Below are 72,089 nucleotides of genomic sequence, written 5' to 3'. Positions count from 1 at the left end.
TGTAGAGAGGTAGTGAACTGCAGATGCACCCTGAATACTCACAAGGCTGCATTGATGTCATGTTTGAAGTCAAGTCCCCTATAATTACAGGATTATTAAAAAGACAGAGAATAGATTGGACTGCCTCTGGGTTCAGACGCTGTAGTGAAGGTTCTCCATTGGATGCGGCATTTATTTTCCTTTCTCATGTATGAGAAATAATCAAGGGGAATACCATTCATCTCAATGAGTCACAATATTCTTTAGATTGTTCGCAATATTCTCATCTCCTTTGATAATCCAATCAGAATTTAGCATGATGGGAACCACAGGAGAAACAAGAACGTAAGCTCTGATGTAGCGCAAAGGCTCAGCCTGGTTTTGCAGACCGACTCCCATGTTTTATTATGGAAGTGCAACCAGTCCCAAACCAGAAAGTCTGTGCCCTGATCTCCAGAAAATCCTCTTCATACCCTTTTTATTTTTCCCCAGTTTGTTCCCTATTGAGCTGTACATTGGTGTAGCATCACAGATTAAAGGGGCGGTGCAAGCTCTCTTCTCTCTTGTTCATGAACATGGGAACCAGCAGCAAATGAAGAGTGCGAGTGCCCAATGCTGAAATTCAGTGGTGTTCCCCTTCAAACTTAGGCTACTCTACACAATCAGTTCTTCTTCAGATTTTAAATAGCATGTGAAAGCCTTGCCCTCATTGAAATTATTGTCTAACCTCACCGTTGCGTTCCTTTCCCTCTCTGTTTTGCAGGCAACAAAAAAATACCCTCCGTCCAAGAACCTACACTATCCTTCCGGTATCCGGTGTTCACCCCATGATGAAGCACCGTCCTCCTCCTCCTCTTTCTCGGGGCTGGCTGAGAGCGGCCGGCCTGCTGCTGTGCCTGAGCCAGACGGTCCTCTCGCTGGTCCTCCCCAACGCCACGCGCCTGGAGTCCATCGTGGGCAAGTACAAGGACCGGGACGACGCGTGGTGGCGGGCCAGGCCGAGAGGGAGGAGGGCCATCAGCGAGGGAGACATGCACCTGATCCTGGACCTGCACAACAAGCTCCGCGGCCAGGTGTACCCGCCGGCCTCCAACATGGAGTACATGGTAAGTGCTGAGTCAGCGAGGTGAGTCTGTCTTTTAAGCGGGAGTGCGTGATATCGCGCGGTCCATCCCTGCATACCTCTCTCTGTTATTTAACTTCATGAGAAATGCCAGTTCACTTCAGGAAACCAAGTGCCGCCTCAAGTGCTGAATAATTGGATGAGCAGAGAGTTTGTATGTGTGTGTGTATGCGTGTGTATTGTGTGTGCGTGCATCAAGTAGCAACACGCAAAGGCGAACCAATATTTGAGGAATTTATTTTCGGGAAATTATTTTTGCAAACAGACAAAACTTTTCTCAAGGTTTCTCAGTAGCTACACATCCACAACCCTTCAGAACAGAATAGAATAGAATAGAATAGAATAGAATAGAATAGAATAGAATAGAATAGACACCCAGTTCTTCCAGGGTTTGACTCTTTGCCCTGGAAGCACACAGAGCTCAGACTGATCAAAGTCACCGGTCTCCCTGCCAAGCAAGAAAAGCACTCTGCTGCTTCTACCGCTGCTGCTATCCTGACCAGAGAAACACACAGAGAGAGAGAGAGAGAGTGTGTGTGTGAGAGAGAGAGAGAGAGAGAGAGAGAGAGGCTGCAAGCCAAAGCCACCAGCTGGCTATAGTTCCAGCTCCAGTGCTGTGCGCCTGCTTGCCCGCCCTTGCTAACCCTGGCCCGGTGCCAGTTTTCACCCCCGCAGTGTTGTCCTGCCCTCTACCTCAACCATCCCTCCCTCCCTCCCTCCCTCCCTCCCTCCATCTTCCACTCTATCACTCCATTTCTCCTCTCGCTCCGACTCCCCCCCCCCCCCCGCCTCGCTCTTTCCCCTCCTTGATCTTCAGCCTCACAAGCCTTCCCTCAGGCTTTTCTTCACCCTCCTCCACTCTCTCTCTCTCTCTCTCTTTCTCTCTCTCTCTCTCTCTCTCCCCTTCTCTCTCCCCATCCATCGTAACTCACTCAAACCCTGGCCGAGGTGAATGTTATCTTTTATTTGATCTACATGCATTTCATTTCGGGTGCCGAGGTGGTGAATCTATTTCGGCCATGTCGAGCCTCGCCGTTTCAAGTGCGGGGTACGGCAGTGTAAATGTATGTTATATACACTAAACCAGTGTTTCTTTAGCGAGGGATACTATTACTGATGATAATGTGGTGGTGAGGCAGGGTAGTACCAGTGTTTGGTTTTCAGAGTGCATGATTTGGAGGCCGAGGTGCTGCACCTCACTGTAGCTTTGACTCTTTCATTTTACAGTTTTACAATAGCCTTTCAGCAAAAGCCCCTGAAATAACAATGAAACCGCATTTCGAGAGCATTTTGCTTCCTTAATGTGATGTATTTCCTGTTGAAACAGGATGTTGGGATGGGGAGGGATCATTCAAAAGTGTAAACCAATGGGATATCAGTTAGGAGGAGAAAGGCAGGTTTTATTGGATGGGAGGGGAGGGATTGTTCACAAATCTGTGATTGGAAGTTTTACTGGTACATGATGAAGTCGCCACTTAAGATTTTCCAGGAAGTAAAGAGAATGTGATTTGATATAAAAATACAATAAAATATATTTTTTGTAAAAATGTTTTGGCATAAATATGTGTATGGTTTGAATTCCCTAAAAAGGCGAAAAAGTCAGTTTTATTTCGGTTTGACTTATTTTGGCGACAATTTGGTGATAAGCGGCCAATATACTGTAATAATAAAGACACTCAGTGTAGACTGTGGCTTCTTTTATTTCTTCTACCTTCATATATTTATCCCAACAAACTGCTGTTGTTGCTTCCTTAAACATAGAACGCATCACTACCTGTGCAGCAGCTTTTTCACTTCATAGGTGTTTGGAACAGCAAATGTAAAAGCTTTCATGAACTGACTATAGGTTGAATCACTTTTGTATGGTATCAGTCGGCAATAGAGAGGAGCAAAACGGACATTTATTCATAAGAAAAAGTTGCAAATTATTACTTTAAACTAGTGATAACAATTCTGAGAGGAGCAGGATTTCACGTTTCCTTCCTTCATACTTTCTTCTGCAGAGGTCTGTCTTGAGCAGTGGATATCTCCCTAAAGTCTACTGCTCTAAAAAGCTTTCCTCTTTATATTACACTTGCCTCAGTAGCAGAGGTGGTCCCGGCAGATGGTTGGAAACAGGTCTGTATTTTGGGAGCTTAATGCTCTATGGAATGCAGAAGGAGATTTGGAGTTGCTACCATGACCTTTCTCCCAAGGCGGGTGGGCAGTCCATCTTCCTCTTTGCTGGATAATTGAGCATGAAGAATAACAAGAGCATGGAGAAAATAATGAGCTGGCTAAGATCATTAGTATCCACACCAGTTTGTTAGCAGTGAAAGCTTCACCCTGAACTTGAATTCCACCATAGCGTGTAGAGGGGTTGAGATGATGCCTTATTGAGCAGGGATAGGGACTGCAAACAGGAATAAAATCCAAGTGGGTAATTGTATTGGCGTTTCAAGGAATAAGAGCACAATAAAAAAATAGAAAGAGTGTTTGTTCCAAAGTGAGATATAAACCATTTGACAAAGTGACACTTACAATAACAAAATGATTGATAGTCCAAATTAACTTTTTAAAGGATAGTAGATTTCCTTGTCCTTGTTTTACAGACAAATCCTGTATATTTTAGGTATATTGAAAGATGAACTTGATGATTTTTTTTTTTCAAATAGGATTAGGATTTTAGAAATGGGCAATTCAAATACATTTGGTCATAAATGTTGGTGCAACTGGTCATCTGTGTCTCCTCCACTCATGGCCTTAACAGCAGAGCATGAACAAATGCAATATCGCTGAGCAAGCATAAAGTAGTTTAGAGCAGAAAATCACTTGTGTGTGCTGATATCTTACCCACTACTGGACTGTGGCCAAAGCACTACAGAGTGGAAATATCACCCCTGCAAGTGTGCGAATCGGGGCCTGAACAGAGACCGGGGGCCACAGTGAATGGGCAACAGTGTGCGCAGTATGCTACCCATAGCCGAACATGTGGAACACATTATGGTGGTCAATCAGAGCAGTTACAACCCCACTCTTAAGCATTATCCTATTATGTTTTGATGTGTGATAGCCTTAATGCGACCAAACAGTAAGCCAACAGCAGAGCACACTGTGCCTATTCTCCACCCCCAGCGTTGTCAACAGTAACTTAGCTTTGCTGCAACATTTGAATTCCTCAAGCCCCTCTAGCCATGCAGGTCCCCTTTGTCCAAAACTAGAGGTGTGTGAATAGTTTCCAGGTCTTTTGACTTCAATTGAGGTTAATTTTGCAGCGTGTTGACGCACAGAGAGCGAGTGGTTTTACTGTAAAGATGGCATCAAGGCCCCTAACAATGACTCTCTGTTTGGTATGCTTTCTATTTTCTTTATTTTCTCTTAGCTTGTTTTATGTGACCAAAACTTACTGGAAACAAGCTATGAAATAACCGCAGTGAATAGTAGCACCAAGCTGCAAGTTGATGTACTGGTGATGATCTCTCTCTCTCTCTCTCATACGTGTGTGTATGTGTATGTGTATGTGTGTGTGTGCCTTTGATAGGAGTAGCCTAGTTTTGACTATCCTGTGTTAAAGTTGTGGGAGGCATGTGCTGCAGCTACTAACAGTATAGAGCAGCTTCTTCTTAGACATGAAAGGGGTATGTTTCTTATACACTTTGCCTCAAGCATGTGCACTTCTTTTTTCAGATTGTCTAGCAGTATTTCGGTATAACTAAAACTCCAATCTGCCACTAGGATCAACCGAGTGTATGTCCCAATGTGTTCTGCTATATTTTTGTGTGTTAATTAATACCACTTATGTCTAAGATATACAGTATATGTGTGCAATCAAAAGCCTTGTGTATTTAGTTTATCATCTTGAGGAGGCAAATACCTTTTTACAAAGATCCATCACTGTGTGTGTCTGTATGTTTGTCTTTGTCGCGCGTGTGTGTGTGTGTGTGTTCTCCAGATGTGGGATTATGAGTTAGAGAGGAGCGCGGAGCACTGGGCACATAGCTGCCGTTGGGAACACGGACCGAGCCACATGTTGACACAAATAGGACAAAACCTTGGTGCACACTGGGGCAGGTCAGTATGCACAGATACTACAGTAAAGGAGGGGAGTAGGTCAGTTGTTCATTGCTGTTTCATCCAATAGAAAATAATAATAATAATAGTATTGTCTATCATTTGCTTACAGTACCTTACCTTATGTCAATAGAGACAGAACTTCATGTAGATTTTATGATCCTAGTGCCTACAATCCCCACTCAAAACTCACTGTATGATTTCATGGAAACCTCAGCAAGGCAGTTCAGTTGCCAAAAGTTGGATGTAGACATTATCAATAGATTAGATAAGATAGGATTGATAGGCAGCATTTGAATAACTTTTTTCCCCATGTAAGTATTTGTTACCTAACAATAATAATTTGCAAAAAAAAAAAAGCATAATACCTTTCCATTCCATTCCATTAGGGACCGCCCCCCTACGTTCCATGTCCAGGCCTGGTATGATGAGGTGAGGTACTTCAGCTACCCGTATCCCCAGGAGTGTAACCCCCACTGCCCCTTCAGGTGCTCAGGGCCGGTCTGCACCCACTACACTCAGGTAAGGGCTTGGAGTTTCTGTAGGTGGCGCTCTTCTCTTTGTCTCTTCAGCCATGGTGGCTATCGCTGCTCATGCCAACTACCCAGTTCTTCTTCTGTTTATTCCAAACAAACCAGAAACGTAAAACGCATGACCTCCTGTGCGCCAGAAGATTTTTTCCCAAGAAATTCATTCATTCATTCATTCATTCATTCTTTCTATTTATGTTCCTGTGATGAGGACAGGGTCAAACAGATACTTATGTAGACTCTTCAGATGCAGTTGTAGTTGGTCCACTTTTAACTTGAATGCTGCACTTACTCTGTACCTGAGATAGTCCAACAATTTTGACACTAAGTATTTGTGGACTTTGAAAAATCCAGCCACAAGCCCTGAGAAATGTGAGCAGACCTTTACCGATTTCCTTTGCTTGTACATCCATTTCATTTTTTAGTTGGTGTGGGCGACCAGCAACCGTATTGGCTGTGCCATCAACGTGTGTTACAACATGAACGTATGGGGAATGATCTGGGCTAAAGCCGTCTATCTGGTCTGCAACTACTCTCCACCGTAAGATTTTGCTTTCCTATCAGTAGATAAGATGTGATGCAACTCCCTCAACATCATAAAGATCATCTGTAAACATGTACAAATGGATATTTCAGCGTCAGGATCATTTTCATTCATAATCTTTATGTAGTACTCAGAAAAACACATTGTGGAATGGAGCCCTCTTTCTCAAGAGCGCCGAGTTTACAAACAGAGAAACAAAAACAAGGGAAACACACAAAGATATTTAGTCTTCATTTAAAACATTCACTAATCATCAATTAAAACATCCACCAACTGTCAGTTAAATCATCCACTAATCATAAATTATAACATTTACCAATTATCAACAAAAACATGCACATTTCAAGCTAATTGGGTTCTTTATTAGATGTCTGAGTTGTCTTATTGCAAGCAAAGCCTCAAGCTCCAGTGTATACTGTAATTATCATTTGATTAGCCAAATACAGAAATGTATCTTAGTGACATTGGTGCAGAGAGCTATCATCAACATACATAGTAACACAGATATGATGAAACATGGTTCAGTCACCACAGAAACCCGCATACAGTGCAAAGGGAAGTGCAAGACTTACAATAGATGGTGTATTTCTACTACTGTATTTCATTCATGGAGTACTTTATCACACCTCCTTCATCTCTTGCTTATCAAAACATTCAAATGAGAATTTTGTGACACCAATTTTTGTCCTTTTTTTTTACTGTCATAAATCCCTGTTATGGCTGGTGTTTTCAGGGGGAACTGGTGGGGTCATGCTCCATACAAACATGGAAGTCCCTGCTCTGCCTGTCCAGCCAGCTACGCCGGAGGCTGCAGGGACAACCTCTGCTACAAAGGTGGGTTTGGGACGGTATTGTGGTTTGCTGTTGTGTTTTTTTCTGCTTGCGTTATTGTATACCTTCACTATACTGTCTGTAATACTAGTAGATTTACTCACGGAGAATGGGCTGCCCTCCCTTGGTTGGCTATGCTCTGGACAGCTGATGAGAGATAGGTTGTTAAAGAGCTAATTTTAGGGAAGTGCACATTTTACATCCACTACTTTGCCCTGATTTGGCTCCTCTCTTGTTAAAGGTGCTATGTGTACCATTTTAAAATCATTGCCACCTTAATTTTGAGACATTATTACAATTAACATTGACAAACAAGACCATCACTGAGGAAATTGGCAGCCTCTACCGGCCTCTACATTGCATTTTACATTGTGTGCCACCGGGTCGGAGTTGGCAGGAAATCATGGCTTTATGGCACAAAGGGGAAATTGCTTTACGGCGCAAAACAGGAAGAGGACGCTGTTCTTCCAGCGTAAGCAGAGCTAAAGCTTTCACAGTTTCTCACAATGGCAGATGGTGGAAATCGGATTGGCTTTGAACATGTTTATTCTCTTTGTTGCACTCATTGTCAAGTCAAGTTAATGGTTAGGATATGCCTAAAATGTAAATATAAATGGACTCATGTAGGATGTAAAAGTAGTGTTAAGTGACCAGGTTTTGAGAAACTGGTTTTATTATAAACCTATTGCATAACCGGTTCATGTTTACAGATGGGGGTGTTGAGAGGCGTCCAGCTCCTGAGATTGAGGAGACCAACTACATTGAACCAGAACCCGACCCAGTGAGGGAGAGGGATCCCCCCCAGCCCAGAGCCCAGTCCCCCAACCCCTCACCCAATGACAACCTGGAGAGGAACCAGGTTGTCAGCACAGAGCAGATGTGTAAGGACTGCTCCTACAATGCTGCATCTCTGCAAATACGACAGTGTTATGACAGTGTGCATTATTTTTGCTTTGATTTTTGATAGGATATGTTTATGAACAAAATATTTTTTTAAGTAATATGCTTGTTTGTGATTTTAGGCCAACAGATGGAGTGTGACACAAAGCTGAGAGATCAGTGCAAGGGGACGACCTGTAACAGGTACACACTAACAAAAAGGGTCACTTAATATTTGCAAATAATTCTTGGTACTGTATTTGTTATAAGATAATTCAGATACTGTCAGATAATTTGTCAAATACAGGCAAACATACCAAAATAACTTTTAAATACTTTGCCATCATTGTCTTAACTTTGTTGCACTCATTCCATTGCCCTATGGCACAACCCTTCTAGCAATATTAATATTATTTGACCCATGTCTGTACTATAGTCCCTTGCTGATCTTCTAGTCCTGTGATTACTGTATGTATGGCATTTTATTGGCTGCAGAAAAAATGACAGTGTTGGATAGATTGTTTAGAATCTTATGGTTTTTGTTTTTGTGCTCTTTAGTGAACTTGTATTAGTACAAGTATTATTATGTGCTTGTAGTAAAGGCAAAGCTCCAATGCCAATGTATTGTTTACTTAACTATTGCTTCTGCCCATAGGTATGAGTGTCCACCTGGCTGCCTTGACAGGCCTGGAAAAGTAGTTGGGACTGCATATTATGACATGGTAAATTATTATTTGGGACAATAATATATATTTTTTTACATTCTTTTGTGTTTTTATTGTGCAATAACAGCCCATATTGAGTGCAGAAGAAGGCCACACTCGGGTTCCTAAACTTTTTTCAGCTAGCGAGAATATAAGAAATACAGTATCCTACCCTGGGACCAAGTCCTAGTAAAACATATTGCTACTCTTGTCCTATGGGGAGACAATGGATCTGGCTCCGTTGTAGACCCTTTCCACAGCTGATTTTCTTAACCTGTGTCCAGTAAAAAATCATATTGTTATTAAGCTACGCCTTGCTTCACATTCATATACTTACAGAAATGGGAGCTGCCCAGTACAACTCCAGTTTTCTGCTGTTGGCCACTGAGTAGCTCTACTGTAGCAATTGGGGATTAAATACCTTGTTCCAGGACACTTCGATAGTAGCCAATCCAATCCAGATTTTCTCCACCAGAAGGGGAATCAAAAGCTGGCTCCCTTCTGGTCACAAGTTACTGCTGTTATTCTGGAGTATATTGTAAAATAGCCTTGTCTTTGTCTCTTACTCCAGCAATCCAGTGTGTGTGGAGCTGGGTTACATGCTGGCATTATTGACAACGATGGAGGATGGCTGGATGTGACCCGACTAGGCAGAAAACAACAATTCACCAAGTCATACAAGAATGGCATTCAGTCAGTTGGGTGTGTCAGTCTCTCTCTTTGGTTTATTTGTTAAAAAGAGTTTAATTTTACTTAAATTTAATTCAGTCCAGAGAGATATTTTCACCCTTATGGAGGGCTACTGAACATATGATGTATGGTAACACAGCACAATACCATAACTTCTGTTTTGTTGAAATTCACAGGAAAAACAGGAGTGCGAATGCCTTCAAAGTAGCTACGGTGCCCGGTAGGAAACCACTTTTGACAATGAAGATACAATTGTCATGTTGTCAGTGAAGATCTATTTTCACCAAGACTGTACTCTTTTTTTATACCATATTTTTGCTGTCTTTTTCTCCCAGTTAAGGCAGTAACATGTGAGACCACCGTGGCAGTTTTCTGCCCCTTCAAGAAACCTGTACGACACTGTCCCAGGTAACATTTATTCACTGAAAACAGCAGTTTGGAGAAAAATTTCTTGGAGGCAGAGCTGCTCTGTAGGCAGAAATAATGTCATTAGTTGAGTTAAACCTCAGTGGGTGGTGACTAAAACTACAATCTTCTTGAAAATAATCATGCTCCATGAATGCAGGAAAAGAGCTTTTACCTACATCATAGGCAGCTACACTAAAAGACTTTGATTTGATTAATATAATATATCTCGCTGATTCAACAGCATAGATAGACCCATAGATGTACTGTAAATATGCTATCACCTAAGATATGCCTTTTTCTTTAGGTTGTATTGTCCCAGGAACTGTCTGCATGATACTCGAGCCCGAGTCATTGGAACAAAATATTACTCAGATGTAAGTCCTTGCATTTTTATCATAATTGACTGACCACTACAATTATAGAGCCAAGACTGTCTAATATTGGTGTTCAGAAGAGCAATATTGCACTTTGGGCTTCAACCTGCCATTGAACCATCACACCCAAACACACATGACAAGTCACTGTCAGATTAACATAGTTTTATCAGTTCCTCAGGTAGGTACCATAAGTGGAGGCACTGTGTTGAGCTATCCATGTGGCTTTGACATAATATGATATAATCTTGGCAGCATTCAAAAATGCAGCTACTGCATTTATTCTTTGGAGAGCAGAGCAGATTAGATGTGCTTTATAAATATGGTTTGATTGAACACTTTCTGTGTTTTGTCTAGAAATCCAGTATCTGTCGAGCAGCCATACATGCTGGAGTGATCCAGAATGAAGCAGGAGGCTACCTTGATGTGATGCCAGCGGATAAAAGGAAGCAATACAGTGGCAGTTATCAGAATAGCATCACTTCAGAGAGGTATGGCAAAAAAACAAGACCAAATATAAGTTTTTGTGTATTTCAAAAGTGAGAACTGGCCAAAAATACTTTTTTTTTCTGTATGCAGAGATGAACATTTTTTATATCCAAGTCTGGGATTCCCATGTGGCATTATTACCTTGATCAATGTAATTGGTAAATTTCAATGACTGCACCAGGTCTTTACAAGCCTGTGTAAAGAGCAACTAAAAACATCACCTGGCACCAAAGATCAGCCAATGGCAGATGGCAATTTAAGTAGCTTGCTTTTTACCATTAGATGTTAGGCTTTATACAGATTTGGGTTTGGGATTTAGTTACTCTATAAAAACATAAAGCTTGGTGCTATTTGGCTTGAGAACCCTTTGTGTGCACCCTGGTTCCTAAAGCTATGGGTGAGGACCCAAGATTGGTCACAGGCCTTTTGCTGGTGGGTCCCCACATAACAGTATTATGTTTTAATGGGACTGAAACAGCAAAAGGGAGTACATTTCTGATTTGGGTCCAGGGCTGAAAAAGTTTAAGAGCCCCCGTTCTTATTGATAACATACATTATTGAAAACACCAGCAAAAAAAGGACTGACCCCTGTGTTGTTTCATACTCCTGGATTCTGGTTTTTTATAGAATTTAAGTAGCATTTTCAAAGGATTAAATGCCTTTTATCAATATTCATGTTTATTAATATTCAAAGACAACTTCAAGTCAAAATTTGTCAGCACTCTTTATATCTTCTCCCTTTTCTCTTCTCCCGTTCCCAGCCTGGTGAACCCCACAGGTGGAAAAGCCTTCAGAGTGTTTGCAGTCATCTGAAAAACCACTCTCAAAGGACAGAGTGCCTGTCAAACATGGCCACTTCACATCCAGCGAACCCACTCATTATCATCTCACAACCTGCAATTACATTCATACCTAAACGATTCCGCCTCTCATCCAGCCTCTGACACTAAAACTGTAACATGACTTTATTCAAGGCTTCCCGTTTCACTATGGTCACAAGTGAACTAGCATCCCATAATAGAAAAAGAGATAAAAAAAATGATAATTTTGTAAACCTAGAACAAAAGTATGCCAGTACGGAGTTCTGTACTTTTGATGCACAACAGCAACCTAGAACAAATTCATTTTTAGCACTTTGTGTTTTTCTACCCCTTTTCCCTAAATTGAAAAGTAAAGTTGAACATACCATACTGGACTGCTACACACATCTTGTGCTATCATGATTTCATGAAAACATGGGGCTTTTTTACGAGCTGATATACACTACAGCATTTTGACCAGATTTAGCACCACTTAGGCTGCCTTACATCATTTCAGAAAAGCAAAAACATCACATCTGAGGCTGTTTCAGAGTGTCTGAATAATTCAAGATGTAGTGTGAATTGACTCTAAATAGTCAATGCACACTACATCTCACACTAGGTAATTTTTGGGGCAATGTAGATGGATAAAGCTCCCAGCAACAGGCAACAAAGAGACATTTTCCAACAGAATGCTCCTATCTAGACAATGCTGCAACTCTTTAGGCATTGTTGCCCATCACAGTTGCCTAGTGTATCACTGCCTTTAGCCATAATGGTAAATATGGTCTACAAGAACAATGCTGACAGTCTGAATACATATTGTATATTTTTGTACATAATGTTGTTGTAAATAATATTGAACAGTCTATCCTATCAAATGCTGCATTGCTATTGTTGCCCTGTTCATTTATATTCCTAATCCATTGCCAGTCACATAAAGTCAAACAAGTAATGAATGGTAAGATGTCAAAACAGCTTTTGCATGCACGGCATATACTTGATACTCAAATTCTATGATGGTTTCAGTGTATTCATATGTATGTAAATATTGTGTATGTAACATAATGGTGTTTAATTTCATGCTACATTTCCCAGCTTTTGTCCATAGATTTATACAGATTAAGCCTGGCTGGCCAGGTTTGTGCATGGCAGAATTACAATTAAAACACGTGGAGATAAAATCCTAATATGCCTTTTTTTTTGTGATGTTGACTATCATTATTGATGTTATTGATATAATCACAATCAGGCTTAATTTACCTGTACATTGCAGTCTAATCGTGTTTCATTTAACATTCTACCATCTCTGGTGTTTATCACACAGTGGGTGTTTTAGTTCATAAAGTCAATAAGCTTTATTCTGCTGCTCAGCATTAAAGTCTCCTAAAATGCTGAACTGTTCTTGAATGATGAAGCAACAGCCTTAACTGTGGCATTCCCAGTTCTTGGAGGAAGTTGTATTAAATCCTAGTAACACCGGGGGGGGGGGCTCAAATCTGCTCCTTAGTTTACATTGTATTACATTACAGTTGTTTTCAGTTTTCGCACACATATGGTCGAGTGGCCGCGCTATTTTAATATCAGTCCCCGCAGCCCTCCAGATAGCCTCAGGAATTCGGGCTTTCACATTTCAACAGCATCTCAAATTCGGCCGCGAATCAAACTTTCAAATGAAAATTCTTTCTAGAAAGCACGGGGTGTTTCCAGGAACTGAGGGGAGCGGGGAGGAAGAGAAAGCTGCTTGTTTCAGGTCCAGGGAGGAGGACTGGTGTTAAAGCACTCACAGGACCTGCTTCTTGTCGCTGGCTCCACGTGTTGTTTCAAGTTGAGTTAATGGAAAAAATATTGTCAATTCAGTCAAAACACTTGATATTGTTACAGTAGGCTGACAAAAAATATGCATAAACTCTTCACACCCTGTCAATCCAACTTTTATGAATAAAAAGTTGCTTCATCTTTACAGTGAGGAAAGCTGCATTAGGAGCCCAAACATCAAGCCTCTCGGATCAGGATTCACTTCACTTTGCATGTTAGGAATTTAATAAACACTTATCCAGAGCAACATACAATAAATGCAACTGGCGAATACATTTGAATTCATGAATCACTGAAATTACCATCAGCAAAATAATAAAGTGCCAACACAGACTGAAAAACATTCCTATAATGTTCATATATGATCAACAAAGCAAGTAGCCTAATTATTAAGGTGCTAGGGACAGAAATGTATTTCTTGACAAGCAAAACTCTTTTTTTTCTTTGGTCCTGTTGATAGTTTCATTCATTATAATCCAAAGGGTAAAGTGGATCATAACTTTGCAAAGATGTGTAACAGAGAAGCTTTATAGGTTTGAAGTCCAGAAAAGAAAGAAGAAAAATACTGAATAAGAATACACTGAAGTGTCTACAAGACTGATCTGAATTCTGTGCATTCTGTGATTTCTTGTTTTTATCTTTCAATTCATATTGTATCAATCAACTTAACACTTCAGGACTTCAAGTTTTTGTAAATTCCAGCAGTTTTTATTTTCTTTCTTACTTTTCAACAGTGAGGAAAGCTCAGTCTCGGTCCACAGAGTGAGCTGATGTTAAGGTACTCAGGCCCACTGGCTGTGCCAGCAGCCGGACAGACAAAGACCAACTTTGTGTTTTGTCGATCTCAATCTCACAACTTCCCAGGATGCATTTCCCCTCCTTCCTCTGCACTGGCACAGATGTGGTCGGGCTCCAGCTGAAAGCTCCCCGTCAGTCACCCCTCACATACATGAAGAGGCACACACACATACATGAAGTAAGACACACACACAAGCAGGCACATACATACTTGGGGAGACAGGCACACACACACACACACACACACACACACACACACACACACTCATTGGTTACAGTGCCCTCTCTCAGTTATGGATCTTTCAAATGCTGTGGACCGAGTTCGACCATGTTTTTGAAGGCTGATACCAGTACAAACATTTTTGTATTGTAGCTGATCATATTTTATCTGATACATCATGCCAATATTCAGTATCTTTAAATTTGACTATTTCCATGCCAAAAAACATACAATCTTTGTGTACAACATTTAGACCACAGGACACTAAAACTCTCCACTGAAAACTCTCCATAATAATGCAATTCTGGCAAAAGGAAAACCCTGAGATACATCACAGCATTTAAATGAAGAATTCATTCATAAAAACATAAATGAATAATTAAATGAGCAAAGAAAATGTGCAAAGAAACTAAAATTTCATTGCGGGTTTTACAGAAGCTACTCCCATACCACACTGGAATCATTTCACTGGTTAGCTTTCTAATATAAGAAAAGTAATAATAGGGAGGAACCTCCATCATATCAGTGGTGGACGACACTGACTGACCAATATCTGTATTAAACCTGATATATTAGCAAACCTATATACCAAAACTATATCTATGTAAATATATATTTTGTAGGATTGAAATGGATCTGACCTCCTGACTGAATGTATATCACACAAAGGAACTGTGGGCCAGGTTCAAATGTGTAATGTGTAAAAGTGAGTTTGGGCGAGGTTCCCTGGAGAAAAAAGGCAAGCATCGCAGCACTGTCAAAATTCACAGGCTCCTGTTGCAGAGGCGGCCTGCTGCAGTCAGTTATCCAGGCTGTCAGTCAGAAAAAAAACAAAAAAAACAGTCAGAAACAGAAACATCAGAAACAGGCAGCAGTCCATCAGCCAGGGATTCAGTCAGTCAGACAATCAGACAGACAGGCAAATAGCCAGCAATTAACCTAGCAGTCAGTCAGGAAAGCAGCCCCTCTGTTAGCCATCCAGGCATAAGAAAGCAGGCGGTCAGTCAGTCAGGCAGAATTTATACAATGGTATTCCGGATTCCAGCTTCTCACTTAATTGTCCACTGGTGTTGATTATTTCTTATTCAGGTCAACAACTTTAAAAAATGCCAAATCGCAACCGCACACTTTTGTAAAATGCATCCTCCTAATGATGCTATTGTATGATCCCTATGATCCCTATGTAAAAGTTCCAGTGAATGGAGGTAAAATAAGATGTTTTGGGCATGATCAAAACAACTGTGCCAGAAGCTAATACAATACATACATTGTCCAGCGGTATCAGACAATCCTACAGTACTTCCAAAGCGTTTTTCTGTTTTCTATGAAACAAAAACAGAGTCCACACTATTTGCAAGGACCCCCCCCCGGGGAGCTGCTAAGGATTCTGGGCCCCCTGACAAGAAGAGAAACTTGGCCCGGCCTGGAAGTGGAGGTATACTCCCGCTGTTGCCCCAACTAGCAGCATTAGCTTAGCAAGGCATTACATGCATTGAACGCTTCAGTAAATCCGCCAGGGCCAAAGCCTTCAAAATGTTCATGCTCAGACCAAAACCCGAACTGAGTCACCCTCCTTCGGTTCTATATTCTTACACTTACAGCCATAAACTGTCATCTCATGCTTCTTTAAATAATCTTAGTTACAGGCCTAGGACACTTAATCCATAACATTTAGCTGTACGGGAAAGTATGAGTCTTTTCATAGCCAATGAATAAATAGTCATGGCTGGTATTTGTGTAACTCTAACAACATACTCCTGCGTTGCCAGTTTTAGCGATAAAACCTTTTTGATTGTGTGTGTTGGTCAGTAAAAGACAGAAACGTGGGAAGGGACTTAGCAATTATGAGGGTTGGTGAGATATGGTTGAAATTCTCAACGCAGCTGGCCATGACTGAAACATCACACCGGTGTGCGCGCATGTGTGTGTGTGTGTGAGAGTGAGTACACCTCCATGGAGGAAAGTGCACGATTTGCGTGTGTCCAAGCATGTGAACGAGTGAGGCAGTTTCTAAATATGACTCGGTTAGCTCCTGGGTGGACACACACCGCGCATGTGGGCCAACAATCACTGCGGACAGGATGAGAGGCAGCGTGTGTGTGTGTGTCAGAGTTTGATTGTGCGGTCGGACTTCCCCCTCACGGCCCTCGACCACTCATAGATTTAGACGTTGTTATTATTTTAACATAGTTAGCAGCTGTGTTTTGGTGGCGAAACATGGTAATCATCTCCCCATCGCGGGGTTTTCTGATGGTTGCGTCGTATTTATAACTTTGAGCCGTTTCAACCCACTTTCTCATGACACAACGGAAGCTCTGGAAGCTTCTCAAAGTGCAACCCGTCACGAAAAAAGGATGTTGGGTTCATCGCAGTGGATTGTGTCAATGTGCCCTATTAGATTCATGTTGTATTCAATTCGTGACTAGATTCATGTGAATGGCTTTAAAAGAAAAAGGTTTAATTGCAAGGATTGAGTTCATCCTTCCTATGCATTTGATGAAATCAGCGCTATCTGAGCTTCACTATTCACTATGCTGATTTTAAGTTTATTTTACCCATACACAATCTAGTATGGACAATACAATAAATAAAAAGACACACGCATTTACACAACTTGTTTGGCTATTTAAGTCTGCGGTTCATGAATCCACAGTTAAATTGTCATTAAATGTCAGTTGCCGGGTGTTCAAGTCCATGCTGCTTGATTATAAAAGAAAAAGAAAAAACATAAGGAAAGAAAAAGGCCATATACAGTATGTATTTGATGGATTCTCCAACTAATCTAGTTTACCAGAAGACATTCTACTTATGAAACTGACTTTATTGTAGTAGCTAGTGATTACATTACAGAATGTGCACAACTATTGTGCTATACTAGATAGATACTATAAAGTATCTATCTATCTATCTATCTATTGAAGTGGTTAAATCCAACATAGATATACATTACTTCCAGAAAGTAGATAATTTAAGTTAAACATGGAACATTATGAAATTGTAAAAAAAAAAAATCACTGTAATACTAAGTTCTTGAAAGATCCCCACATTTTCTGCTGCCTTTTTCTATTTTTTTTTTTAATCTTGCCACACTCATTACAAATTCAGTAAGTCCTTAGTCATTCCTCTTCCCAGTGCCTAACTATTATAGAGGATTTTTATCAATGGGACATTCTCGATGTTTGAAGGTAAATTAATCTCCAATATTATAAATGTGGATTCTTACCTAAAACCAACGTCTTTTTTTTTTACTACAGACAGCACCAGTGGGAATCAGCGTTACTGCCAATGCTCTACCCACTGAGCTGCACAGGACAGCCCTCCACACTCATTCATTCATTTTCTCCTGGTGTTCTTCCAGTGGATTACATCACCGGTCACAATTTCAAGCAGGTAAACGGACATCCATCCGCAACAAATTACAGTTTGCAAGTAACCTTGTTAACCCAGCCGGTTGCCTTGCACAACCTCCCTCTCTTTCTCGCCTCTCTCTTTCCTCTCCTCTAGAAATCCTTCCTCACCCTCCGCTCCCTATCTCCCTTCTTATTTTGCCTTTTGCAGACTCCCTGCTTCCTACTTTCAACCCACAGATCATCTCCTCCTTCCTTCCCCACTTCACTTCCCTCACCTCTCCCTGTCCGTCAACTTTGGTTTTCATCTCCCCATCTCCTCTCTCCTTTGACCCTCTCCCAAACCCCCCCTTCACTCAGTTTACCCACCTTTTTATCTGTGGAATAGCGTTTTCCGACCTTTTTAGACTGACATTAATCTATTATGTACATTTGTGGTGTTTAGCATTCGATTGTATGAGGATAGGGTCTTGAAAATATAAGTGATCTTTGTTTATGTACTGAAAAGCATAGAAGGCACTCTGTTTTTGCCTTTATTTTACAATGGCAATCGGAAAAGAACCTTTTTTCACGGTGAAATGCGTTGGTCAGCTTTAACTTTTCAGATTGCCAATGTAAAATAAAGGCTTTTATCTTTTGCTATCACAGCAGAGTGCCTCGAACCCTCCTTGTTTTCTTTCAATACATTCTTGTAGTTTTCCTTCAGAAGAGCACCTCTTGATTGCTTTGGACATTTCTGGTACCAACTAGTGCTCCCACATCTTTTGTCTTTTTCCGATTTTTGGTTATATCGGTGGCTGTTTGCCTTAGGATGATCCCCATCTGGAGGTCACAGTTTACCCACCTTCTGATTCGCTACTCTCCTCCCTTCCCATTCCCCTCCCTCTGCCTCTGTACTCCGTTCAGCTTGGCAGCAGCGCCTGTCTTTTCTCCTCTGTCCGTCCCCTTTTCACCTCCCTTCTTCCGACTTATGTTTCCCTCTGTCTCCCCTTCCCCAGCAGGTAGAGCGCTTGGGATAAGAGTTTTCTTGAATCAAGTTACATTATCTTGATACTTGAGGAGCGATCTGCCTCATTTCAACGTACTGACACTGAAAACGCTCAAAACAGGCAAGTGGAATGAATGATGATGATGTTTTAAGGAAAACAAGACTTGTTAGGATGGATTTTTTTTAATTTTTTTTATTTATTTCAATGTGAAGACCTTATGAGGCTGGTGCCCAGATACGGTGAATTTTGGCTTTACCAGAACCCCCCCCTCCACCTCCCACCCACCAAACACACATATACATACACACACATACACTCATCCCCATCCAAATTATGGGCTTGGCATTGCTCCCTCTGCTCCTGTTTTGTTGGTAACCCACACGCAGACCTGCAGTGCCAACTGAATGTGGCAGAGGGTCAATATTTCCCACAGTCCCCCTCTCTCTCTCTCTCTCTCTCTCTCTCTCTCTCTCTCCCTCTCTCACTTTCTCACTTTCTTCTTGCCCCCCCAAAAAAAGAATCCCCCTGGAAATTTTCCGCTCGTACCAAAAATAGTTGTCTGACGCCTGGGCACGTTTGCCTGGTGCCCTCCTGTCGCTTACGGCCGGGCTGAGTGTACACACACACACACACACACACACACACACACACCGACGACGAGACTATTTTCAACTTAATATTTATGAATTTCATTAACTTGTTGTTTTTGCTTCACTGTGACGAAAGAGCACCCAGTGTTTATGTGTGTATGTATGTGTGTGTATGAGAGAGAGAGAGCGAGAGAGAGAGAGAGATGAAATAAATGAAAATACTACTGGGTGTTCTGGGCATTGCTGCATGTAGAGTGGGCATGTACCAAAAAAAGAAGGGGATTATGGGACAAGGTAGCTACTGTATGTGATCCTCACTGATGCTATATGTTGACCATAATGCTGTGTATACCTAATTCAACCTCTATTGAAAAGCTGAAATCAAAGATATTCTTCTTTTAGGATTACATGCCCAGATCTTTATGACACTTTTCACCAATGCTGCTTGTCAATTATCATCACTGGAAAAATAATAGAGCAACACGCAATCTCAAAAACCCATTGTAACCTTGCTTAGTCATGCCAATACCATCTCAATTCATATTCCTATTTAATCTCAATTCTAACTGCAATTCATATTCACTCTCATGTATTTATATTTATGTTCAGAAGTTGGATTTAGCAAACTCTGCATGCCACAAGTAGTCAAAATTTGGATCCTGAAGGCAATCCACCTTTCCTGAATTGATTGAATTGAAACTGGCCCAAGCCCTGATAAACACGAGTCTCTTTGCACCGATAATTGCGTTTTGCGGTGTGACAGGACAGTGAAGGCAGTTGAAATGTATCCCCCCGGTGTGATGACACAAGAGGTCGTCCAAACCCTCCAGTATGTTTGCCCAAGCTACCTGGTTTTCGGAGCGGGGGAGTCGGTAAACAGGTAAAAGTGCTACAAATAGAAATCTAGCCACTTAAGAATATAGTCTTGAGGGAGGTTCTGCCTTCTCCCGGGCCTGCGTCAGCACTGACCTTTTTGCTGTTTGCTGAAGGGATTTGATTTCACCTCTACCTCTCTCTCTTTCGCTTTTTTTTTTTTTTCAACCTTCACACTTAAGCCATCTGAGGAGTATAAAATAGCAGTTTTGTCCAGGAAAGGAGAAGCTGTGGCGGTTCAGTCGCGGTGCCAAGTGATATCGCCACCGCTGACGAGCTGGGGGCAGAACGCACCGGAGTCCAGCAGGGACATTTTTCGGGGGGTTTCTTCAGGACAAGGTGATGGGAGTTTTTTTTGTTTTTTGCATCTCCCCGCCAACCTACACTACACACACACACAAGCAAGCACGCACGAACACACACACAAGCACACTTTTTGCAGAGAGATCCAGAGAGCTGCACTATCTCTGGAGCAGTTAGGAGTTCAGTAACATGATCAAGGGCAGTTTGACATTATTCCATTGTTATTATAGTGCTTTATGTTACACTGATCATCCTCAAAGGAGAAATTCTGTGTCTTGCTCAAAGACACTTCAGCAGCACGGATGCCTGCCTCTATGGGGGCTTGAACTCTAATCTTTGGGCCTCGTGTACCTGCAGCGCCCTCTGCTGGCACTGCATGGAAGAGCCTGAAGACCTTTTGAAGGGATTTCTACCAGGGTTGGGGCCATTCACGAATTTAATTGAGATGAAGGCATGGTAAATGCCAATTCAATTCCCGGAGTTGCAATTGGAGTTGGAATTGCACCCAAATCTAAGGAAACAGAATGTGAATTGAATTGGAATGACAGGAAACAGAATTGAATTCCATGAAATTCCATGAAATTCCAGAGGTTGTCTTCACTTGCTGAACATTATAAATGAAATATTATGAATCAAATAAAAGACAGTTCAACAAATCAAATTCTATCATGATCACATGCATCAAACACCAGCTAAAAGATTCCTTTAACATTTTATGATATTCAGTATTGATAATAAATAACACTGTGTAATCTCACAACATGGAATTTCAAAGAATTCCATTGAATTAAATTCAACCTGCTGAAATTTCAATTCAATTCCAATTCTGTTTCCTGTAGGTTTTTTCCAATTCCACTTCCTCAGTTGAATTGGAACCTCCAGTGTTCTTTCCTGTCTACACTTTCCCAGTTCATCCATTGTCCCTACAACTTCAGCACACCTTGCCTCTTCCTCCTGCAGGTAGGTCTTCCAGTAGGTACTACATTTCTTATTGCTGTATCTTCAGACTCTCAGCATCAACTCCAGTCTCGCTTTTGCACATATGAGTTTGTTTCTTATGCAAGAGAGAGACAACTAGAGGCAAATAGAGAAGAGGTGGGGAGTATGGAGAGAATGTTAGAGTGAAATGACAGTTACATTTAAAAAAAAAAAATGCATATACAGTAGATGATAAACCTCTTGCATATAGATGTTTACAGAACAGAATCATACAACTTCTCACATCATGACACTACATAACGTTTCAGACAAAACAACCGGGTGATCTATCTATCTATCTATCTATCTATCTATCTGTCTCTGTATCTCTGTATCTAACTATCTATCATTTCTTTGAAACCTGAGGAACCGGATTCGAATGACATCCATAAGTGAACAATACACCCAGCTTGGGAAAAAAAAAATGGGTTCCAGTGAAGGTCAAGAAGATTGAAAAGTGAATGTAAATTTATATATGCAGTTTAACTTTTCAAGCTCAGCTCTTTTTTTTTGCCTGCTAAGGATGCAGCTGGTGTGAAAATGAAAAGAAAAAAAAAAATAACATATTCGCCTTCATTATACACCACTTCCTTAACAAAGCTGAACAAATAGCAGTTTTCATTTGTGGCGGTCAGTGTGGGTTCTGTAGCGGGGAGATTGTCAGATACCGGGCCAACTGCAGCAGGGGGCTCTGCAAGTTAAAACAAGGGCAATGTTAGCTTTCACTGCCTTTCCAATGGCCAGATCTGTTTATCGGCGTCGACACATTTCATACAGAATATTACACAGAGCAGCAGTTTTGAAAGTCACGCCTGGGGACGAATGCTTGCCGGTCTTCAAAGACAAAACATCTGGCCGAACATCTGGGCAACCTGGATTTCAAAGCCTGGGACAAGACGCAGGAGATTGTCAGTTTAGTTTAGTTTGGTCTGCCCACCCATAATTCATAGTGCCTGGGGACCTGATCAGCATAAGATACAGTTTCTCAGTTCTTGGGTCACAGCGAGACATTCTGACAGGGTCGTGGACAAAAACACTCCACAGTAGATATTTACCAGATCACAGAATCTGATGTACTGATGTAACTATCCTTATTTAAGGAAACCCACCTTGAATGTTAGAGCAAAGCAAGGTGAGTTATCAGATATTGGGTAAGTAAAATTTAGGTTTACATGCCAAAGTGATTGAGACGCATTGGTTTAGAGGGAGAGTAGCTGCAGAGGAAGGACATAAAAATAAATGCATATTTGATGATGTGGTCCAGTAGAGATAAATACAGAGTAATCAGCAACCTTTAACACCTAGGACCAAGGGCCAAAGAAAGCTGCCACTCTCTGATCCTGTTACTAACACACAACTACACACCTTCACACATGCTGAAAGAGCATTGCCATTCATCTGTCTGTCTGAAGTCTCTGAGTTTAGAGCCTGGATAGCATCAGAGTCAGAATCACTTAAATCACCATGCTCAATAAATGTGCAGGAATTTGTCATATTGATACTTATAGAGTTTTCACAATATATACCAACACATAGTGTGCAAGTGATCTAGAGTCATCATGCCACCAACAACCACTCATTGTCTGATCTCCCTTCCCTTTCAGTTTAATTTTGCTTGCTAATGTACAATTCAGTAATATTTGTGTATGCCTTTTAGCAACAAAGCAAGTCTATAGTGTAGTTGCCAGTAGGGGGAAGTAGACTACTACAAAACAAGAGCTTGAACAAGTCACAATTGATGTGGCTTGATAAACTAAAATAAGCTAAGCTAAACTAAGCTAAACAAAGCTAAAATAAGCTAAACTAAGCAAAGATGGGTTAAGATAAGATAAGATAAGATAAGACAAAACTTAATTGAACTATGAGGGGAAACTGGCTTATTACAGCAACAAATACTGGTGTATATTTGACAGCAAGGAGTAAAAGTCTGATATAAATGATATTGAAAAATGTATTAAATTAATAATCCATGACATTTTCACATAAATAAAGGTATCTCTGATTGACACAACATGATTCAGCCTACCCAGTTCATGAAATGATTTACATTTGAAGCACGTTCCAAAACAATAGAACACAAAGATGGTTCCGGATAAAGATTATGGAAGTTTTGGTGCCAGCCTAGGAAGCATCGCATGGCGACTTGACTGATGAGAGCCAACGGGAAGCCCTAAGATTTGCTGACCAACGATGCATCACTCGCAAACAGTGCAACAAAGGCAGTTGAGGTAGCTGGGAAAATAAACAGCAGAAACCAAAGCATGCAGCTTATCTCAAGCTAATGCTTCTATGTGCTTGCTTTCATGAGTTTGTTCTCTTGGGAACTTGGGAAGAACTTTCTCCTCAAGGACACAGGTATTGACTTGGCATTCATGGATTTTATATTTATCCCTGGTGTCTGATAGGTCTGATAGGTCAGATAGGTCTGAGGACAAATACTCTGGTGCACAGAAAGGGATGTGTTTTATGTCTCCAGCAGCAACAACAGTAGTTTGTATGGAATAAACAGAAGAAGAACTGGGTAGTTAGCATGAGCAGTGATAGCCACCATGGCTGAACAGACAAAGAAAAGAGAAACTCAAACTGCATCAACAGAAAATCCAAGCTCTGCCCACACTGTTTGATTGACAGCTGATCTCTGGGAAGAGCAGTGCAGAAACACCACAGCAATGAGGCTGAGCAACAAAGATGGAGACTAAATTAAAAAAAAAAGATTATTTATATGAAAATGTTGGGGATTATTACTTTAATGCAGTACCAAGCATAACAATTGTATTCTTATCCAACACATGAAGGTCGTCACAGTCAGATTCACCTTTACTATCCAAGAACAAAGCATATGTACAAGGAATTCATATATAATGTGTAAATATACATTAAATTACATTCAAAATACATTAATTAGGACAGATGATGGTACAACTATTATAGAGTAATTCCTGTATTTTTCAAAATACAACTATGAGACTCGACTGTTACTTAAAAACAAGGTGATGGTTGTGTGTATGTGCCTGTGTGAGCGTGTGAATGTGTGTGTGTGTGCATGTGTTTGTGTGAGGGAGAGTTTGTGTGTGTGTGTGTGTGTGTGTGTGCGTGTGTGTGTGTGTAAGAGAGAGTGAGTTTGTCTTTACCTTCCTTATCTGTCTCACTGACTCACCACTAACTCCCCCTTACTTTATGATGGGGGATGGGAGTTAACACACACACACACACTTTATACTGCAAAATCACACATACACTGTACTCATAAGTACAGAAATATATATTCTCATGAAGCTATTTTTACTCACAAATCTTACTTTATTCAGGCTCAAAGAGTCATTAAGATAATATTTCCACAAACATAACATAATTGTCATGTTTATTTGTGTCCATTGTCATTCCAAGGCCCAGTGTGTTCCCCCTGTGGCTGTCCTTTGTAATCTAATGTAGCCGGGATTCCGAGCAACAGTGTGTCCAAGTCTTTCAAGGTGTTTCCTTTGGTGGCACAGTGTGTTTGTGTGTGATTTCCCCTTGTGGAGCCCCGGGCTGACTATCAACACTCCACCACTACCCATAATGCAATGTGGAAAAAAGGAAACACCCATTTTGTTTACCTGAGGGAGACAAGACGGAAAACTGCCGGCCTGAAGGGAGGAGAGAAAGAAAGCCAAAAGACCAGAAAAGACAGGCGTTTGCGTCCATTCGTACCCTTCAACTCTGAGCTGAAGGTTTCTACTTTCAGTTAAGGTTGCGTTTCCGGTTGCTAGTTCGGAGTTGCTTGGCGGCATAACAAGCTTTTCATGCGGTTTGCTTCCCTACCTTTACAGACAAGGTGTGAGTGAGAGAGGTGGGACGGCCTGAGAGTGGTGGGAGGAGCTACAGCGTTCCCCATGTATGGCCTGCAGCATTGTTCCTATGGTAAATAGAGGGTCACATGGGGCTGCAGTCTTAGAGCAGTGGGGGGGAAGAGGGAGGGAGAGGAACAAGGAGAGAGAGAGAGAGACTTATGTGATACACTGGAGGGAGAGAGAGACTAAAAGAGACACACTGGAGGACTTTGGCCTGCCTCATGAGCAGAAGGAGGCACTTCAGCCTGCGTTTTAGAGGACACCGAGTCTTCATAGAGACACAAAGAGAGAGAGGACACAAAAAAACTTTGGAACTTGGAGCACCATGTGGCAGGTCAAGCTGAATTCCTAATTTCGCCTGCCTCCCCCATGCGGCTCCATTCTTTTCTTTGAGGCTCCTGTGGATACTCCTGTTCCCTTGTATCCTGTGGAGGGGCAGGGGGCAGGGGGGTGAAGGTTCAACAGCTGGTGCCATCCTGGTGCTACTGTGTGTGTGTGTGTGTGTGTGTGTGTGTGAGTCGCTGAACCGAAGATCGAAGGATGCCCACCAACTTCACGGTGGTGCCGGTGGAGGACGTGGAGGGCAGCGGTGGCGGTGGGAACAGACGCAGGGGGGCAGCGGGCAAGCCGGCCAGTCTGGGCAGCGTTTTCAGAGAAGAGGACGAGGAGACTTCGCCAGGTAGGAACGCGGCCTCTGAGACCCTGTAAGACGAAATATCTACTTTTGGTTTGTAGATAGGCACCCGTGCTCAGGAAGGGCCCCCGTGACTGTACACCCGAATGGCTGCTCGTGTGGATCTAAATTAATCATTAAACACCTACCAAATGAAGCACGCTGACACACACACTCAGATGCATGTTATGACAGGCACACACACACACACTTAATGTGACGTCGTTCCAACCAGCTAGAACTTGCAGGGCAGCTTGAATAGCGTGGTAGGAAGAAAGGACTGTGTGGTGTTGCTGTCTTGCTTATGTCTTCACAACACTAATTTAGAGTTGAAGTGTAGTATTGTGTGGCTATTATAAAATAATTTATTCCAGTGGACTAAAAATGTATTCTACAGGCTATTTTGTACCTTATCTAATATGGTCAGTGTGTTTGGCCACTGACCTTTAGTATTATAATCGTATGTTGCAGGAACTCTGGAAGACTTTGGCAACAAAATGTAGCTTTAGATGTTAATTTGTCCAGAATATCCAGTAGAATTTCTGGACCCATTGTAATTTTCTCATAAGCCACCTTTGGGTCATCACTCACTTTTGTCCCCATGTACTTCCATGGGAAGCGCGAAGTGTGGTCCACTACCTGGCCACCGATCTGAAGCATGAGCAAAACTGAGAGCGGTGAAAGTGTGAAAATCTAAAATATTTGCCAAAAGGAGCAATCTTTTGACCTCTAGCAGTCTAATCTCTGATGTGGAGGACGTAAACAAAAGCAGTTTCCTGAGAACTTCTCTCTCTCTCTTTCCTGAGAACTTCTCTCTCTCTCTTTCTCTTTCTCTTTCTCTCTCTCTGGAATACACACACATACACAGGCTTCCAAAAACGTACCACGCTGACTGACAATTCGTTTGTCTCCAACATTTACATTTTCAGCCATTTAATCCAGAGCAATTTACAATGAGTGCAACAGTAGAATACAATTCAATAGGTTCAGTAGATTCCTAGGTCACCAACTTTACAAGCAATCGAGCTGCTATCAAAGTCACTGTGTCCAGAAAATAGGTGAAACCAACTATTCCAGTGACCCTAATGACAGAAGTCTCATTTCTCATCTCCTTCTAGTCAAGTATTAACAGGCAGTAAATCAGTAGAGTCATACTGTTTGGTTCTCTGTCAGGCTGGACATCGGTTTATAACCCATAGGAATGTTACAGGCCAGACTCCAGGCTCCAGTGACTGTCGAGGTGTTCCCATTTATCTATAATATTCAGGACCTTTGGGTGGGCCTTTAGGTCAACGTGCGCTGTACTATTTTTTTTCTGTCAGTCATCTCAGAACAAAAAAATGATAATCATCATCATCCATGAAGTGGATGGAGATGCAAATAAGTGGTTGATGCATCCTGTAATGTGTGGCCACAAGTTTCTGAACTACAAGCAGATATTCCCCAGGCTTATTAGTCTTGTGAACTGTCTTCTTTATGGATTCTCTTTGCTCTACAAAAAGTGTCCGTAGCAACAAGATCCCACATATGCAAATATCAACATACAATAGAGGGAATGAAAAAACAATGCTTTTTTCATTTAAAGCTACACTAGACAAGCTTTTTATGTAGAAATACACCCACTTTATATCTAAGTCTCAAAGTGGGGCTGCAGCAGAGAAGTTTGTCCCATTTCCCCAGATTGAAACCATAGATTTGCTTTATTTGACTAAATGAAATTCTGATGTCACGTATGGCCACTGGTGACAAATCTTCTCTGTGCACAGAAAGAGACAAATTGAAACTTAAGAGTGAAAACGAAACTCTCCTCTGTCTCCTAAACAGCAGTGAGCAGCGCTCCATCCAGAGAAAGCTGGACTCACCAACATTAGATCTTTTACCTTTCTCATCTCTTTGGTTTCCTTTGGTATAAAGGATCACAGACCGGTCGGGTTGGTAAACATGAGTGTTCTAATGTCCTGTTACGTGATTTCTGAGTTTTGAAGTTCAAATTTTTCAAACAATTACCTCTCACTGCCATGTGGGGCCGCCAGCGTGCAAAGTTGCCAACTGCAGCTTTAATAAAACAAATAGTCGTACCAGACATCAAGTGAAGTCTGAGCTGTTCATTGGAGGTAGATGGTCAGTAAACACTGTCAGAAACCAGCTATTGTATGTTTCCAGGCAACTGTCCAGCAAATTGTAAGCAAACTGAAGACAGAGTATTTCAACAACTGAGTAGTATTGGGCAAGTTGTTATTGTTCTTTTGTGCCAGCTAATGTTGGCCATAATTAATGCTGTCTAAAGATGAAAACAAAGAAATGCACTGGGGAATGTTGAACAGACAAACATTGTTCCGTCAATATTTATTCCACAAACGCATTTCCATTGCTAGTTATATCTTTACTGACAGAGATCTTTTCTGCCTTATGTGTAATTATTATTTTTTTTGCTATAGAAGAACTTATATCAAAAGGTACCATTTCCTTGCAGCTCTTTTAATTTGATACATCATAATTCACATAAAAATACCTGGTCAGAAAAAATACAGTTATTGTAACATCACACATGTGCAAAAAGGGAGAAAATACAGAACAGTTTTTTTTTTTAAATCAATCATCAAAATTAAATAAGCCTATCACAGAAATAATAATTTTAGACTGAATCCTTGACCTTCTTCTTCTTCTTCTTCTTCTGCGTCTTCTTCTTCCACTTCTTCTGTGTCTGGATGTTTCTTTGAGTCTTTCAACTGTTGATCGAGCTGAGAATTTTCTTTTTTTTCTCTGCTCAGTTCAGTTTGTGTGTGAGTGTGTCGTGTGTGGGTGTGTGAGTGATATTTCCTAGAAGGATTGCATGTGCTGTTAGCTTTCGACAAGTAATGCCCAAAGCACTTGGAGGGAGATGCTTTAGGGCTAAATTCTCTCACGCGACTGAGAATGCAGTGAGTTCACTTGCTCAGTGGCTGCCCAGCTGCCATGTGTGCTGTCAGTCAGAAGGGTCCCAGGCTGTGTTCTCAAACAACCCCGGCAACATCTCAACAATTTTCAACAATAGAATTCCACGGTGCAGCGACCACGTGCTTTTGCCTTGAGATGCAACATTTCACTTGAAACACATTCAACTTATCTCAAGAAATCTTTACAAAACAATGAATAACATCTTGAAACAAGTTAGGTAAGTTGTCACAAAAATGTAAAATGATAATGTAATTAGTTTGTAAGATAATTTGACTGTAAATATTCTGAATTAAACTTATCAAAAAAGTTTGAAAAGAACAGATGCCAAAAGTTGAAAACGTTTGAAAAAAAAAAAAAATAATTGGGTTATCTCAGTTTGCATGTGAGGTTTTCAGCAGGTATTTGGGTTATTCAAATAAGCCCTCGTCAGATCGTTCACACAATTTCCCCAAAACACAAACAAATATTTGGCCAATGTGTAGAATTAGAATTACAGAATCTGAGATGGTTGCCATGGAATTTGACTATGTTGCCCTTGGGCAGTGCTTTCATTCATGTTTCTCAGAATGCCTGGATTGTTCAGCTGAATGATGTTTTTGCATGGCAGCTTATGGAAATCCATCATTCCCAATAATTTCCATGAAAATATAAAAGAAATTGTTCAGTGGGAGCCCAGCAAATCAAGAACGTTGATGTGCATGGGAATGGCTTTTCTGTGCATAGTGAGTTTGTGTTTGGTTACTGCAGTGGTTCCAGCTGCAGCATTTCTCCTACCAGTCCCTTAATGAGAGCAGTGCAGACAGAAAAGCCTTTATCAGGAAATCTGTCTCTGTGCGACCAATAAGAGTGTCAAAAACTCACTGCAGATAAGAAGTACAATGGTAGTACAGTGGCCAATGTCACTCAGGTATTGTCTTTCGTTGTACAGGTAGAAGTCACAGAACATGCAGACACTGAGCGTTGGAGGACATAAACACACACACACACACACACACACACACACACACACACACTGCTGATTTGACAAGATGCACTCTGTAAAAACAACTATATATCAGTCCCACCATTTTCCAAAACAGTATCCCGTGACCAGTATCAAGTTTCGCTGTATTGTCCCTCTCTATAACTGTCTGTATCATTATGGGGACAAGACATATCTCTTTTAAATATACAGTAGTTAAAAGATGTGGCTATTGGCATCAGGCCTTGAGTAAACCTTTCATCTGCTTTGTTGCACAAACAGCCACAAAATCTTGCTTTGAATCTTAGCAGGTCTGAAGATAGAAGTCTTTTGAAGTTTGATTTTAAAAGCCAAGATTTGAAATAAATGAATGAACTGAAAAAACAACAAAGAACTCATTTAACTGATTTACCTATTTTCAACCCATTTCTTACCTTGAATTGGTTGTGTTGGCACAATGATAGCAATTGGCATTATCTACATCAACAACAATTGTTTCCCTTGTTTCTGAAGAATAATCCACTAAATCCATTTAAATCTGTAAATAAACAATGGCTGGTCCTCATAATCTGGACTGAAATATTCATGTAGCCTAATGGAAGTTTGAATAAAAACAAGCAGCAGTACTTGGAAAAAGTTTGATTAACAGTTCTAACAGAGAGGGAGAAGGGAGGGGAAGCAAGAGGGAAAAGCCTAATTGTTGTTTTTTTTCATTATGTAAATCTGTAAATACGCCTCAGTTCTGTTGAGAGTAGAGTGGAGAGGAATGGAGCATCGTTTCAGTCCAAAATCTGTCTTTCAGTTCCGTGTCTATGCTACTGATTGCCAACCAGAAGTCTCTTCAAGTAAGTGAAAAACAGCTTAATGTGTATATCAAAATCTCAGAACTAAATCCTTCCACTGTTGCTGAGGTATTTGGTTGTGAAAGAGATCAGCCAGTCTGAGTGGAGCAGTGTTCAGAGAGAGAAACGCAGGCCAGTCTCTCCTTACTTCTCTGTTTTCTGCATTGTTATCCATAGCTTTGGTTCAGTGGCCCAAGGCGACGGACTTGGGACATCAAACTCTCTCTATGTAGTTGAATCAAGTTGTCAGGCAGTGTTACTATCATTCAACATAGTGTATGCTAAAGTGTTAGCATGGAGCACCGGAGTCAATGATCTCCTGGGGACACATGGGTGACATTTGGTGTCTGTTCTCATCACTGAACCGGTAAGTTGACGTATTCCTTTAAGACACTTATGACTCTTATGTGTCTTCAGGTTTAGCACGTTCCACAGCTAAGTGTTAACAGTCCCAAACTGGATGACTAGAGGTGCTGGTAACCCTGGATTAACTGGGCTTTCTGTCTGGTCCTCTTTGGTCAATATACGACAAGTGTCATATCTGGTAAAGGGGTCCAAAATTCATAGCACTGGCATACCTGAGGTCACCTCTTCCTCTCAAACTATATGTTTAATGTTAAAACTTTTTGTTAATTGGTAACGATGGGAGTCCCAAGGCCGACATTTTTCTGATTTGCCCCCATATATATATTTAGATATCAGTATATATACCGGACGAGTGACATTAATATTAAATGGTCAACCTGGGCAACCTGCAAAACTACTCCTTTCAAGATCAGAGAGCAAACTGTGGTCCACTTGGTGTCAAAGTTCAGTGTTTAACTGGTGGCATTCTGTGTTTGGAGCATTGTTGTCCACCATGTAGAACACAGAATTTAAACAAGCCTGCTTTTGATTATAAGGTGACAGCCAGTAGGTCATTCCTGTGGTGGAGACTGGGAGGGAATTAACTCAGGATGGACCTAGATAGCACCTTAAAGGATACACAGACTTTTTGGGAATTTGGACCGTTGGTCACCTTAACTAATATGTGATGACAGGATTGGCACCAACATTATCTCTGTGTAGATAGTCTGGTGCGCATGCTAATGCTTTAGCATACAGTATGTAAATGTTGGCAATTAGCATTATCCTAAATGTGAGAAAATGTAGCAGCTCTAAGGATGGTTAGTTAGTTTTAATGACGCAAGATCTCTCTTACCGCAAGATTTCAGGTGTAACTTGTTTTGTTTACATAGGAAGTGAGCAAAGTGAGCCAGATAGCTTAAGTTTTTGTGCTGTTGATTCGTAATGGACTTCACTAATGATGAAGGTTGAGATTTTGTTTTCTTAAGTTATGAATCTACAGGATATAGAATAAAAACCAAAACCAACTTTGGAATACCAAAAGGCCTATCTTCATACTTTGGATAATGCTATTTGCTATACAATAACATACTGTATTAACATGTGCACCAGACAGAGTACTGGACTCACAGAGATGATTTTGATACCAATCCTCACATCAGATATTGGGTATGGTGACCAATGGAACAAACTCCCAAAGGCATATTTTTTCACCCCTGGATCCCTGGATACTGTCCCCTCCCCTTGCCATTTATGATTGAACACTTCCTGACACTTCCAGCAAATGTCGTTGCTAAAATCTGCGCTATGGAAAAGGATGTTTATCATCATATGTAGGAAGCAGTGTTTCCCTTACGTTTGACTGGGTGGGATGGGCTACACTGTCTGGAGGAGTTGCTATCATGCTTAGAAATGATTCCTCTGTGTTGGTACAATCCAACCTCTCCAGCATTGTTTGGTGTTGTTTGGTCGGGTTGTCACCTGTCCAATGGCTCACCAAGCCGGTTTGACACAGTCAGAGTTTCTTCAGTATTTCTCTAAAATATCTGAGCTTTGACTCACCTCAAAATGCTCCCTTAACTTACGCCATAGGCTTCTTTTAAAACCATCAAGGAAGTATTAGCTTCCTCCCAGCTTTCTCTGGACAGAGTGCTCACTTGCTACTGGAGGCAATTTGGATTTCACTCTTAAGTTTCCATTCATCTCTTCCTGTGAATGGCCACATCAGAGACCAGAATTACATTTGGGCAAATAGTGTGAATCTACAGCATCTCAATTAGGAGAGATTAGGAGGGAACATTGATTATCTCAACATACTTTTAAATCATATTCAACTCAGTATTCAGTATTGACTTATGTTACTATGTCTAATCAATATTTCTTTACTAATATTTTGGCTAAGATATCTTATTTCACATATTGTGTCTTGAATAATGAACCAAGCCTCCAGGACACCCTGCTGTCTATCCATAAAGAAATATGGACATCTGCTGGTTGACATTATTATTGCATAGAAGACTGCATGCCAATGTTGCAGCAACAGAGGCTTATACCTCACATAGCCATATTACCCTAACTTAAGTTGTGTAAGTGCTTCAGAACTTAAGAAAGAATAGGAAAAAAACTGTATATGTGACTATATACAGTATAACTGTGTATGTGTACTCAGAATACTTTAAAGTCTATTGTGAATAAATGAATGAATGAATGAATGAATGAACAAAAGAAGATCACTCTGTATAGTCAAACTGACTAAAACAGACACCTTATGAACACCTTATGAATGACTGTGAGTCTTTCTGTGCCATGCTTGTGATATGAGTTGTGTGTGTCTTTTTGTGTGTGTGTTTTAAAACTTTCTAGATTTCATATTTCCCACAATGACACTTGTCCTACTGTTTGTCCCTGACTCCAAGTGTTTTATTGTCATCATTGGTTTTCTGAAACTTATAGAGCAAACTGGGTTAGGGATCGGTTATTCGGCTGTGTATATCTGTGTGTGTGTGTGTGTGTGTGTGTGTGTCTGTCTGTCTGTCTGTGTGTGTGTGTGTGTGTGTGTGTGTGTGTGTGTGTGTGTGTGTGTCCTCACAAGGATAGAAAGATGAAGAAAATCCTCCAAAGTGAGGATATTTTGGCCAGTCCTCACTTCTTTAAGGTTTAAGGTTTTAAGGTTAGGGTTAAGACTAAAATATGATATTATAGGGTAAGAGTTAAGATTAGACATGCAGTGGTCAAGGCCAAGGTTAGGGTTAGGTGTTAGGGAATGAATGTAGGTCCTCACAGGTATAGTAATCCAAATGTGTGTTATTCTGACACCAGAGTCCGGCAGACAGCTCAGCAGTGCTGTGACATTGTTATATGGGACTGAGGCTGAAAGGCTGAGCTGGTGTGCATTGTATTCCTGCATACTGCTAAATATCACTCTACCTGATATGCAGAATGTCGAGCGCTGCTTAACGACAACCCAGGGCTTATTGGAATAAAATGAAGAGAGAGAGAGACGAGGGAGAGAGAGAGAGGTAGAGGTAGAGGTAGAGAGAGAGTCAGACAGGAGGAGACAGGCAGGCAGACAGGCAGACTGTCCAGCCGACAGAGATTTGCAGGTTGATGCCACCACTCTGCCAAGTCAGTCAGGGCAGGTGAAGGTGTGTGTGAGCGTGCCGCGTGTGTGTCTCAGTGTCCCAGCTCTGCGCGAGTGTGTGTGTTCAGCTCTTGATACTGGACAAACGTCCCAGGACCTCAACACCTTAGCATTTTAAAAAGTACCATGGAGGGGTCCCGACGACGCTCTGGTGAGTTTGACTATTTGTGTGTGTGGTGTGTGTGTGTGCAAGTGTGTGTGCACCCCCCTTCTTACAATAATATGTTCATGCTGATTGCATGCTTTGCATTCCAGAAACACATTGAGGCATCTCTCTATGTTCATATGTGCATGTGTATGTGTGTGCCAGTTTGCATGCATGTGTCCATTGTTATGAGATTGTGTGTGTGTGTGTGTGTGTGTGTGTGTGTGTGTGTGTGTGTGTGTGTGTGTTTGTGTGTGTGACCTTCAGCCCTTTGTGCTGCTAGTCAGCTTACAGTGCTCCACAGAGCTTAGCCAGCTATTAATAGCATGTTAGCTTCTGCATAATTACTCTGTTATTGTTGCTGTCACACCACATCCTGCCTCCTGGTGGCTTTACATCTTCACATATCTCACATTATTGAGTTATTTGCCACCTCTGAATATATCAGCTACCAAATGACTTGTGAAATAAGCACTGATGTGACACGGATGGGATATTTCAGGATATTTCTCCTTCCTGCTGCTTCCTTTGCAAAACTTTCCAATTAACCGCCAATTAGCTTGTTTTTGAAGAATCCAAGCCAAAGAACTCCCAACCCGGACTAAATGAAAGCACAAAGTTGTAAAAAGGGACAGTCTTGCTTGTTGGTTAGCATGTGAATTTGTCATCAGCAATAACATTACTGTATTGATAACAAAGCCAACAGCCTAGCATCATTATCTATTTTTTGGGGGCTGAGGGATGTAGCGGGTATTATAGGTGTTACTGTTGCCTCTCTGTTGGGAACTAGAGCAGCTTCACTTGGTTTGTCTGAGGTTTTCATGACTTTCTCTATTCTATTCTATTCTATTCTATTCTATTCTATTCTATTCTATTCATTCTGTTCTGTTCTGTTCTGTTCTGTTCTGTTCTGTTCTGTTCTGTTCTGCTATATTATGTTATGTTATGTTATGTTATGTCATGTTATGTTATGTTATGTTATGTTATGTTATGTTATGTTATGTTATGTTATGTTATGTTATGTTATGTATAGGTCATGTCCTGCATGCTTTGTTCTATCAATGAAGCAGACATAAATCAGAATGAATAATCTGGATTAGCGTGTGTGTGTGTGTGTGTGTGTGTGTGTGTGTGTGTGTGTGTGTGTGTGTGTGTGTGTGTGTACCGCAGGGAGCTCTACGGTATGAGAGTAAGAATAACAAACTGTTGTACTTGTTGAATAACAAAAGTTGTACTTGTATTATAAGATGCATGAGGTTGTAACATGACTTTACAAACTTTACAAACACAAAGCTTTCAAGTCCTTCTTCTGCAAGAGGACACTACCAGAATGGCTGCAAATATTTCCAGTGATTCACAAAAAATAATTTGTCATATCTAAATGCATGCTTACAAATACAAATATTTTCACTTGCAAAAACTAAAAAATCTATCACAAGTTTGCATTTGTGTTGCAACCTTACAACATAGGGTGCGCATACACACACACACACACACACACACAAATTTTGCTCCTCAGCTTTATGCATTGAAGTACACATTTGCAAATTTGTGTTACAAGTTTGCAAGTCATGCTACAAACTCACACATTTTATAACACAAGTACAACATTTTTTGGCAGTTTGGAGCCTAGAGCCTTTAACATTAAATATAATTATGCAATAAATGGTTTAAACTTATTATGATAGTGTTTCCTCACTGAAGCTTGTGTGTAATGAACGAAATGTGATGCATGCAGAACTGTCTAATTTGCTGCTGAAATGTTTTTCATTACACATATTAAAATGCTTTCGAACTTACTCTATTGGATTTTGGATTCTGAGTTTAAACGTGTAATGTGGTCTGAGTGTAATGTAATATATAGAGTACGTAGTGTAGCACAATGTAATGACAGTAGACAACATGGCACAGCATAGCAGAACACTCAACATACACACTTGGAAAACACGAGTAGCGTTTGATTTATTTTCTCCCGCTGGTGATGTGACCGCTTTTGAGTCTGTTCAAGTGTTTGGCCGGGTGAATCAAGCGCACCTCAAGTAATTCAAATATGTGAGATCATGTTTGAATGTATTTTAGCCAAGGCTGAGCAGAAACACCGTGCTGTAGCTGACACAGGATTCAGAAACTGAGTACGCCTCGTAATCTGAGAGGTGTGTGTGCTTCAGAGAGAGAGAGAGAGAGAGAGAGAGAGAGAGAGAGAGTTGTCCCCTTTGTTTCTAAAGGTGACACCATGTACATTATGCTGCTCTCTCTGTGTCAGCTCAACTTGCATGTCAATTCTATGTATCTTACTTATTTTATTGTTACTCTCTTATTTTTGCAAGGGAGATACTAATTAAATAATTAAGTACTTCTATTTAACTATTTATTTTTCCCCTACACATTTATTTTTACCTCATGTGCTGATAATCAATGTTGTTGACAAAACATCGATTGACTCTGAAGTCCAATGTTATGCTGCCACAGAGCAAGTGACCATTGCTCATAAATGGATTCTGTTGATTTTCCCAAACTATCAATCCAGCCACTCTGTGCATGTCTAGAATGAGTTTACCATCTTGTGGCTGTGTGCTGTAGTCAGTTAATATAACAGCATTTTTACAGTGTTAATGGGCCAAAACACTGTAAAAAATGTACTCAAGTAATAAGTTGTATGTCCTGGGCTCAGAAATGTATTTTATCCAGGACAATTAGTCAATCAGTACCCTTTGTTGCAAAATGAATTAAGTTCAATTAATTAAAGTCCTTGTATATTTCACCTTCAGGATCGGGATGTACATTTATATCTGTGGTACATTTTTACATTTTAGGCATTTGGCTGATATCCTTACTCTTTTTTCATTTTGGCAATGTCTTTGTTGCTTAGCGCTCATCGCTGTGGTGTTTCTGCACTGCTCTTCCCAGAGATCACCTGTCAGTCAAACTCTGTCCAGTACTGTGACGTCTTTTTCCTTGGATTTTCTCTTGATGCAGTTTGAGTTTCTCTTTTCTCTGTCTGTTCAGCCCTGGTGGCTATCACTGCTCATGCGAACTACCCAGTTCATCCTCTGTCTATTAGTAAAGATGGTGCATCTCTGCTCATAGAAAGCAATACATTTTTGGGACTTTGGGATAATATGGATGACATTTGGTCGACGACATCAATAGAGAAAGTTGTTACTCCCCTGTTCTCATTTCTAGGAAACCAGTGTGTTTGGCACTCTGGTGTTCTGTTACCGCATTTGCTCTCTGTCCTGTTTTCCTCTCTGTCACTCACTTCTTGGGATTCTTGTACCCAAAGACACAGATATAAAAGCACAGCCATGTAAACCACATATTTTTAGATTGTTGGTGAACCAAATCTCCCATGCTGACTTTTAACTACGTCTATGATTGCTAACTCTGTAATGCTAACAGCCATAGAGAAAAGTTAGCAATAATAGCCAAAATAGTTACCCACAAATATCAGTTTGCCTTTGGTATATGGAAGAGAGAACTAACCCTCTGTCTCAATCTGATGCATTCACTTGTGCCATTTTGCATCCCCAGTACAGTTAAATCAACAGTTTACAAGGAGAGATACACAATGAAACAAAGGATTCCTGCAATTATCAAAATTTCCCCCTTAAAAGCCAATTACAGATCTACCTGTGACCCTAACCCTTGCAGATTGGGCTTGTGGATTGACCAGAAATCTAGACATCGAATTCCCTTCAGTTTTGTTTTAGAGGCAGAGCATCTGGCTTGCAGCTTCAACACTGGTTTTCCCAGTGTGCGCACAAAACCCCTGACTCTGACTCTCAAGTTCTTCATTCTTCACAGCCTTTTCAGCTCAGCACCCCCATTACAAAATTCAATCTCTCCACCATGTCATGTGCATCCGCAGCACAGTATTCCTACTTATTGCTCTTCATTGATCTCTGAGTCTCTTTGAGGCCTTGGTTTCCTCATGGCAATAAAGATGAGCCAAGAACAGTGCGATCTAGTGTGATGACACTCCGAACCTAATAGGCCAAGGCTGGGGCAAAAAATAAATCAAAAGGAGAAGGAGCTGGAGGCACGTCCCAACCTGCTACAGTGTCTTTCCCAGGGTGCACAAGTGCCATTTTTCAGTCGGGTGACAGTATAAAATATGAATTCACGTGGCAAACAAAAGTACAAATGAGATGGTACTTGAAAAATACACAGATGGAAATCTAACTGTGGGGGATGAGTGTGTATCCTTCTAGTGTGTTTTTCCTATTTAGGATACCTCCATCATCCTCTGTCTGACTTACCCGTCCACTACTACTGCTACTACACAACAACTACAGTACTACTAGTACTGTTACTGCCACTTGTTCTGTTTATTGCTGCTGTACTTAACCAATGTGTATTCGTCCATCTATCCTACTAGGAGATGAAACTCGCAGAGAGTCCAGTCCATTCATCAACGCAGAGAATGACAAAGGACACTTCTATGATGGCAAGAACATGGCCCTGTTTGAGGTAAGACTTTTTAAACATTATACTTTTTTCCTTTCCTTTACAATATTTTTTTTTGTTTTTAAATCCCGTCTCAAAACACATTTTTATTTACTACTTCTTTATTTACTACATCTACTTTTAACTCAGTATGAGAGTTGCCTTTCTTTTTCTTATGGTCTTATTGCTTTTATTATTTTATTGTCCTTTTGTCTGTTAAACTGGTCTTTGTTGATATTGTGGTGTTTTTGGTTTTTGCTATTTTGACTGTACAGCACTTTGGTCAACTGTTGTTGTTTTTAAATGTGCTTTACAAATACATTTGGATTGGATTGGATTGGAATTGGAATTGGAATATTTTTTTTCAAAACATACTTAACATTCTTTTTATAGTGATTGTTAAAACATTTGATGATACATTTAGTGAAAAGCTGTACATTTTGTTTTATCATGTAATAGACCATGATCTGCAGTATAAAAAGATGATATCATTGCACTGTGCGCTGTAACATTTCTGAAAATCTCGAAATCCTTGGCCGGTGGTAGGCCAGAGGTTAGAGTGTGGGTGGGGACAGTGAATGAGTAGTGATGAGCTTAGTGAACTTTTAGTGTTCCTTCATTCATTCCCCATCTTTCTCTCCCTCGCTCTGTAGGAGGAGATGGACAGTAACCCCATGGTGTCATCTCTTCTCAATAAGCTGGCCAACTACACCAACCTGTCCCAGGGTGTCAGAGAGCACGAGGAAGCCGAGAACGAGGACGGGGTCAGGAAGGTCACCGTCATGGTACGGACGCCAATTTTGACAGTAGCTGTTTCCATACAGATACCATTTTTGAGCCTACATCTTTTGTCAATGTCAGTACATAGATGCCTTGATCTTTAAGTGGGCAGTATACTTGCTGCGGCGACACATTTCACCAGGTTCTTCCAGACAAAAAGGGCACATTTGTGTAGAAAGTGAAGCCCCGCGTTAGCTTTGGATTCTGCATTGTGCATAGGCTTGCTAGCCGAACGTGACCATCTGCAATCTGGTCTAAAATATCATATAATATTGCTTGTGTTGTGTTGAAGCTTCTCTGTAGTGGCAAACATCATCTGTGCGGCTCCTACATTCTCCTTTCCTCTACCCCGGTTCATTGTCTTGGTTTACATCTCTGTGCTAACATCGCGTGCTAAAATCTTCGTCTTGTCTGTGCTAAACTTCCGCTCTGTTTAAAGATATTAACACTATACAATGAATTCATTTTTTCCATAAAAATGTTTTAAATGAGTGAAACACCATTGGAAAAATCTCAAATTTTCACCTATTTTTAAAATGGTATTAGAATAAATGACTTTGAATTGGCAGTGCATGACTTTTTTCTTTTTGGGTGTAGGTTGAAGTTGCCAATAAACTGAAACGGGTGTCAGTATTGCTGCCGAATTTAACCACTAATGGTTGAATATGCTATATGCAGGATTTTCTTTATTTCACTGCAAAATGAGTCGTGATGGTACATCCTTACACTGACAAAAATGAAGCGTCTTCGAGGTTGATTCATACAATACCCCTTCCAGTAGACAGTAACCTGTAAGATAGGCATCAAAAGCAGCAGGGAGGGGAAATAATAAAATAAGCTGATTGAAAGTACCTCCCAGAGGCTCTACTAGATTGTAGCCAACACAAATAATTTGGTAATGATGTCGTGATTTAGAGAAAATCCGCTCTAGCAGCTTTGCTTGCACTCACTGGTCTAGTTTATCTTTAAAGGGTTAAGAAGTAGCAAAAAGAGTTTTTGCTGAGTCATACTTTCTCTGATAGTAGTCCCACATGTCTGTCTTCCTTCAAATACAGTGTGGACTTTGATCTTTGGGATGATATCATAGTAGCTAAGGCAACTAATAAAACAGATATCTCAAGAATGGATAGGATTGCGGGCGAGCGATCTGTCACTTTTTAAACGTTTCTTCATCTTAAAAGATTTTTGATCTGCTGCATTTGACGCCTTGGCGTTTTCTTTGAGCTTAGCTTTTCAGTATTTTTTTTCAGGATTTCTTGTGTATAGCATTAAGTGGCACTTAGGACACTGACTACATATGGTAAGAGAATATTTTACAGGGGAATCTTTGGTTAGGATTTGGACTGAGGAGATTGAGAATGTGTCATCGCTCACCCCCTGATGACCCAGACTTGAACCACTATTGTAAATCATTATTGTAGTTGAGAACATAACACAGAGAGAGAGAGAGAGAGAGAGAGAGAGAGAGAGAGAGAGAGAGAGAGATTGCTTGTCCTGACTCCAAGCCTGAATGAAGACTATATACATCTAAGGATAAATGCCTGTATTTTGTGCATAATCAGTACCAGGAAGTAATGACACATTGGTTAGTTGATACATGGGTCAGCTATTTCTCAATATTCATATTGAGAATGTAAGAGCCATTTTATCACTGAAGTTATTAGTTCTGAGGAAGAGAGGAGGAAGCAGTGTATGTGGCACATAAAACAGAGATAAAACAGAGATAAGTCAGAGATAAGTCGCGGCAGAAAGCGAGAAAATCCACATTCTGACATTTAAAACATCTTTATGGAATCACTTGAGGTTCATGTGACAACAGAGATTCTTTATTTGAAAAAGAGCGATGGGTGAGTGGGGGTTAGGGTATCGGCTAAAACAAAAATACCATCATTTCACAAATGAAAACATACAGCCTCATTCCCACATCACACATTTTCAACATCTTCTCCTTGCTTGGCCTTGTGTGTGGTGTACATAGCCAGCTTTACTGGGCCAAGGAGGAAATTGGACCAAGTTCCCCTGAGACTGAAAGCATAAAAATAGTGATTAAACAAAAAAAAAAAAACATATTGCTTAGTAAAGTGCACAATAGGGCCGTGATCAGATAGGATACTTTTTTTCTCCTGCATAAATGCAAAGCTCAAATGCAAAGAAACAGCCCTCTCTGTTATTTGTGATGCAGCGGTCGCTAATATCCAAGAAGGCAAGAGCTCAAATGGAGCATTACATCATTCTTGATGCTATGTACACAAAGTTTGACAACAACTTTCCACTTTTTGCTGTAGTAGTCCTGTCATTGAAGGAAATAGGTCAACTAAGTTACTATGTTAGCTAGAGCTCGCGCCTTGATCAAAACAGTTGCTAGCAGTCTTGATGTTGCTAAATTTTAGCAGCTAAAAACATGCCATTAGCTTAAGTTAATATCACTCACCAGGACAGTGTAAGAGGCTACTTACTCTCCCCCAGGTGCTGCTAATTTTTTTCTCTCTGTCATGGTAATAGCCTGGAAGTGAGTCCACCCCTTAGTATCAGGCCTTTCTGCTAGCTGTGTAACATTGACTTACCTGACATAGAGGTTATAAAGTGGCTTCTTCCCAGCATTGGCTACACTGAGTGGCTGGAGTCCTTGAAAAGAGAGCAGTTGTCCTGCTCTCCTACCATCTAGAGGTTTTGGAGAGACTGGAAGGTCAGTGCAAGTCTCCTCTACCATCTCTCCAACCATGTAGCTGTGTGCAGCAGTCTTCAGGGTCTCTGGTAGAGACCTGCGGACGTTTTCCAACAGTTCACCAAGTAGTCTCACTGACCTCATCCTACTTTGAGCTAAAATCAGGTCTCCTGCATTTACCTTGTCCCGAGTCCAACAAATGACCTAATTTATGGGAATGGAATGAAAACAATGTAGAGCAGTCTCCTTCAACAGAAAAAGGTGCTTGTCCATACAAAGCCACCCCGTGCATCATAGCACCTAGGGCAAAGGCTAACCAAGTCACTCTATCCCATAGACTGTAACTCTATCCTTGGGATAGAGAAGGCACTGAGCTGCCTGGTGTCACAGTGCTGCCACCCTACTGGCAACAGGAGGGCTCCTGGAGGGAGCCAATGGTGTCCATCCCAGACAAAAACAACAGACTTCTGTATCCTCTGGAGAAAAGGACCAGGAAGGTCTAAGACTGTAGCCTAGACCTCCCATTTAACTGTAGCTGGAAGTTGATGGTCTAGAAACCTGAAATGGAGCTGAACAATATTCTCCAACAGGAAAGCCCTTAACCTTTGACCTTTTAAGTTTTATTAGTTTCCAGATACAGTATGTCACTCAAATGAGGGTAGCTAGTGCCGGTTCCTAAGCACCTGGAATTTACCTGATATACAACAACATGACAAATTAAAATATTAAGCTGCTTTGCAATCACTTCTTTGTCTATGTTACCTGTAAAAATATATTTTATATGCTGTAAAGTGCCAGTGCAAAAGTATTGATGCTGCCACTAAAACCCCCACTATATGGTAGCTGTGGTGTTATCCAGGCCCAACACACTGTCAGAAAAAAAAGTCCTGAAATTGCGCCTTTTTTTCTGAGAGTGTACTGAAGGCGTGTTTTAAATCTGAAGTGAGTGACTAACAAGAAAGAGACTGATCTGGCAGAAAGAGAGAGAGAGAGGAAGAGAGAGAGAGAGGGGGTGGGATGTACAGCACACTGCACTTCATAGAGTGCAGTCAAGGGAACACAAGAAACACAAGAAGGACTGTTCATGAATGGTATGTACACTTTTCGTTGTTGGGATGGGAAGTAGAAGTGTGTGTGTGTGTGTGTGCGTGGGTGCATTTATGTGTGTATCTCAAATGACTGGTTGTCAGAGCAAAATTTGAATTTGCCAAACAACTCCTCTGGTGTCAGAACAACAATAAAATCTCCTTTCCCACAGTGGCTTTAACCCAAAGATGGAGGATTTAGGGTCAAATCTGATTTTAAAAGCCTGTATGTCATAGTGCAGGCTTGGTATGCATCAGCACGCTTCTCCCCACAGGTCACTTGGTAAATAGGATTATGTACGGAGTAATTTGATTAATGGGGTGTTTGTGTTTCACTGGAAGTCTCCCCTCCTAGCCTTTTCTCTCATCTGTCTCCCCAGTCGATTCTCACCTGTGTGTGTGTGTGTGTGTGTGTGTGTGTTCCCAGGGCCCCCAGATGGGAACGTTTATCGGGGTTTACCTGCCGTGCATGCAGAACATCCTGGGTGTGATCCTCTTCCTGCGTCTCACCTGGATTGTTGGCACAGCAGGAATCCTGGGCTCCTTCGCCATCGTCTTCATGTGCTGCGCCTGTGTGAGTAACATACAGCAACAACAACAACAACAACAACAACAACAACAACAACAACAACCTACTGCAGTATCCCCATGCCTGAGCTCCAAAGACTGCAAAATTGTCAGAAAATTAGTCTCTTACTTAAAGCTGGCAACTTCGACAAATACTTTATCAAGCTAAACACAGAGTTAACACCGTGTTAATAAGAGTGTTAATTAACATTAGTGTTAATAGGTGTTGATTTATATATAAACACTGCACTTGTTTATTTTAACGCTTTCAGAGTTTAAGAGTAACAAAACACTAAACCCAAATCTGTGTAAAGCCTGACATCTAGTGGTAAAAAGCATGCTACTGAAATGGCCATCTGCTATTGGCTGATCTTTGATGCCAGGTGATGTCACCTTCTAAATACAACAGGTGGTGACATCAACTGGCACCAAAGATGAACCAATTATTGAACAAGTGGGGGAATTGACTTATCCCAATTTTATAAATTAAGAGAGGATTCAATCACCAATTTTGGGGGGGTAACGCAAAGGTAATAAACAAGTAGCGTAACGAATTACTGCTCCCAGGGAGTAATAAGTAAAGTACTACTTTTTAAATGATTAATGAGCAATACATTACTTATTTGAGATTACTTGCTGGCAGTATGAAATTATGTTGTCTTATAGTTATTTGCACAAATAATACAACACAGCTCTTTCTCTTCTGCCACCCATAATTAAAGTTCTTCTCTCTTTCGCCCCCATGCAGACCTTGCTGACAGCCATATCAATGAGCGCTATAGCAACCAACGGAGTTGTTCCAGGTACATTATGAAATTATGAAAACATATAGCTGATGAACTATATAAAACATATAGTTCATCGATTGCATGCAATGCAGTAGTTTCATGCACCACTGACATGTACTTGTTTTGAAAGAAAATTGAGTCATTGGTCTTGATCAACAACCCTATTAACCTTCTGCAGATATATTATGGTCATTTTGTGGTATGGGGCATTCAAAATCATCTTTATTGCCCCTTTAAAAAATGTGAAACGGAACGTGCATCGTACGTTTTGAGTGCGGGTCATACTATTTATGTTGTTTAGTATTCAAAACTAGAAGAACAAAGACCATGTAATCATTTTCAGTTTTTGAAGTAAGAACTGCACAAGCCCATCCTCTATTGTCTCTTCCACCTTTACATCTCTCTCCTAAACATTCCCTCCTCAGCAATATGACGTGAAATGTGGTGAAAGAAAATAACCAAGAAAAATAAAAAGGAATCCATTGTGTATTTTTCTAACTGGGATTCAATTTCTCCCAAGCCGGTGGCTCCTACTACATGATCTCCAGGTCTTTGGGTCCGGAGTTTGGAGGAGCAGTGGGTCTCTGCTTCTACCTTGGAACCACCTTCGCTGGATCCATGTACATACTGGGCACCATCGAGATTCTGCTGGTATGTTAACAACACTGAGCGACTGGTAGACAAGAGTTTGTCCATTGAAGTTTTCATGTCATCCCGCGATCTGCTGCATGGCAAGTGCACCTTGGACCTTGTCAATGCACGGTATCTCACCATAGCAATGTTGTGGAGGGCGTTGTTGCTTATTTGTCTTTCTGTTTGTCTCCCTTTCTCCGCCTTTCTCTCTCTGTCTCTACTGTATCTCTTCTCTCAGACATATATTGTTCCAACAGCAGCAATATTTGTAGCGGATAATAAGGAAGACGAAAGTGCAGCACTGCTCAACAACATGCGCGTCTATGGCAGCTGCTGCCTGGCACTGATGGCACTGGTGGTGTTCGTAGGGGTGAAGTGAGTACACACATGTACATACACACACACACACACACACACATACGCACATACACATACTCAAACACTTCTTACCCTCCTGTCTGCAGGTATGTGAACAAACTAGCCCTGGTGTTTCTGTCCTGTGTGGTTCTGTCAATCATGGCCATTTATGCTGGAGTCATCAGGACGGTCATCGAGCCACCAAACTTCCCGTGAGTCACAAGCGACTAAACAACCCTCCCTCTCATAAAGCATTAATATGTTTTCCCACGAATGCAAAAGCAAGATCCTCTTACTGACAGGAAGCAACTCGGTTTATGGGAAATATGTTAATTTTGAGAAACAATAGCATTAACAAGAAAGACAGTGGCATGAGATAGAGGCTACCAATCGCCTCGCCCGTGGTCTCATTTGTTTACGGTGATTATACCATAATATCATAATTGATTTGACAGTGATATATTGATGTTTGAAAATGCCACACATAGCACCCTTAACAGTTGCCATTGTTGTCCTGCAATCACAGAACCATTAATGGGGAAAATGCTAGGATACTATCTGTAAAGTTCTCCCACTGAATCCAAATAAGAGAAGGATGTTTTATCAACCACTGCATCAAAACATAAAATGAAAATTCCCCCTGGATTCAGACGTCCCTCTTTGTCTTTCATGTTCAGCACTATCTGTCGTCCAACCATTCCCCAGATAACCCTAACTCTACATCTGAACAGCAGATAGCACCTGTCTCATGTCTTACTACACCATGTTCTCTCCTCTACAGAATCTGTCTGTTGGGGAACCGTTCTCTTAAGAACGACGACTTCGACAAGTGCTGAAGACAGAGGTTGTGGAAAACCTGACTCACACCACAAAGCTCTGGAGGCTCTTCTGCAACAGTGAACACCTCAACGCCACCTGCGATGAGTACTTCCTTAAAAACAACGTGACGGAGATACAGGGCATACCTGGCTGCTGAGTGGAGTCATCAAAGGTGTGGAGGAATCCGTTATTTCCCGTAGCATGTTCTCTGCAGACCACGCACTCCATTAGTTTGTTCATGGGATTGTAAACAGCCAGCTTCTTGGGGGATCCATTTTCAGTGCAGCACCTTTTCTCACAGAATCATCATTCGTTTTTTCTTGTTTGTCTTCGTCTTGCATTTTTTCACAGTACTCATTAGCTGTTCCTAGTGCCTTCCCTGCATGCCCTACACAAAAGTATAATGGTTCCAACACTGTACCACACATAATGAAAGGCGTGGTAACTTGAGGCTGAAACATACTATTTAAATGCGTGAGGAAGGCACATTTCTACATTTTAAATTATAGTATAAGTCCTCATAGTCAAGAAAAAAACTACTGATGAACAAGTATGAGGTTGTGGTGTATTCCCAATAGGAAGCAGTAGCACAAGACAGTCAAATGGGACAAAACCAGCAAATGCTGAGGAAGACTCTGGGAAATGTCAGCTGTGTTTAGGCTCCAAATACATTTAAATCTACTTTGAGCATAATTTGTGTCCCTGTGTGTGCTTCCCCTTTGTGAGTGTCTTGCACTAGGCTACATTTTAAATGACCAAGGATCAAATCGACTTTACACCAATCCTTCCCCAATCCTAGATGTATTCATCCAATCACCCAACCCTACTGCCTGCTTGTCTATCCCTCCTCTGTTCAAACCCTGTCAGGGAACCTCAGCACAGTTCCAGCCAGGTGAGCGATCTCTCCGACTAATGATCCATGTATCTGTCTCTCTGTCAGACAACATGTGGGCGACTACGGTCAGCTGGGTATGTTGGTAGAGAAGAAAAGCCAGCTGTCTGCAGAGTGGAGGACAACTCCAAAGATATCTATAGGCCCTACGTCTTCACGACATCGCCACCTACTTCACTCTGTTGGTGGGAATATATTTTCCCTCTGTCACAGTAAATTCTATAATATTCTATTCTATTCTAAAATATAAAAAATAATGTTTTTATGCACTAAAGCATCATTGCCAAAGGCTGCAAATGCGTCAAAGTGACACAGAATTAGTACACTAATCCTATTTGAGAGTTTTCTTATGTGCAAAAATGTGCACAAATATGATTAAATTGTAACTTGATGATGAGTGAATCGTTTCGTTTTTTTTGTATGACTCTTAGCTAACCTTTGTATATGTGTGTGTTGTGTGTGTGTGTGTGTGTGTTATTCTAGGTATAATGGCTGGTTCCAATAGATCAGGCGATCTGAGAGATGCCAGAGGTCGATCCCTATAGGAACTATATTGGCCATCGTCACCACCTCCTTCATCTGTATCCTCTATGCTTGTGCATGTGTCGTATACTGTATGTGTGTATGTTTGTGTATGTGTTTTTGTTAATATATGGGTATGATTTAAAGTGGTAATTCAATTCAAGATTCTTATTTTTCTCCATCTTTGTTGCTCAGCGCTCATTGCTGTGGTGTTTCTGCACTGCTCTTCCCAGAGATCACCTGTCAATCAAACAGTACTGTTACGTCTCTTTCCTTGGATTTTCTGTTGATGCAGTTTGAGTTTCTCTTTTCTCTGTCTGTTCAGCCATGGTGGCTATCGCTGCTCATGCTAACTACCCAGTTCTTCCTCGATTGATTCCAAGCAAACCGCTGTTACTGGTGCTGCTAACGCAAAACGCATCACTCCTGTGTGTCAGAGGATTTTTCTCAGGAAAGAGCTACCAGACACCAGGTGTTTAGAACAGCAAATGTAATCTCTGAAGTGGATATAGGTTGAATCACCATTGTTTTATATCAATCAGAGATAGCAAAACAGAATTTATATGAAAATGTGTGACTATGACTTTAAAGTAAATACACTGTGTATATATTTCCATCTTAACCTCATGGTCAGACATCTCCTGTGTGGTCTTGTTTGGAGCCTGTATTGAAGGAGTGGTGCTGAGAGACAAGTAAGTGAAGCTTTTTAAATTATAAATTCACTGTAGCCTGCTAGCAAGAGTGAATGGTGACACTTTGGCACTTTGTTGCCAATCCGAATACTCAAACTGCCACTCCATCACTGGGTTTTGCCAGTTGGCACAGATTTTATCATGGGAGATCAGTGTCCCCTGTGGAAATAATTTGATGATCAGAGGGAAATCCAAATGGGCAAAAGGGAAATCCCACACTCCCTCCAGAAAAATCATACCTTGGTCATACTGTTAGACTGAGCTGAAATAGACCAACAGCATAAAAGAAGCCATTGTACTGCAAGCCAAGCTGTGGCTATATTAAACAGTAAATACATTGGTTGTGTTTACACATCCATGCTAATGCATTTCTTATCGACTTGTTGCGTGATAAAAGCAATTTTGAATGTACATGTGCACATGCAGTAGAGAGATATGTAGATATATCTGTGATTGCGAGAATATTGTACGTTTGTTTTTAGCGTGGATTACATTGAGCCTTGCAAGTTATTAGGGACACTTCATTTGACCTGAGTTAAATGTAAAATAACAAAGTATTTCACATTATGTTGATGGATGGATAAAGTACAGACACAATACGTCCTTGAGATTGTAAAGATGTAAGAAAAACTGTCAGGACAGACAGATGGGTAGGTTGGAGCTAGCCTATGTTATAATAAAGAAAATGGAGATTACTCTATTTTACTTTTTTTTAGTTTATCCAATTGTCCTCAGCTTCAATACTGATGATAGTTTTCTCTTGAAAATAGAAACATATGCTTTTTCTAAATTGGCGCTGTTTTGCAGTCAGACTTTATGCAGTCAGAATCGAGCCCGAAATGCATAAATGCAAATCGAAACATGTCCAATCAATTTGCTTTATTCACATGGCAGCCATATTTGATTGCAATCTCACTCAAGGTGGGAAACCCTACTTGGAAGACAGCAAAGCAGATGGAAACATCTGCATCTCGTTCTTTTGACAAAAAAAGAGTAAAATATACACAAACATATTTGAAATAAGGGTAGAAATAGAGGCCAAATACTTGAGACGATTCAAAGGCTACAGCAACTAGATTTCAGTTGCTTTTAGCATAAAGTCCATGGCTTTTGCAGCAATAAATTTGGTTTTAGTGTCAAAAGCGTTGTCGAACCAATAAATCACTATGTTAAAAACAAGGGGTCCTGTACTGCTATTCAAGAGTTTCATTCCAAAATGAGATGTCCACCATCTCAAGATCTTTGACAAAATAGGTCTGTTTTTACAGATAGAATGAAATCTTGACTGATGAATTTCAGTTTTTTTTCCAAAATGGATATATAGTGCTTTAGAATGAAAATTTAGAATGTGTGTGTGTTTTCTAGGTTTGGCGACTCCGTAAAGAAGAACCTGGTCATTGGCACGCTGGCCTGGCCGTCACCCTGGGTGATTGTGATTGGCTCATTCTTCTCCTGTTGTGGGGCGGGCTTCAGAGCCTCACTGGCGCCCCCCGGCTGCTGCAGGCCATCGCACGCGACGGCATCGTCCTTCTTACAGGTCTGTGTGCATGCAAAAATACATACTACTTATATGTATGAAAGGGATCTAAATTTTTTTCATATCTCGTGGTCTTATGTGCACGCATCAGAAAACCACAACAGAAAACTGAACCTCATTCAGAAAAGCTACTTTCAGACTCGTTCTCATCCTTCCCCCGTCTTCCTTCATTCCATCTTTGTCTCTCTCTCTCTCTCTCCCCCTCTCTCTCTCTCTCTCTCTCAGGTCTTCGGTCATGGGAAGGCTAATGGCGAGCCGACCTGGGCGCTGTTGATGACAGCTGGGATCTGTGAGATAGGGATCCTCATCGCTTCGCTGGATGCTGTGGCGCCCATCCTCTCCATGTAAATGATCTTTAGAAAATATGGAAATCAACTCCAGCTTCTATCCCAGACACTCCCAACCTTTTTCTTCTCCCAGCCAGTGCAAGGCAGGGCCACATGATGTGCTTAGACCAACTGAAAGTCAGGAAAAGCAAGATTCAATGGGAGTCTGTAGCTGAGTCTGACCTCTGACCTCTCTGTGGAGGGGGGCAAGAGAAAGAGAATTTCCCTATAGGGATGAATAGAAACCTTAGAATCGGTGCTAATTGAGTGCTCTGTTCATCCACATAGCCTGTGTATTGATCATTTTAATATGTGTTTGTGTGTGTGTGTGTGTGTGTTCAGGTTCTTCCTCATGTGCTATCTGTTTGTCAACCTGGCCTGTGCTGTTCAGACTTTGCTACGTACCCCCAACTGGAGACCTCGCTTCAAGTTCTATCACTGGTGAGAACAGCTATTTACTGTATAACTAAGTAATTAACTTTAACTTAACTTTTAGCTTTAGCTTGGCATGCTATTACACACAAAGATATTACTCTGTATCAGTCAGAAATAATAGGGCTTCATCTTACAGTAGCAGGGCATTGGACCCACAGATCTATACACACATATACCCACAGTCTTTATCATTTAACCTGTAATAATAAAGGTATTTGTGTGTGTGTGTGTCTTGCAGGACCTTGTCCTTCCTAGGGATGAGCCTGTGTCTCTCACTCATGTTCATCTCCTCCTGGTACTACGCCCTGGTTGCCATGGTGATAGCGGGCTGTATCTACAAGTACATTGAGTACAGAGGGTGAGTATGTGTACTTTGAACTTTTAACTGTTGAATCAAAAGAGTATATTTTGATCAAACTTGTTCTGATGTAAAATGTTAAGTTAAATTAACTTGGATTCATGGCGTTTTGTCATATTATTGAATACCACCTGGCAAAAGTAGCCTAGTTGTCCAAACTCTCATTAACCAGGGGGAAAAAATAACTCTTTACACAACCAAGATACCTTTTTTTTTAGTTTTCTTCAAAGTAAGATGTGAAAACCCCGATTGTTCACTGTGTAAATGCAGCCTATGTCCGTTTTGGACCAGAGTGTTTGAGCCCATCCAAATCTTGCAAGCTACCTTTTCACAGTACTCAGCATCTCGTGTTGCAAAAATGAAAGAAACCATTTCTGCCCCATGACCATTTTTGCTTGTCATCCCCTCTCATTCTTTCCCATCTTTCCTTTGATGCTCCAAATTAAAGGAGCGTATCGGGCTAGTTTCGGGGGTGAATCGTGGAGGGGCTTTCCTAGTGTCATCCTGCATCACATGTTAGAATACACAAATAGCTACTGTTCACTCTTTTGTCACAGTTTCAGCATCAGGTTGTGGTTACCTCATGCTTCCCAATTCACAATACAGTTTGAAAGTTCATCTAGAATCCATCGAACACACCAACAAGAGACTTCAGTTTGTGTTGTATTTCCATCAAAGCCAAACTTTAACCACTGACGGCGTGCAACATGGCAACTTGAGATTGTTTTCAAAAGAAGTGGAGTTACTAGCAGTTGAGGCTGAATTAGGTCATCATGTCAGTGATAGATAACTTCTGTCAATGAAATATCAGTTCTTAAAATTAATTTGTCAGTTTCTGCCAGAACAGTAGATGAGACTTAAATTATCAGGCGGTAGAGAGAAAGTTGTTGTTAGCCACTAGGAATGGGTACAAATTTGAAGTTTAATACTTGTTTTATCCTTTAAGAAAACATATGTAAAAGGCAAATAAAGGCAAAAATGGCCAAAAAATTAATAATCTTTAAAAATAAAAAACAAGTGAAGTTTTCCTAACTTTGACCTTTGATCGCAGGGCAGAGAAAGAGTGGGGAGACGGGATCCGAGGTCTGTCACTCAACGCAGCGCGCTATGCCCTCATCCGCCTGGAGGAGGCGCCACCACACACCAAGAACTGGAGGTGAGTGTGTGTATGTGTGTTGGTGTCTTCGTGTCAATTTCATATATTCGTATGCCTTCCTACACTGATCACTTCATTCATTCATCATTTCTTGGGGATTTTGATTTGAAGGCAAAGTGCTGTGATCATTTTGAATATGTCAGACCATCTCTCTCTCTCTCTCTCTCTCTCTCTCTCTCTCTCCCTCTCCCCTCAGGCCTCAGCTGCTGGTGTTGTGTAAGCTGGACTCGGACATGGGCGTGAAACACCCTCGCCTCCTCTCCTTCACCACGCAGCTCAAGGCGGGGAAGGGGCTGACCATCGTCTGCTCCGTCCTGGAAGGAACCTACATGACCAGGGGGAGCGACGCCAAGACCGGAGAACAGGTTAGCTCATTCATTTTCTCTTACCTCCTTAATCCTATTCAGGGTCACGGCGAGCTGGAGCCTATCCCAGCATGCACTGGGTGGAAAGAAGGCCAAACACCCTGGACAGGTTGCCAGTCAGTCACAGAGCTAACACAGATAGACAAACACAGTCATATTCACACCTATGGGGAATTTAGAGTGTCCAATCCACCTGATCTGCATCTTTTTGGAGGTAAACCCGCGTAAAAATGAGGAGGACATGAAAACTCCACACAGAAAACCTAGGTCAGAAGTCAGAATTTGGAAATTTCAGAATTTGGAAATTTCCAGCCGGTAGGTCAGAATTGTGACCAATGTGCGTTCCAGTGGTCCAGTTTGGAAAAATAAATTGGGAAGAAACACCCACAAAATTTTCTTTGCCCAGCATGAAACACTGTTCTCCATGCAGCAGATAATGTCCTGTCAATATTTGAGAACGTTAGCTAGCTAGTTAGCATAGAATGTTAGCAACTGTATGTGCTATTTTGCGTCTCAAATTTATGTTTAACCATTTACCACCATGTGTTTTGACAATTTTAAGGTGATGTGATTCTGCAAATCAAGCTAAAGTGCATTTTGGATAGTATAAACATGTTAAAAGTAATGCTAGCATTTGCAGTGTTTGCCGCCATGTTCATGTGACATTGGATAACTGCATCTTGGCAAACTCAGGGTCGAGAAATCCTACGTTTTCCGACTTATAGTGCCATCTCATTGCAGTTTTCCTAGCCGGAAGTCGCCATTTCCGACTTTCCGGTACCTCTGGAAAGCAGCATGTGCCACCGTGCCTCCCAGAACAGCTTAGTACGGATACAATGTGATAGATAGATGAAGGGAGGGAGGTTGCAGGGTGGCCTAGAAGTTAGAGAGACCCTCTGATGAGCAGAAGGGTCAAGGATCAATCCACGGAACAGCCAAAATGTCCCGACACTGAAGACATCTCAACTGTAGGAAGAGCATGGAGGGGTGGATAGAAGGATGGAGCATGGAGGGGCGGATAGAAGGATACCAAGATTACCAAGATTAGAAAGTACCTCAGGGACGGAGGGAGGAAGGGGGAGGGATAGATGGATGGCAGGAGAAAGAGAAGGACAAATAGTTCAGTTTCTCATATGTCATGCTACCTTTTGACTACAGCCATATACAGTATAGTATGGTTGGCTATGGTAATTAGGACACACACAAACATGCACACAAAGGTCACTGTGCAGATAAAAAAGTCACCGACCCTTTCTGTTTTCCTATTATTGGAAACTGCCTAGTCATCATTGTACATGCTTGGATGTGCTTCACTGTGTCTGCGTCTATGTGTGTGTGTGTGTGTGTGTGTGTGTGTGTGTGTGTGTATGTTTACGGGCTTCTGTGGAAGTTTCCGCTGATTCATACCAGCAGGAAGGTGGTGACCTGAACAGGACAGACATGACATCATATCCTGTTTCAGATCCAGTCGCCAAGGATATTTAGGATTTCACATGAACAATGTTATTTTTACACAGAGGGTTTAAAGGAATAGTTCACCCCAAAAATGAAAATTTGGTCATTATCTACTCGCCCTCGTGTCAGTCGAAACCGTGGGGAATTTTTTATGTCCACATAACACACAGCAAGCGTGTCGGCCTTAGAAACATGATATTGAAAAATGGAATGACCTTTAATATGTGCATAATTCATCATCACAAACACTTTATTAGCAGTTCAAAATTATTCAGTATACAGGGGGCAAGAGAAGATTGCATTAATCTCACACAGGAAATAGTCCACTGTGTAGTGAATAGAGCATGAATATAGTCTCATAGTACAGTATATAATATAGAGCAAAGAATGACCATCAAATCCCATCCATCCCAAACAAAGATATGATGATGATGCAGCAATTCATTCTCAGACCTCTATGGTTGATAAAACCCTTTCAAAATCTTCCAACACTTCTTCCTCGCTCCTCGGTTCCTCCAGAACTTAAAGGCGGCCATGTCTGCGGAGCGCACCAAGGGCTTCTCCCACGTGGTGGTGTCCTCCAACCTGCGGGACGGCTTCTCCCTGCTCATCCAGTCGGCGGGACTGGGAGGGATGAAACACAACGCCGTCCTGATGGCCTGGCCGGCGGGATGGAAGCAAGCCCAGGACTCCTCCTCATGGAAGAACTTCATAGGTATACAACACAACATAAAAATAAAATCACTGCTGCTAAAAAATGTCCTTCTTAACAAGTCATTTAGTCTCACATTTAGTCTTAAATTCTTATTTTTCTTAAAACAGTTACAAAATTTTACCAGTGTGATAGTGAGATAATTTAACCTGTTTCCAGTGCAGTTTCACTTGTGTGTCATTATGAAGTCTCATTATCTTGAAACAAGGCAGAATGAGGCAAATCACTCTACTAGTATCAAGAAAATGACACTTGATTTGCATTGGAAACAAGTGAAATTGTCTCAATCATTTTAGACTCAATAGACATATGTTTTTTGCAGTGCAGTGAAAAGTAAGTATTTTCTTTTTTCTTTCTTGCTCTTTTTTTATATTTTAAGGGTTTAATTCCAAAAGGTTTTTCATTTGTTCTGGAAAAAAGAACCACCTTACCTGATGTTCACTGCTAAATATTTTTTTTTTAAAAAGCAGTTGATGATGCCCTTTTAAACGTCACTATCTCTAAAGCAGTATTTATTATAGTTAGACAATAATTCAATTTAATAATAACTCAAGTTTAACAATATTCCACAGTGCGTTTTACTTTAATTTGAATAGTTTTGCAAGGCTAGATGTCCCATATTTAAAATGGTGGATGTCTCACTTTAATGAAAATTCTTAAGATATAGTTACAAAACCATAAGCTATATGAAATCATGTATTTAGTATCAGGCGCTGGACCCCCTACTGATGGAAAACATTATACATACGTCCTCAATACGTTTAAAGTTTACTAGACAAAAGTTCATACCGTTAAATGCCAAACATTTAAAGTGACTCTCTCTCTGTCTGTCTCTCTCTCTCTCTCTCTCTCTCTCTCTCTCACTGTCTCTTTCTCTCTCTCTCTCTCTCAGAAACGGTGAGAGAGACAACTTCGGCGCACCAGGCCCTGCTGGTTGCTAAGAACATCGACCGTTTCCCCAGTAACCAGGAGCGGCTGAAGGAGGGAACCATTGATGTGTGGTGGATCGTACACGACGGTGGACTGCTCATGCTGCTGCCCTTCTTACTCAGGCAGCACAAGGTGTGTGTGTGTGTGTCTTCGGTCTTCTCGATCCCCTTTCACCTATTCTTTAGATTTGATTCTCTGAACTGAACTTCCACCCTTCTTTTCTGTCTCTCTCTCTCTCCCCTCCCTTCCTTTAGGTATGGAGGAAGTGTAAAATGCGCATCTTCACAGTGGCCCAGATGGATGACAACTCCATCCAGATGAAGAAAGACCTCCAGATGTTCCTCTACCATCTGCGTCTGGATGCAGAGGTGGAGGTGGTGGAGATGGTGAGACTCTCTGCATGCAGCCATTCATCCATCCAGTCAATCCAAGTCAATCAGTCCATGGCTAAAAATTCTTATATTTCTGAAGTTGCAAATGCTCTCTCTGCCTCTAGCATGGGAGTGACATCTCAGCCTTCACCTATGAGAAGACCCTGGTGATGGAACAGAGGTCTCAGATGCTCAGACAGATGCAGCTGTCCCGCACTGAGAGGGAGAGAGAGGTACAGTAAAACTCACACTAAAACAAAGCATTGTAATAGATGAGGGCAAAGATTGAGTTTGAAATATTACAATGTCAAATTTGAACAAAGTGTCCACAACACTATTAAGCATTGTGAAGTAGGACACACTATAACAAACTGTCTACTGCAGTGATTCTCAACCTTTTTCATATCAAGGACCCCTAGTATAGTACGCATTAGAGCCACAGACCCCCATTTGATGAGATTTTTTCTCTCTGACCCAAATCTGAGAATATTTTTATTGATATGATTTTGTCCAGAATTCCATGACTATCTGTATTGTAGGTAGAGAGATAACTGAAACTATGATCAAAATTGTCTTTTCTTCTACATTCTCTTGTAAATGAAATAATGGTGAAGTTTAACAATTCTTCAATTTGCTGGGGACCCCCTGGAACCCCCTCAAGGACCCCTGGTGGTCCCCGGACCCCACGTTGAGAACCCCTGGTCTACTGCATTGTACAACATGATGTCAACACACTATAACCAACTGTGTACAGCACTGTAAAAGATTATGATGTAAAGCTACACTATAACAAAATGTCTACAGCACTGTAAAACATTCTGAAGTACAACACACTCTAACAAACTCTATACATCATTTTGAAACATTCAGATGTAATACTACACATGATTTAAAAACACTTTAAGAAACATACTTTTTGTCTCAAGGGGTGTAGCATTTATAACAAAGCTAACAACTTCGCTGTTGTTGACCTTTGAACTCTTCCCCTGACTTAAATGCTTGCGTTGTGATTGGACGACGGGCTCAGATTCAGAGCATCACGGACGAATCGCGCGGCTCCATCAAGAGGAAGAGGCCGTCGATCATTGACATCCCTTCCTCCAACACGCTGCAGGTCCCCAGGATAAGCGCACCGGAGGACGAGGTAGCCACGGCAACCAGTCCCCCCCCCCATAGTAGCCGAGCACGATGCCATTGCTCCATCCATCTATCACTCCATCCTTTCTCTTCATCACGCGCCCACGGGCCGCTCAGGACAACTGGAACGTTTTGGAGACAGTGCTGTCATCAGCACATGTTCAGGTTCTGATGATGGCACCGTCTTCATCTTGTTTATATATTCCTATAAGTTCCTAGTTGTCTTGAATTTGCCATCTTCCCTCCATCCACCCTTCCTGTAGATGCTGACCGGGGCAAAGCCACAACTACCAAAAAGCCGCGACCAAAGGAAGACATTTACAAATTCCTCCTTTGAAGAGTAACTAAACCCCAAACCCAAATCTGTGTAAAGCCTGACATCTAATGGTGAAAAGCATGCTACTGAAATTGCCATCTGCTATTGGCTGATCTTTGGTGCCAAGTGATGTCACCACCTGTTGTACGCTACAGAAGGTGACATCACCTGACATCATCATGTTTGAGATACTCAAGCATTCTCTTTGTGATTTGGCATTAGGGCAAGCAGAGCCACCAATGTCTTCTTTGGGGAATCTAACTTTTCCATTGGATGTCATTGGTCAAATACCCAATGGATATTTTTCCCACTATAAATACTAGGTGGGGAAAACTTGACAAGTGCCTGAATTGAGTCCTGCTTGAAGCTGACTGGTTTTTGCTTTACTATGTAAGGCAAATGTGTCGCTCAAGTTGAAAAAATTCAACTGGAGCTGCATCCATCTTGCTTCATTTGCCTCTTTTCGTTGACTTTTTACGCATTCATGCTGTTAGAGTAGTAGGTCTTGCAGTAGTAGTAGTAGTCGTAGTAGTAGTAGTAGTAGTAGTAGTAGTAGTAGTAGCAGTAGTAGTAGTAGTAGTAGTAATAGTCAGGTGATGTCTTCTATTCATACTTAAATGCTTTGTAATTGGGATTGGGTCAACATGCAAGTGGTAGTTCTGTTGGACATTCCAACTCAGTGAGTCTCATGCACTTTCCACATGTGAAATAATATTCATTTCCATGACAATGTTATTAAAAGCCATGTCAGACATCCAAAGGAGATTACTGCAACAGACCAGGAATTGCCCTTTTTGTCCATTCCAATACTATAGAAATGCAACAAGTGTTTTCTACCAGAGCCTCCATGTACTGTCATCTCCATACTTCAAATACGGCTTCTCTTCCACCCATCTTTCCATCTTCCATCATGACTATGAAGTGATAAACATTTGCAATGGGCTCCCTGTCTGTTTGTTTGCATTGTTCCACTGTGATTCTATCTGTAGTCATGTTAAGTCCTACTGAATAGCTTTTTATCTGAGAAAAGCAGCAAAAATGGTAGTATCAGTCTTCCCCTATATCAACAAATAGCCATAAATGGAAAGACTTTGGTCAGGTTGAGTTATGGGTGCTATGTTGAAGCCCCTAGAAGTGGAATTTGATTAGAAATTTTTTTAGACTTCCCAGTTAATTAGCAAAGGATCAGGATTATGGAGCTAACATGGCTGCCACTGAAAACCACAATGGCCAAACGTTTGTCTTTTGAGCGGTCCGACCTTTCCACCCCTGACGTGGCTCCTGTCCTGCCTTCCGTTAGGCCCAGCTGATCCACGACCGCAACACGGCATCTCACTCGGCCTTGAACGCCAAGGCCGCCTCGCCGGAGAACATCCACATGACCTGGACCAAGGACAAACTGGTCAGCGAGAGGACCAGGAACAGGGAGGGCAACATGGGGGTTAAAGACATCTTCAATATGAAGCCGTAAGTAGAAGTAGCTGCACTGTAAAAAAAAAAAACCCAAAACAAATATCCATCTTAACAAGTCAATTAGTATAGTGTTAAAATCTGAAAATCGTGTTTTCCTTAAATGAAAAAAAGAGATAATTTCCTGTGTTTCAAGACTCAATACTAGACTAAATTAAAATAAAATGTGTTAAGATGGATATTTTTGCAGTGTAATATACATGTTTTATATATTATTATTATTATTATTATTCTGTACTACTATTGTCAGTATTCTGATAGGAGAAGGGATGGACAGGACAACATGGGGATTAATGACATCTTCAGTATTCATATATCAACTATTAGCAGTTCCTGTTCTAATCTTCTAATATGCAACTGTCTATGTACTGAACTATACTAATAGCAGTAATAGTTTTTTTTAGTTTTGTTCATACATGGAATGAAGAAAGAAACAAAGTCAATTATTTCAAGTCAAAAGACTTATTCAAAATGAAACCGTGAGTTTCAAAAACAGACTCATACTGTACTACAATATTACCAATATGCTCTTTAATATCAAACTATTACTAATATTTATAGAATTGTAATGTTACCTGCGACATAAAACCATAATTAGCTTATTCTAGGTACACAGGAATATTTGTTACAGCATTTGTCGTGTCACTGTGATTTTGACCTTGACCTTTGACCTGGTTGCATATAATACTGACGAAGTTGAAGTTGAGTTGAAGTTGCAGCACCCATTGTAAGTCTCTGTAGATAAAAGCATCACCTTTTACATGTTAATGCAAAGTATGTAGACCTTAATAATGTGATGCAACAAGTGCAGCAGTAATTCCTGCAATTTTGAAGCTGCCTCCACAAGGTCCAGTAAAAACTTGTATTTTCTCTATAGAGTTGAACTGATCTGTTTCCTACTATAGTAGTCTGTAGGATGCAGTCCACTCTCTTTATCACAGGAATTCCAGCATTGTGTTGGCCATATCCTTTTTTTGTTTACTACTAGCGTTGTCCTGCTTAAATGGATTGTGTCTGTCACGTCTATTTTTTCTTGTGAATTCAAACTGAATTATCTTCCGTCTGCAACTGTTCAGCACAGATCCTGAGATGGAAAATCTAAATGTTCCCTGTGACTGCAGGACAAACGTAAATCCACAAAAAGGACTTTCGTTCATTCTAAATGACCATATTTGCATGCACATTTGTACTGCCTGATGCCAAAGATGTGTTTGTAATTTTCAAACCCCTACTGTATAAAGACAATTTAAAACAGGTAACTTAATCAACTTAAACCCTAAGCCAACATTGCATTAATGTTGGATGTGTTGTTTTTGTTCCCTCCTTCTAGAGAGTGGGAGAATCTGTAAGTCACTTTTCCATCCACCTTTGTTGCATGTGCATGTACTCTGTGTGCTTGTGTGTGTGTGTGTGTGTGCGTGTGTGCATGTGTGTGTGTGTGACATCCACATCTCTCTGATGGCATGCACGTGTGAAAATCGAACCTCAGTTCAATTTGCATGAGATCGTCAGGGATCCTCAGGGCGCATGATGACACGACAGAAACCAGATCTCTTCCAGTGTTGCTTGCATAATGGAAGCTGAATGATCGGCAAAATCAATCCAAGGCTATTCCACTGATATTTTACCTGTTGCTAGAAATGGCAGGATCGTGTTCATTGTTCTCATTTATGTCTGTGTGTGTGTAGCAACCAGTCCAACGTGCGGAGGATGCACACGGCGGTGAAGCTGAATGAGGCGGTGGTCAACAAATCCCAGAATTCACAGCTGGTCTTGCTCAACATGCCGGGACCACCGAAGAACAAGGAAGGGGACGAGAACTGTATCCTCAATCAATCAGTCAGTCAGTCAGTCAGTCAGTCAGTCAGTCAGTCAGGTGAATAAAGATTTAATAAATGAAATCAATGCTGAATTCAACTAACCAAACTATTGTAGGTGGCGTATTTTAGGCAAATGTTTACAATTTACATGCATGTGAGTTTTGTTTTATCTGGTGTATGTCCTTGACCAGAATGTGTCTCTCAGACATGGAGTTCCTGGAGGTTCTGATTGAAGGCCTAGACCGCGTCCTATTGGTCCGCGGAGGAGGTCGGGAGGTCATCACCATCTACTCCTAGCGCCAGGGGGCTCCTGATTGGCTGGAAGGACTCCGGATGGAAGGGGATTGGACAGTTGGACAGCGGGGGGGGGGGGGGAGAGGGCGTGTGATTGGACAGAGCAGCGCCACCTTCTGGTTTGGAGGACCATGCTAGTTGTGAAAGACAGAGGGGAGTCTGCCTGCTACGCTGCCTGAGCTCGGTGCACCGTCCGGGGGCAGAGAGGCCTCTCTACACCCCCCCCCCCACCTTCCTGGGATTACTGTAGTACCTGCTGCCTGCCAGCCCTATAACACAGTCACCTCCATACACTGTAGGTTTTGAGCAGTGTAGGTTGTTCTTTGTCTAGCAGTTTTCTTAAAGGGATGTCATTTGAATTTTAGTGTGTTATTTTGCTTCACCGGGCACAAGTCACTCTGAAAACAGCTGGTTAGGATTGCTAGCATTTCCCATAGAAACCAATTCTGGTAGCTGCAAGCTAGCTCACTGGTTTCAGTGAGGAATGCTAGCAGTTCTGACAGTGTTTTTATTTATTGCAGTGCCATTACAGAAATGTTTTACTGCGATATGACAAGTAACATTCAAATTGAAGAATGCTAGGAATCCCTTCAACGAACTAAACCGAACAAAGGATCATGTGTCGATTCATCTACAAAAGATTCAGAACAAGTCAGTACAATATACAAGAAATGCATTGTTGAAATCCCAAAATGTTGGTGTTGGTTAGCCAGTTTCCACTGTGCTCTACTAGTATTTAACCATCTATAATGTAAAAATGTATTGGAACATTTGTCTGAAAATGTCTGGACTGACTTCCGAATCACGGGATGATTTGATTTGAGCAATTTTTTTAAGCCATACTATTTTACAACGTATCATATTTGCATCATACTAGTGCAACACCGGTTAAAGCTCAGATGTGGCTTTATTGACTGTACTGACTGTTCTGTCTAGACCAGTGATCGCCCTTTTTAATGTCGCTGATCACATGGAACGTGCCAAGTATGATCAACAAGGACGAGCTAGCAAAATGTAACAAAGGAGTATACAGCATCAGTTTTGATTTGATCGTTTTTGCAAGTTTTAATGGAGTTTATGTAATATTTGATTGACTTTTTTGTTTTTTTTGTTTTTTTTTATTTACATGTGAGCAAAATTTTAAGGCACATGTGAGCTCACTTCATGGCAAACCAGTGTGGTACCAGTTAGAGGTAGAAATATAGAGGTACACACTGGTAAACTGGTTGATTATGAAAATTGACCAACATGGAGGCTACATCATAATAGTATTTACTTTGTATTTTACTGTCTGATGTTATTGACATTTGAGTCCAGCACAGATGCAACTATCTACAGTGTGTCACGTGTTAGTTCAGTGAAAAAAAAAACATGAAATAAAAAAAATAAATAAAATACATTGTACAGAGTCTGGAACTGTGAATCTTATTCTTATGTTCTGTATTGTTTATTGCACTGAACTGTGTTGCTTTGGGAGTCTTCCCAGTTCACAGTAGTCTTGGCTGTTGAGAGATTTTAAGCAGAAATTGTTTGTGGGAATGCTATTGCAAGTCAATGGGGTTGAGAACCATTTTCCTGAAAAATTCCATGAATACAATACAATACAATACAATTCTCTGACTGTTTCACATCATAGTTAACACTGTTATAGTACTTTTTTTTCAGCGTGATTTCTCAAATAAGTTGTTTTCAACCCCATTGACTTGATAACAAATGCTAATTTATGGTTCCAATAATTCAACAACTGTCATATTTTGTACTGCAGTAAACTGCACACATATGTCCAGTTTGCTGTTTGTGCTTTTTCTCTAACTGATGGTCATGCATTTCCTCCATCGACCCTTGGGCCAATGAAACGTACTTGCATAACAGATCATATCAACTTTTAAGTTAAGTAATTAAAAAAAAAAAAAAAAGCATGAGTCATGATGTTTGCACGTGACAGTAGACGGATCTGATGGTCAGTGATCTTGCATGCCATTTTCAGTTTTTGTTTCACACTTTGCTTTTCACACTGGTTTCCATACCGGCCAGATGAGAACTGATTTGGCTAAATGCCTAAATTCAGAAAAGATTGTTTCAAACAAAGGCATCTTGGTTCTATTCACATTAAAAATATTTAGTTTTCTTGAAAAATGATACAATCTTTGCCTAGCCTTCTTGCAAAGAGTGTCAGCATTAGAATCCACATTTGGTCTACAGTCGATGATAGCTCCCAAATACTCTCCACAAATTAAATTCTCATATTCGCATATATAGCATATACTTATTATTTCCACCTAAGAACTAAGATGTCTTACAGCTTTGCAGCTAGTCCAGAAAGTATAACTAGCGATTATTATAAGTCTCAAAACTACAAATTCTGTGCCTGCAGATCAGTCTATCCATAATTGCACTCCTGGATTAGATGAGAGACAGTCTTACCAGTGGAGTGAGTCAAACCTTCTATTTTTTGACTGCATGACACAGAGTAAAACACATGTTTCTACACAGTGGTTTGCTCTCACTTGCGCCATTTTGCATCCCCAGTTGAATTAAACAATGCTTACTAGGAGGGCTGCAAAATGCCAACCAGAAAATGTCTTCAGAGAGCTTGTGACATCAAATGAAAGCTTTGGCGTAGTGTCAACCCACTACTGCCTTAACTGCCCCTGCAATATTTAACTTGCACTTTTCCCCCTAGGCTTAGTTGGAATATAAATGGGGGGGAAAAAAAGACTTGCACTTTCCATATTCATTTTTCCACTAGAGAGCGTAAAAGCACACTGGGTAAATGGAAAACTGTATTTCAGCTCATTCAACTGGGGAAAGTTGTTTTGCTGAAAATAATGTCACCTTATCCATCAATTTGTTTGATTATTTTATTAATTTAACCTTACATCATTAGGAATTTAGCTGGCACTTTTATCCAGAGTGACTTACAATGAATGCAACAATAGCAGGGAGACACAGAGAGAAAGAAAGGTGATAAAGACTATATTTATTTAAAGCAAACACTGCAACAAATAATTATAATAAACCATTTTGTCTCATTCAATCAAAAACAAATGAAAAATTCTGAGATATTCCACTTGTTTAATGACGTTTCAAGAATTTTCTAGTCAATCTTGAAACAAACTTGATTCAAGAACAGACTTGAAACAAGCTGATTTGCATTGGAAACAAGTGGAATTATCTCACCTCATTGGCAGATTTTTAGACTCGGATTGTAAGACTCAATACTTGAATGAATGTCTTACTTATTATTATTCTTCTTACTTATATTCTTTAGTGTTATTGAATAGGTTCCTCTTGCTAAAGCTGTGAGTGTTTCTGCAGAGATCAGAGAAGATTCCACGTTCATCTGTATCAGAGCTTTGGGGACCATTTGCGTGTCTCAGTTATGACCCAGAAAACATTAGAGAACTTGCCCACAGCCAGCAAGTGTTTATTCAAACGTATAGGAAATGTGCTGCTTGTTGATTCGGCTTTGTTTTTTTTAGCACAATCAGAGCAGCAACCACCCATGACGTGACATGAAATGCGCATGAAATCTCAAAGTAGGAAATGAGGCCTAGCGACCGGCTGCTCAGACAGAGAGAAGTATTGTGATTTCTCTGTTTCGCGTCCTCTCATCACAACTCTAATGCCCCTTTCTGTTTATTTGACCCACTTTCTAATGAGAGCCAGGGTGGGGACGGTTACTTTACCATTGCATTCCACTGCATATAAGGAGTTGAAATAGTGATCGGTAAGATGGACCTGATGGATTACAAAATCAATAATGCCCTCTGATTCATTTCAATAATTTTGGAACCATTTTGGCTCCAACGTTCATTCAAATTTGAAGTAAGATGGTTTAATTCACAGACAGTCATTTTAATAATGTGAATGTCATCATTTACAGCCATTGTCAACTGTGACTTCAAGATATGTGAAATGGTGTGATGATAATTTTTCAATTAAATTGCCTTTTTTTTTCGAAATACTTTTTTTTTTTTCTGATCCAAACCAGTATGGAAGACGAATAGGATGGAAGGAATAAAGGAATAAAGTCAGAATTTAAACTTAGAACTCTTAATTAATCTCCTAACTCAAATACATTTTTCACATGTGGCCCTAATCCTCTTCCGTAGCGCTTTAACCACGCATGTTTTCTGTCATCAAGTATCTGTCATCTGATTACCCTGCTATTTATTTAATAATTCATTTTCCTTTGTAATATTTGTACCCAGATTCAACAAGCAGCTATATTCTCGTCAGATGTAATCCGTTACTGTCTGACCCAGATGACGGTGGAGCCGGCTCGTCGTTATCTCTTGCATAACCGGCCCGGGCTCGGTTCTCCAAAAAATCAATTTAGTGCTAAAATCATCTTTGTCTCTTGGCTCACAAAAAGAACAAAGGCAAATCTTTCGATGCTAAGATGCTTTTTGGGGAAACTTGGCCGTGGATAAATGGCTTCCTGTTTGTCCCACAGAGCGGTTAGCTGGGTCAGCACGCACACCACAACAAAGTCCTGGATCCCAATCACTGATCGCCGTCTGAACTGGAACTATGCTGCCGTGCATCCTCTCCTCTCCGCTGTCTGCAGGCTAGAAAACAGGCAAATATTCAATGAACTACACCACCAGTCAAAAGTTTAGACACACCTGATTGAATGTTTTTCATTCTCTTAAAGCCATTTTGATCTAAAGGCTCCTGCTTAAATGCTTGAAATGTGTTTCTTAGACAATTATAAATAGTGAAGTTGATCCTATGTATGAATTTCTTTCCAAAGCCTTTGCCTTTCCATCAAGGCAAAGGGCGGCTGCTTTAAAGAATCTAAAATATAAGATAGTTTTGATTTAACACTTTTTTTGGTCAGTTCCATTTGTGTTATTTCACAGTTTTGATGTCTTTACTGTTATTCTAAAATGTGGAAAATAGTAAAAAATAAAGAAAAATGTGGTGTGTCCAAACTTTTGACTGGCAGTGTACGCTCAGTTCAAAAGAATAGACTGTCGCATACTGTTAACTCAGTTTGACACTTTATTGTTTCCCCAGTGGGACACATAAAAAAAGACCACAAATGTCACTGAATGAAAACTTTAACACAGAGCTGGTGAAAAACAAGAAGGGAAAATGATGGGTTCTGCTGGGATATGTGGAAGCTTCAGCGGCAAGTTTTTATCATTCAGAATTTAGCAGGGCTTGTTTCCTGTTTGCAAAAGACTCAGAATTAAGAAAACCATATGTGTGTGTGTGCAGTTCTGAGCGATCGCATGTATACCGTGGGGTGTGTGTGTATTATTGTGTGGGGGCATGGGTGTGTTTTCCTGTGAGAAGCTCAGTGAGTGGGAGAGCCAGACCCAGCAAAGATTCAAAAGGGTTGAAACCGTGAGACCGGGGCTGCGGTCGAATAGTCAAAAAAATACGTCCTAACTCCTATTCCTAACCACTCTTCCTTGACCTCGTTGGAAAACGTCATGAGGTCAAGGAAAGATGTGAAGGAGAATTCATAAGGGCTTAGGAAAAGACAGCCGCGGTGCTAAGAAAATCCGACTGCACTTACACTAGACTACGTAATTATGCGACGGCGGATGTTAAAGACGTGGGTCTGCCGTGTGAAACTACAATGTTTCCGAAGATGGACTACTAAAAGCGCATCTTAGATACTTCGCCCTGTGTGTTCTTACTGTGTTGTTTCATGCAGGCTATATAAACGTGGACAACCCGGTGAAAAATGTTGCTTCATCACCAAGGTTGGAATTGAAATAAAAAAAGGAATATAGGCTACCAGTCACAAAAGTGAAACGAAACGGTTGTCACATTGAGAATGGCTGCTCACGCTCACCCTCCTGTCCACTCATATTTATCGACATGAATCCCAATTAGTATGATTGTATGGAAATAATTGTTAAATTCATGCAAGATAGGCATAACATGTTAGGCCTACAAATCGACTACTGTACATATCATTCTTAAGTTTCAAACATGATGAATTAAAAACATCATCTGGTTAAAAACGTCTCATATCCCTTTTTCTTGAAAGACAGACTTCTGTGTAATGGTCGATATGTGCTGATTATGATCTGACTATAAGCCTATGCATATAATAGCTTAAGAACCACCACACAACTCAGTAAACACCTTGAAATGTTGACTTTATTGTGCTTTGAATTTGTTATGGCTGATACAGGCCTTTATTACAGTAAGGCAAGGGTTTCAGCATCTGTGTAAAATGAATGAATGATATTCCTAAAGGCTGCAATAGAACAATGCTCAGAATGAAATAACTAATGCAAACTGAGCAGAGGTTACGCTACAACGTTAACTTCACTTTGATCAGTTTACAACAGCAACGTAATGTTTATAGTTCGCCTATGGGTTTAACATGTTGTTGAAAGTTCAAAACATATTAGCAAGTTATGGCATAAGATGGAAAATGCTTAATAAGCAACGGCATGTGCGTCTACCATGTCCCTTGTCGGTCATGATCGTTTGTTTTCGTGAACGGCCGAATGGTGCGTCGCAAGGAATTGTGGGGCGGCATTATCTCCTTCCCTTTCGTAAAGGATGGTCCAGTGTATCCTATGCTAAAGGAGCTAAGTAAGGAAGCACTGAAGCACCTTTCCTCAGCATTTAGAGAATTCCAACAGCTCTTATCATGGCTGCCACTTAGGTACTTCCAGGTCATTTCACTCAGTTAGGAACCTTCCTAAGCAAAAACGCTATTCGACCGCAGCCCGGGTGTGATCTGTCTTCAGGGGCCTTTAGATACGACATCATCGACACGAGACGGGCCTCCTGACTGTCTCTCTACAGAGGCCCTTTGATGGGAAGACGACGTGCGCCATGCCGGCACACTGCTGTCTCTCTAATCAGGTTACATTGACTAAGATGTTACAGCTGCACACATACTATAAATATCTTGCATAACCAAGTCAGGTAGAATCGTTCTGCACAAGAGTATACTGTCTTGAGTCTAAGTCGAGATTCACATCAAACCCGTAACCATGGGCAGTGTTTGTCCCATGCTCTAAACATTAAGTTATACAGGATTTCTCCTTCCTTTGCTCTCCTCTTTCTCCTCTAATTCTTGCATGAGAATTAACATTATGATAAAGAATAATCCCACAGTAATTTGAACAATTGGCATTGATGGCATGTCCATCTTTATTCGCCTGCAGTCATTTGTTGTCAATCCTGTGTGGGTACAATTTGAAATATGACCTCACTTTGAAGATTAAGTCAAACATGCATGTTTATCATTGAGACAGCCATCATTTTCCCATAGCCTCCTGACCTGCGAGAGGAGAGGAGAGGAGAGGACAGGACAGGACAGGACAGGAGAGGAGAGGAGAGGAGAGGAGAGGAGAGGAGAGGAGAGGAGAGGAGAGGAGAGGAGAGCAGAGCAGAGCAGAGCAGAGGACGGGACAGGAGAGGAGAGGAGAGAACAGGACAGGACAGGACAGGACAGGACAGGACAGGATAGGATAGGACAGGACAGGACAGGAGAGGAGAGGAGAGGACAGGAGAGGAGAGCAGAGGAGAGCAGAGGACAGCAGAGCAGAGGAGAGCAGAGCAGAGCAGAGGACAGGACAGGACAGGACAGGACAGGACAGGACAGGAACAGAACTGTCTCAGGGTGGGAATGTAGTCTGCAAAAGGAGAGAAAGTTAGGATAGCAAAAAGGTTGAATGAGGAGAGGAGAGGGAGGGTACCTTTACCACCAAGCCATTGTCATTCCAGCATCTGCTAATGGTGGGTTATTAACATCACAACATGGCCAATTTCACTGAGACCCCCTGACCCTCCGGACCCCTGCAGCCTCCTCACTGTTGGCCTGGGAGAGAAACCAGTCCAGCACTAGCTTCTGTGGTCTTCCTTTAAAGGACTGAACCTAGACTGACTACATAGCGCAGGGGTTCTCAAACAATTTCATGTCACAGACTCCCAAATAGATACACATTAGAGCCACGGATTCCCATAGTTTTTAATTGTGCAAATTGTGTCCACTAAACTGTAAGTGAGGAGATACTAGTGGTGAGGATGAAACCTATGGTTAGAATGGTCATTCTTATACATTCTCTAACTGGGAATGATTTCCATTGAATAAAAGTATAGTGAATTTTAATTATTCCTCATTTTGCTGTGGACCCTCTGGAAGCCCTTCAAGGACCCCTGCGAGCCCCCGGACCCCAACTTTGACAACCACTGACTTAGGAACATATTTAACAATGTATTTGATTCAATAATCTGGGGGCAAGAATCTGCTGGCTCCTTCTGCTTGCATGATAAATGTGGGAAATACTTTACTTGTGTGTCATCGTTTGAAATAGCCTGCCAATTTGTATATTTTTGCTTCCTTGTTTCTTCATTTATTTATTCACTCATTTCCTCAAGGGAGAATTCAAATAAATCTTGAAGTCCTGCTTGTGGTGAAAGAAAACAATTGCTATGAGAACAAAAAACAATAACTAACCAAGAAAATCTTTTTAGACATGATGTTAAACTCATCCAGCCTGGGGCTTTCGTGACTTATCTGTTGATTCCTATCTGGTAGCTGTGTGTCACTGTGCCTCAGCTCACCCACCCAACCCCTATTCATACTGGAATTATCATTAGAATTACTTTCTATCAAGCACTGACAGTCAATTAAAGCTGCAATAAGTGCAATTTTCTGACCACTAGAGGGCGACGGAAACAGCAACACATTTGTAAATAACACACAGCAAATCCACTGCACTACAGAGGCCTATGAAGGACAAACTTTGCAAAGCACTGCGGATAAATGCTAACACCTACCATAACCATACCCGCTGACAAGTGTCACTGGTTACCAGTCTTGCTTTGACAGAACTCTCACACACTGAACGTTACATGTCCCACAATGACAAGTGAAGAGAAAGTTTACTAGTTTAAAAAGTTTACTCCCTCGCTTCATCGATTCTTCCATTATGCAGAGTCACTTCTAAACAGCGAGGAAGGAGTCAAGCTAGTTTAAAAAAAACTTGGAAAGCTACAGGAGGGAGCATGAGGAGCTTCGTTCAGGAATTTGACAACAAGCTTTAGAAAAGAGGTGAAAACAGCAACACAGCTGCTGCTGTGTGGATATTGGTTTATATCATTATGCCTCAATGAAATCTCCAGATAGCACACATTAGTTTCAGGACTGGTTATAAGGTCTGATATCGCTTATTGCAGGTTTAATGTTCATTTTGTGACACCATAAGTTGTTTAGCCTTGTACTGAGACTTAAAATCTTATTTGTGTAAAAGAAGTGGGAAGAAAACGCAGAAAGGTTCAGATGATTTCAATGTTTCAATGCATAACAACTTTTCCAAGACTTAAAAACAGACTGAGGACATTTTTTTTACGGTGTAACATACAATTGTAAAATTCTATTCTAGTCTATATTGTCCTTGACATTGTATGAATGGGATCTCTCCCTCTCTCTTTCCTCCTTCTCTCTCTCTCTCTCTCTCTCTCTCTCTCTCTCTCTCAGTGTCTGGGGTCAGTATGGCAGTGGGAATGTCAGGGAGTGTTAATATAGAACCTCCTTGGGTGTGTCTGGTGATCACAAAACATTTTCTTGTCTGACTGATTAAAGCGCTCAAAGCACTAATAGCCACCAGACAACAAGAGGAAATTAACACATTAAATATCTCAGTCACACGGCCTAGTTACATCCACCAAATGAATTGCTTTTGAAAATGTGGGCAACCAAACATCTACCAGTCAGCCAAAGGCAAATCGTTCCTGGTCAATGGAGTTATTCACTGAGCGAGGGTTGGGGAGCAACAGATGGCATGTAACGTGAAAGCAATCATGATCATGAAAGGAAATTGTGAGTCTAGCCTGTTGCTTTTGAAAATATGCTTCTGAAAAAGTAGGTGATTGTTTGGAAGAATGTTTGCAAGGAAATGGCATTTGGATGATAGACAAGAATGTGATGGGAGTGAAAGTAGCTTGAAGGTTGGAGAGGTGGGTTTGAGACCAGGAGGTTGTGAGTTTGAAACCACAGGCATGCTGGGAAAAAGTTGAGCAAGGCACTCAACCCCCCAAATTGTATGTATTGTTAAATGTATATCCTTTGTGTTTTATCAGCTCCATGGTCCCACTTATGGTGCTTTGCCCTTTTTCTGGCAGCCCTTTAAAACTCTTTATTAGCAACCATAAAACATTAGATACCTCATGCTGTGTTACACCTTTTAACCATCTCAATTCTTAATCATTATCACAAGATAGACACTTCTTTTCATAATTTACAATCTCTAGCCCACATTTAACTGAAATTATTCCACTTGTTTTTAAGAAAAACAACCACAATTCATGTATTGTTGTGAATATAGTAAAGATGTTGATTCACAACCTGGGACGTATCAAATTCAGCCAGGATACTAATTGAATGTTGAATGCCGTATGTTGTATGGCGCCACATAATGACACCTTTTGTGTTCAAGTCAATCTGACCAATGATATTACCCATTCATTTTCTATGGCTGCCCAGATTTGACCTGAAACAACACAGATGACCTAAGTTTGAATAAATCACCCTTCACTAAAAGTTGTGAACAATGATTTTTTGTGTTCTGATACCTAGTGTGGAGGATGTCATGAAGCCTTATGGCAATCAGATAAGAGAAACCATATTTATGACAGCAAGAAGTTGTGAATTGGTCAGATTTGACTGGCACACAACAGGAGGGATATGGGCCTACTGTACCTGTATCAATGTGAGGGCATTAATAAAGAAAGAGCATGCATGCTTAGCAAACCTTCCTTGAATAAGTAAAACTTAAAGAAAAATATAGAACTTTTCACATCTTGAAACAATGTTTGGTTTGGTTTAAGATAAAAATGCCATCAGTATTCACTATGTGAGTGTACGAATTGAGATAAAGTGTGTTTGATTGCATTCATTCATTCATTCATTCATCCATTCATTCATTCATTCGTTTACTTTCAGTTTCTCTATTCCTTCAGCAGTTCATGCTCTACTATG

At 40.9% G+C, this 72,089-nt stretch overlaps 1 protein-coding gene and 1 pseudogene across 1 annotated transcript in view; both read left to right on the top strand.

Moving 5' to 3' along the window:
• Positions 1–12,573, top strand: part of crispld1b (cysteine-rich secretory protein LCCL domain containing 1b) — a 13,192-nt gene extending 619 nt beyond the window's left edge. The window contains exons 2-15 of the mRNA XM_071513921.1: positions 743–1,085; positions 5,034–5,152; positions 5,542–5,674; positions 6,108–6,223; positions 6,960–7,060; positions 7,768–7,938; positions 8,080–8,140; positions 8,592–8,658; positions 9,212–9,342; positions 9,507–9,550; positions 9,666–9,738; positions 10,043–10,112; positions 10,470–10,603; positions 11,363–12,573. Of these exons, the coding sequence (XP_071370022.1) occupies positions 807–1,085; positions 5,034–5,152; positions 5,542–5,674; positions 6,108–6,223; positions 6,960–7,060; positions 7,768–7,938; positions 8,080–8,140; positions 8,592–8,658; positions 9,212–9,342; positions 9,507–9,550; positions 9,666–9,738; positions 10,043–10,112; positions 10,470–10,603; positions 11,363–11,414 (1,551 nt within the window). The 5' untranslated portion in view covers positions 743–806 and the 3' untranslated portion in view covers positions 11,415–12,573. The remainder of the gene's footprint in view (positions 1–742; positions 1,086–5,033; positions 5,153–5,541; positions 5,675–6,107; positions 6,224–6,959; positions 7,061–7,767; positions 7,939–8,079; positions 8,141–8,591; positions 8,659–9,211; positions 9,343–9,506; positions 9,551–9,665; positions 9,739–10,042; positions 10,113–10,469; positions 10,604–11,362) is intronic.
• A 12,718-nt stretch (positions 12,574–25,291) lies between these two features.
• On the top strand, positions 25,292–62,770 carry LOC139639777 (solute carrier family 12 member 7-like; annotated as a pseudogene).
• The last annotated feature ends 9,319 nt before the right edge of the window (positions 62,771–72,089 follow it).

The sequence above is a fragment of the Centroberyx affinis genome, unplaced genomic scaffold, assembly GCF_046629955.1.
Source record: "Centroberyx affinis isolate AG114_WGS23_722 - 3 ecotype Tasmania unplaced genomic scaffold, CSIRO-AGI_Caff_v1 ptg007680l_1, whole genome shotgun sequence".
NCBI lineage: Eukaryota > Metazoa > Chordata > Actinopteri > Beryciformes > Berycidae > Centroberyx > Centroberyx affinis.
Note: the sequence above shows the minus strand (reverse complement) of the source record. Positions and strands in the feature narration are given on the sequence as shown.